The following is a 72,089-nucleotide window of genomic DNA, read 5'->3' on the forward strand; positions in this document are numbered from 1 at the left end:
CAGCATCAAGAATAGCCCTGGGTAAAAGGAAGGGGCACTAGAATACTTGGTTGATAGACAGAAAAACTTCCAAGAACAGGTTACGCTCTGCTGACCTATGCCAGGTATTGCATGTATGATTAACATGGTGCAATGGAAAAAATGATGGATTTAGAGATGAAGGAACTGTTCAGTGCCTGGCTCTGTCACTGTCTATCTCTATACAACCATGGAAAGTTGCATAGCCTCTCCAGGTCCTATTTTCTCATCTTTAAAATGAAGAATTTAGACTAAAAATTCTCTAAGGTCCTAGTAATTAACCTACAATCCTGTGTTTAAGTACTTAATTACTACCTATTCCTGAATATGGCCCCAGGACAATCCTTGAAGTGACCCCTGGAATGGATCCTTTCTCCAATAGGCTTCTGTTCAAAGACTTAAACATGGAACACTTAGAGGAAATTACAGTTAGAGGACTGAGGTAAAGTGAATGTATTCATCACACTTAATTGGTACTGTGGAGAGAGTGATGGGGTTGGGATCTGGGCCCCACATGGCCAAATCTCTGGCATTCGCCTGAGGGTATAATTCTCCCCCTCCATTGTCTTGCCTCCCTATGGCCCCAGGCCACTTCCCACCCTTGGTAATTCTATTACCTCAAGGACTACTTGGCCACTTCTAGATCCCTCCCACAGTCTTTCTGTATAAAAGGTCCATCTTGTCTCCATTAAGATGCTCAGATTCTTATAATCTAGCCACTGCTGAGATTCTTATAATCTAGCCAATAGTTTACTAATGTTCAGACTCCTTAAGAGTCTGCCCAATATGATGGATGTCCTAATAAACCTTGTGTTTGGCTGAGAGAAGGCTTGGGTTGAATTCTTTTGGGCAGGATCTGCGTGTTGTGATTTTGGGGTCCCAGGACCCCTGAACCCCTAAACTGCATCAGGAGCACTGGCCTTGGAGTGAAGAAGACCACAGTTCAATTTCTACCTCAGACACTTACTAGCTGTGTGACCTTGGGCAAGTAACCTAACCTTTGTTAGCCTCATTTTCTTCGACTGTAAAATGACAATAGTAATAGCAACTACTTCATAGGCCTGGAGTAAAGATCAAATGAGGTAATATTTGTAAAGTGCTTATCACATAGTAGGTGCTTAATAAATGCTTATTCCTGTCCCTTCTTCATGCAGCCATCACAACTCCAGAGCCATTTGCCAAAATTTCACCCTGTGGATGGTTTCCCAAAAGGAGATCTGTTCCACAATTTTACAAGATAGGGATCACACTGGATACTTGTTACGTTGCTTGAGTTATAGCATCACAAACATCTGGTGTTCATAGGGAAATTTAGAGTATGTCATCTCTCTTGTATGGCTGGGTACTGTGGAATATCCAGAAGGTACTGTAGGAGGACTTGTGACAACAGAGGAATGAAAATGGGAGAAAGGTACCATTTGTTTGCCCTGGGACATCAGTACACATACCCCTCTGGGACATCTGAGAATCAGGCATCCAGAAGATGGCACATGGTTATCACAGTGATGAATTTGGGTCTCTGGACAAGCTCAGGGCAAAGATCACCCAAGGGGGCCTGTAGTAGCTGAAGGAAGCTATAAGATAACAGTGGAAACCTCTTTGTCCTGTTAGAAATCCTTTCCCAAATTTAATGAAAAAGAAAATGACTAGGCACATTGTCCCATAAGTCTGTGTGTTCTCTTTCCATTTTCTCTCCTCCTGCCCCTCTCCACTACCAAAAGGAAATCAGGAATTTGGGTTTTTACTTTTTTTGATGACCACATCTAGACTTAAGTTCAGTGATATCAACTTCTCTCTTCCTTAGTTGTTACTGAAGATGATGGTAATGAGTGGAGTAGTAGACTGCAAGCAGGAGCCTTTGCAATTGTTACTGACGATAAAAGTCTATGCTTTCTTCCAACAACCACTGGGACGTCAGCTTTATGCTCATCGCAATTGGTTGTCTTCTGACTTAGAGGAAATAGAAGATGCTTCTTCTTCATTCGATAAACATCACTTTATACTTCTTTTGTGTATGTGTGAGGTGATTGGGGTTAAGTGACTTGCCCAGAGTCACACACCTAGGAAATATTATGTGTCTGAGGCCAGATTTGAACTCAGGTCCTTCTGACTCCAGGGCCAGTGCTCTATCCACTGCACCCCATAAACATCACTTTAACAGGAAAACATCTTCCTAGCAGGTGGCTCTTTGTTGAATGCGTGTGCAGATAAATATATGTGTCTACTTTCCTTTAGCAAACAAACTTTAAAGTAAAGATAACAATACAAGAAAGCTTGAGTGGGTGTAAGAAGAGACTTTAATTCCACTTAATGCAATGGAAGTGGCACCTTTGTACCGATAATGGCTTAGTCTTATGGCAGATATAGCAGAGGAGGGGGAAAAGAGAGAGAGAGCTTATTAAAGGATAAATAAAAGAATATTGTCAATTACAACTGCCTATTTCTTCAGGGATCCTTGAATCTGAAAGTACAAGACTGAGTCTCTCACAGACACCAACCCCCAACATCATTCCCCTTCTCAGGCATTCTATAGATATTGTTTTATATTAAGGCTGGAGAACAGTGTTCTGTATTCTTATTTTTAATTTGTTTATATGAGGAGGTGAAAATTAAAGATCAGTTTGAAGGAGAGAGAGCTTTTTCCTTCCTTCCTCTCCCTGTCATTCCCTAGAAGTCCTGAGCTCCAGATTCTGCATCCCTAGCCCAAGGGATCCACCCACCTGTGGTATTATTCCCTACCTCCCTACAGAACCAGAGATCAGATTGGAGCAGCCCTCAGAGGTGAGTGGGAGGGGCCCAGGTGGTGATTTAAAAGGAGGAAGGCATGGGCACACTTCTCTGCAGGGAGCAGTCTACTGAACCTGTCAAGATGTCACCCCATAACTGACCCTGGGATTGCCGCCGGGACCGGACAACTTTCCCGCTCGAACCTGCGAGCTCCTGTGACCTGATCGCCGGACTCCTGAGTTCTTTGACTCGCGGCTCAATTTCTTGAATTCTCCACTGCTCCCTCAGCCCAGGACCCCACTGCCTCACCCCAGCCTCGTTCTTTCACCATCGACATTCATGGGCAAGGTATGTGTTGTGTTGCACCCTACCTCAAACCCCTACTCCACAGTCTTGGGCTAGTTAGGGAAGAAAGGGATTAGGCTGAAGTGGCAAATTAGTATCCACATAGCTGCCTACACCAATTTAAGGATACTTTGCCTTTACCTGGAAAGGGAAAACAGGCCCCAGGGTCTGGGAAAGGCAGGGGAAATGTGGGGTGGGAGGATTCCACAAAGTGGAGAAAGCAAGGAGTAAGGAATTGTAATCTGTTCATTAGAATCTCTCTGTCCTCAGAGAGAGTTTCTTCAGAGGTGAAAAGGAGTATCCCCATATCCCCATATCCCCTAACCCAATTGTCTACAAAAAATTTCTAAATTTCAGCATGAATATCTGAGCCTAGATCTTTTGTGAGGTGAGAGGAAAAGAACAAATTTACCTTGGAAACTTGGCAGTGGAGAAGAGGGGAATCATGGCCTTGGGGAGCTTCCTTCTGTTTTAACTTCTCCAGCTTATGTTATTGAGACCTAGGTCCCTTTTCTCCAGAAAAGGGACAAACTCCCTTGGGTTTCATAGTGAAGTCTTGGCTTCTAGACTGGGATTTTTTTTTTCAGTCAAAGGAAAGCATCTGAAGGATCTGTGGCTCCTTCATCAAATGAGATAATATTTGCAAAGGGCTTTTGAAGAGTGCCTGACACTTAGTATTAATAAATACTTGTTCCCTTCCCTTCATTGGAAGGTCTGTTCTAGCTTTAAGGGACAATGTTTCTTCTGATCTACCCTAAGATTGGATCACCTTGCCAAAACTTCTGGGAACCTACCCAATCAGAAGTTTTGCTCAGCCTATCTGTGAGTGTGTTTAATTGGCTCAGTGTCTTTCTTAAGAAGCAGCAAAGAAATCCCTAAGAAGAGGGAAGAAAAGGGAAATGGCCTTTGGGGTTAAGGGAGGAAAGATGACTTTTCCATCCATATTCCAGATACATTCCATTCTCCACTTATCTCTCTCTCTCCTTAAATTTGTAGATGAGAGGAGGTGGAGTCAGAAGATATTTTTACAGACCTGATCTGATACATTCCTTTTTCTTCCCACTTCCCTAATTTTTATGCCTTTGATCTCAAAGACCCCAGTTCCACAAAAGACCGGGTTTTCAACTGACACTTAATCTTTGCTTCCATTTCAGGAAAAACAAGAAATTTACTCTATTGAGGTCAATGGAACAAAGGACATTGAAAAAGTAGACACTGAAAGATCAGACAAGGTTGATGGCAAAGAAAAGAGGAAGAGATACAGCAAGAAGGACCGCCAGAAAGAACTCAAGAAAGACCTTGATCTGGTCAGTTATCCTAAGAAGACTGGGAGCACCTTGGCTAAGTTTCTCCTATTTATTTTTTTCATGACACTTTTGCTCTTCCAAGGAAACAGATGGCTCAGAGCTGAAATTGACCTTAACAATCATCTAGTCCAACACCATCATTTTGTAGATGAAGAAACCGAGGCACAGAGACTATCACAGAAGTAGTAATTGGTAGAGTCAGGATTCAAATCTCTATAATCCAGACTCTAAATAAAAGTCAGTGTTATTCCACTAATTACACCATGTTGTCTACAGGACCCAAAGCTTTATTGAGTTGGCCTCTTTTAGATACCAACAAAAGAAAAATCCAATGTTTGAGGTTTTTTTAAAAATGCACCTGAGAAAATTTTAAAATTAAAAAATTTAAATGTACTTGGGCAGCTAGATAGGACAATGAGATATAGTGCTGGCCCTGGAGACGGTAAGACCTGAGTTCACATCTGGCTTCAGACACTCATAAGCTCTGTGACCCTCCTGAACAAGTGATTTAACTTATATTTTCTTCAATTTCCTAATCAGCAAAATGAGGAAAACAGCACCAGCCTTCCAAGGTTGTTGTGGGGATCAAATAAAATAGTAATTGTAAAGCATTTAGCACAATATCTGGCATATAATAAGGTCTATATAAATGTTGACTATTAAATTTGTTCCACGTTAAAATTAGGTTGATACAATCTTTGCCTGGAGGCCATCTTTACTACATGATTCCTGTATTCTGCATGAAGCCCTGTCACATGGAGCTCAAAGATTTAGTTATCGTAATCTGAAGATCATTTGCATATAGTTTTGGCTTAAAGTAAGAGAGAAGAAAATGAATAATTTTTAGCTCTTATAGTAGTCCTAATTGGACAAGAAACTAATACAGAAACTCTGAGTTTTTGTTTACCCTGTGTTAAAATGGAAAGAATTACAGAAGGTAGAGTAAGCAAGGGTATTACTTTTTGTAGTGGGACAGGGTACATGGAAATTAAGGTAGAGAATTCCCAGCATGAAAATATCTCTACTCTTTATAGATGAGATCTATTGATAAACCTAAACTTTTAGCTATATGGGGCAATGAAAGGGTAAATGACTAGGCTGTGAGCTAATTGCACAGCTAGCAGGAGTCTGAGGCAGGACTTGAACCCAGAACCCAGATCATCCATGACTTCCTTCCTATGCTGGGATTCTATGGCCTGAATCCAGCTTTGTCCCATTGTTCCAATGGCTGGTGAGAAATATAGTGACTTAATTTACGCTGCTTCTCATTCACATGACTCTTTCTCTTTTTTCCCCCTTGAATTTTAGGATGACCACAAACTCAGCACTAAGGAATTAGAAGAGAAGTATGGAACAAACATTGTCCAAGTAAGTTGCTGAGAGGATGAAGGACCAACATCAGGGACTTGATTCCTTGTCTCTTAGGGGGTGAGAAAAGGTGGGAAACACTTTAGTGTCAGTAATTCATTGCAGCAACTTAGAGTAAAGCTAGTGTCCCAGGTGTCTTTGTTGAGCTGCTTGATAAGAAAGGTTACCTGGTTCTCCCTGATGTCCCTAGACTGGGGATGCAGACTTAGTCATCTCTTCCAAGGGGATCCCTGAATGAAGGGAAGGATGCAATGTCTCTGGTAAAGGACTAAACTTTATTTCAGTTTCTTAAACAAGGGTTATTCTTGTCCTTGTCTTCCTGGGGGTTTGTGAGAGGAAAGAAGGATGTGAGTTCTCCCTGCTTGATTGGAAGAATAACAGCATCAATAAGTACATAGTATCATGGAACAGGAGGGTTGGAATCTTTTTATTGCTTTGGTCCCTGAGTTCTGGACAAAGCACATTTCTTGTCTTATGGATCTTAGAGTCTGAGAGGGGTTATGCTATATATAATTAAAAGATGAAAACAACCAGGTACATATTGGCGGACAAACAAACCCCTTCCAAGTTTTTCTTCCACAAAAAAACTGATACTGCTTTCTATTGTGGATCTCAATTAAGATAGAACTTCATACATTTTAATGTCTTGTCATAAGGTGTTTTTTGTTTGTCTGTGTTTTTAGCAGTACTGTATGCATACTTGCTCCAGAGCAAGTATTCCAGTTAGATAATATTAAGTTGATTACTCATTCAACAGACACTTATTAAAACATTTATGTTTGGTGTAGAAGGAGATTTAAAGGTGAATAAAATATAATTCCTCACTTCAGAGTGTTTACATCTTAGGAAGGGAGAGGAGGTGGCTACTATGTACACAAATAAATATAATAAAAGGCATAGATGTGTTAAGTACAACTGTGGTACAATCAAAATTGTCTGGATAGGCCATGACAGAAACACATTTCCTAGAGTTCACATCAGGCTAGGGTGAGAAGGTAATGCTTCACAGAGTAGATGAAATGTGAGTGTGAGTGAGGTCTTAAAGGATGGAGAGGATTTCATATCTGGGTAATATCCTATCTAGGGTGGATATAGAGAGAAGGACTGGCTTAGCAACATCTATTATTCAGAGGGTCAAAATAAGATTTTTTTTTCTGAGTAAGAACTCTTTTGATTTTAGCTCTGGTTATCATTGAAAGATCATAGAACTAGAGTTAGAAAAAAACCTCAGAGGCCTTCTAGCCTAACCTACTAATTTTACAAAAGAGGAGACTGAGGACAAAGGAGATTGTAACTTGCCAAAGGTCACAAGATGGTATCGGAGGCAAGATTTGAATCCAGGTCCTCTGACTTCAGGGCTACAACTATCTTGTTTTGATCTCTTCTCTGCAAATCTTTACTATTCACCCAAGAAAAGATATTTCCTCTTCTTTATATAGCCATGCAGGATAGCTTTTTGGGAAATCTAAATTGGTCTTTTCCTTTTTATGAAAAAAAATTCAGAGGTACAAGCTTTAAGACAACTAGGAGCTTCACAAAGCTAGGATTTCACCACAAATACAGGGATCCCTCCAATCCCCTGCAAAAACAAAACAAAACAAAATCAAACCACTCCCTAGAGTTTTATATCTACAAGGCTAAGAATGCCCAGTCATTCTTTAACACATATTTTTCCTGACTTTGTTTTTGCAGGGTCTCACTAGCACAAGAGTTGCAGAACTCTTGGCTCAGAATGGCCCCAATGTCCTTACTCCACCCAAAGAAACTCCAGAAATCATCAAATTCCTCAAAGAAATGGTGGGTGGATTCTCCAGCCTTTTGTGGGCAGGAGCTGTCCTGTGTTTCATTGCATATCTGATTGAGTTTTCAAAGGACAAGTCTGCTTCCATGGACAACGTAAGTATCTAAAAGGCTTCCTGCAATGGTTTTTGTCATTGGTTTCTCTATCATAGAAGGGTTACTAGAGACTAAGAGCTCTCATAGAGTTCTGGACTGATAGAAAGGGAAACAAGGAATTCAATCCTGATTCTGCCAGGTAATCACTCTTGAGTGGGGTCATGTTACGAGAATTCTCCAGACTGCAGTTGCTACATCTGTAAGATAGGAGGTAAGAGTGAAGATGTCCTGAGGGTTGCTGTTTCTATGCCATGGAGATGAAACAGGAAAGCATCATGGGTTCCTAAGGGACAAAGGTCCTGTATCAATATGCAGCATCCTTGGGCTCTAACCTCATCCTCTCAAGGCCTACTTCCTCATTTCCTAATTTAGTAAGTGAAGCATTTGGGGAAGCTGTTAAGAGAATCATAGGGCCTGGCAACCAAAATGTATGAAATGATTCCCCACTGACCTATATAACAAATACTTGGGCATCTCACTTGCTTGCAGATTGAAATTCTCACCTTAAATTGTACCTGATTCATTTTGAGCATTTGCTTCTTTGACTTAGGTTTCCTTTCCCTTTCATGCAGGTCTATTTAGGTGTTGTGCTCATCGTGGTGGTCATCCTCACTGGGATCTTTGCTTATTATCAAGAGGCAAAGAGCACCAACATCATTGCCAGTTTCACTAAAATGATTCCTCGGGTAAGGAGCTCAAAACTCCCTTGAGCTGTGTCATGGCAAACACTGTTTATTGCTGCTTCTAAATCTTCGTATAGTTCTGCCTGCTTTGTTCTTCATTCATTCATAGAGTGCCTCCTGAGAAGTTCAAACAACAACTTTTAATGAACTTTTTACTAGGACAGAGAGTGACCATATCTACCTGGGAGGATGAGTCAGTGTTCATTCTGTCCCTTTTCTCTTCCAAATTCTTTGCCTGCATGCACTGATGTTGCCACCAGAAGGCTGGCAGAATGGCTTAACCCAATGCCCTTCCCATTGCATAGAATGGTCTTCTTGTGGCAGTTTTTCTGTATTATGTTTAAAACTCACAATTTTCCTCCATGATGGCCAAAGGAACTGCCAACCTTAATTGAGGGAAGTTGGCTCTCTTCTTTGCATAAAGAAAGGAAGAATCCAGGTCATCACTGGTACAGTTATGATTTAAATCATATAAAAACAGCATGGCATCAAGGATAGGACACTAGACTTGGAGTCAGGAAAACTTGGCTACCTCAGATGCTTCCTAGCTGCATGATCTTAGGGCAGTCACTGAACTTTCTCTGGGCCTCTGTGTTCTCACAGGCATTGGACTTGTACTCTAAGATTACTCACAATCTGAGATCCTGGATTTTGACTTATGTCTTCACTGTTTAATCTAACATTCTTCCTGTGCTTTATAGCTAGCATAATTCCTGCAGGCAGCTGTTGGTCTCTCTTTCTCTGTCAAGTCTACAATTCACCCCAATCTTTCTCCATGTTTTCTGGTCCCCCTGTGCACTATGGCATTTAGAGGCCTTCAGGGCCCAAGAGAAAGACTTATTGCTCTACTTACAGGCAGATGACATAGTGCATAGACTTTGGACTTGGAGCCAAGAAAACCTGAGTTCAAATCCTGCCTCAAACACTAGCTTATGACCCTGGGCAAGTCATTTCATCTCTCTCGGTCTCAGTTTCCTCATCTGGAAAAGGAGAACAATAATAGCAGCTACTTCTTAGGGTTGTTGTGAGGATCAAATGAGAAAACATGGGTAAAATACTTCACAGGTCTTAAAGCATTATCTAAATGCTTCTTATTAGTCTTGCTGTAGCTAAAGCTGCAATATCCTCTGACGTTGAGTATCCAGATCAAGGGTAGATGAAGAAGATGCCATGTCAGGGTTTGAAGTTTCTTTTTCATTTTCATTTCTCAGAAAGCTTTTGTCATCAGAGATGGAGAAAAGAGGGAGATCCCTGCAGAGCAGCTGGTTGTAGGAGATATTGTAGAGATTAAGGGTGGAGACCAGATTCCTGCTGATATCAGGATCCTGGCCTCACATGGATGTAAGGTAAGCACCAATGTATTGCTCCCTCTAAGGATAATTGGATCTGGTCCCAGTCTCTGTAACCCAAAGTCCCACCCAATAGTCCTTGATTAAACCAAATGGGCAAAACAGCCAAAATGCCTAATTCTAGAGCCTTCTCCAATCTGTTTTCATGAAATTACTTTGTATTATTGAGTTTAAACTTTATGATTACTTCAAATGTACATATTGTTTCTTTTACCTCACCTTCTTTTTTCCCTACCTAGTAGAAAGGAAAGTTCTTCAGGTTAGAGATTTCTTTTTTTTTTTTAATAACTCCAGTATTTTACACTGTATCTTGAATATAGTAGGTCATAGGTCATTCATAAATGTTAAGTTGAATTGAATTCATTTACAGGTAGATAATTCATCTCTTACTGGGGAATCAGAGCCTCAGTCTCGTACTTGTCATATTACCCACGAGAATCCCTTGGAGACAAAGAACATTAGCTTTTATTCTACAACCTGTCTGGAAGGTAGGTCTGGTGGAATATTTGAAGCAAACATTCTATAAAAATTAAGAGTTCTTCTACTCAGTCTCTACTTCTTAGTCTCTTTCCCATCACTTCATACAAGACTTTTTTCCATAAGGAAAACCAAAAAGACATAGTTGTACCCAATGTGACAACACTTGATCTAATATCATGCAGTTCTTCACATCAGGGCAATGCCTACCTGGTGGTCATGTCAGGCCAGAGGATGAAGGCAGAAGCCCAAGAAGTCTGTATCGCTTATAGGCAAGACCTCCTGGAATATCATCCATATACTTTCCTTCCAGGCACAGCAACTGGAATGGTCATCAACACAGGTGACCGCACCATCATTGGAAGAATTGCCTTACTGGCTTCATCTGTTGGACATGAGAAGACACCGATTGCCATTGAAATTGAGCACTTTGTCCATATTGTAGCAGGAGTAGCAGTTTCTATTGGTATCATGTTCTTCATCATTGCAATATGCATGAAATACCGGGTCCTAGATGCTATCATCTTCCTCATTGGCATCATTTTGGCCAATGTACCAGAGGGTCTGGTGGCTGCTGTCACTGTAAGTCCATGATGTGATCTAAGCTTTCTGCCTTGATCCTTATACTCTTATTGATCCTTATACTCTTAACATAGAGTATTCAAGCCCCCACATGAGCTGGTATATTACAAGCTATTTTGGTGTTTTAGGGTAGAATACTTTCCCCACTGGGAGGCAAGACTTGAATGTCTTAAACAGGTTGGGTATTAGAGGAAAAAATAGGGTCACTTAGGATAGTTTCAGCATTAGAATCCAAAGTCATAAGATACAAATCTTCATTTTCAGATGATCTGTAAGTAAGCTTATGTATACATTTGTCTGCTGTAGTCTCGCTTGGCAGCAAAGTGAGAGATCCAAAGAGTGAACTTCAAATCATAAAGCAGTCTCTGTGTGGGTCTCTTACCTGATCCCAACCTGTAAACTGAGGTGTAGAAGATATTGAACCCTAGAGTGTATTTAAGAAGGTACATAATAGCACCTTGGAGACCCAAAGTATGAGATGAGTGCTTTAGGATGTCCCCTTGGGTACAGTTCCCTTACAATCTTTCTGGAGATGGACACAGTCACTCAAGTTGACCCAAGGTCAAGTTGTGATTTTCATCCATATGGTACAGACTTGTTGACATTTCCTTTGCAACTCAAGTCATTGTGGATCACTTTATTCAAAAGAGGAAAAAACACAATTAGGATTTTGTTTCTTTAAAAACAGAAGCCTCTTGGTATCATTTAACCAATAAAATACTCAAACTTTCTGTATAGCAATCATGACTGTACCCCCAAATTCATCTAGCCACAAATATTGAGCCATGGTCATTTGTAAAAGATAGGTCATAATGTGGTCTCTACAAAAATGGTTAAGTGAAAGATCTTCTATCATTTTGACTCACTGAGTTTTACATTTCTTTCCTTCTTTCATTTCTAGGTGAGTCTGTCCCTGACAGCAAAACGGATGGCCAAGAAGAACTGTCTGGTGAAGAACCTGGAAGCAGTGGAAACTCTGGGCTCCACCTCCATCATCTGCTCTGACAAGACTGGGACCTTAACACAAAACAGAATGACTGTGGCCCATCTGTGGTTTGACAACCAAGTTTATCAGGCTGATACAAGTGAAGATCAGAAAGGTGAGGCTTTGGAAGCAATCTTAGGGATGTGTAACTGAGCAGGGAAGTTAACCCTAACCCTGACAGGGTGAGCAGGCTGTTTCTGAGATCTGTTTGGACCTTGTGGATACAAACTCGCTCTCCTCTCCCACAGCAGTCTTCTATGTGCTACATCATTTTTTTCTCTTGCTTTCCAGACCAGATATTTGACCAAAGTTCTGCAACCTGGGCCTCCTTATCCAAGATTGTAACACTGTGCAACCGAGCTGAGTTTGCACCAAGCCAGGAAAGTGTCCCCATCATGAAGGTAGGGCTTCTGCTCATCTGGGTGTGACATCAAAGCCAATCTCCAGGTCATCTTGCTGTCTTCCATCCCCTTCTGCTGTACTGCCACTTAAGGAGATGAGAGTGGTTAGTGCACATAAGAGCAAGTTTGAATTGCCAATGTGTCTTGTAGCCAAGTAACAAAGTAGTATCTTGGCTTCATTCTACTTTGCTTTGTAGAGTCATAGGAAAAAGTGGAGGTCTTAAAATACTAACTTCAGGTAGTGTATTGTAGTAGTTTGAACAAGGCTGCAATTCATTGGGGTTCCTTCAATACCATGTTGAAGGAAATTTTATGATCTTATTCTCTAGTGCTGAAACTTTGTAAATTAATCCTATTCGTTCCTCCAAGACTCAACTCATTTAAGTCATTGAATTCAGCACTGATTAAGCACTTACTATGTGCTAGGCACTAGAGTAACCAGACAAATAGTCACTGGCCTTTAGGAGCTCACATTCTACTGGAGGAAAACTATATACACAGAGGTAATGAGCTGTGTTATGAGTTGTGCGTGGGCTGAAAATTGCAGCCCAAGCACAATTGCAGGGAGCAAAGAGTAACAAAAGGCAGAGTTGAGGAAAAAGTGGGTCTCAGCATATGAGACAGATGGCCAGTGCAACGGTGAGAACATGGGAGATAGAATGCTGCTTAAGGGGAGTAGGAAGCAGTCTAATTTGGCACCTGTGACTGCTAAGGGTAGTAATGTGTAACTAGCAGAAAGGATAGATAGGTTTCAGAGCCAGATTATGAAGGGCTTTATTGCCAAATAGGAGAGTTTGCATTTGATCCTAGAAGTCAACAGGGAGCTGATTAAGCTTCTTGAACAGGGACACAAGTAAATGTGTCTTCATAGAACATATTTCCTTCTTGGTCTTCTGTTCACCTCTTCAACTTATCTCTTCAACTCTTTATGCTTATCTCTGAACTCCAGTAGGTCATTATCCAAACTCCACTCAACACCTCCTACCACCTCACTCCTCATTCTCTTTCCCCTCCTCAAAGTTCTATCCTAACTCCATCTTTTCCAAGGTACCCTCTGGAATGCCTGTTCAATAGATAACAAACTTACCTTCATCTTAAATCTACTCCTCTCCTATTCCTTCCATTTCGTAGCTCTTACTGTAATCTAGCTTTCTCCTGATGACACAGACTTCCTGGCCACCCTTCACTCATTCTCTTTGGCTCTCTGGTTGAGGTCAGGGAGCTGGAATACTCCTTGCCATGCCATCTTGCTCTCCCCAAACTCCACAAGTCAGTGTCCTCTCCTAGTTTTCTTGTCTATTAATGACACATTCTTCCTGTTGTCCAAGCCCAAAGTTTGGAGTTTCCTTTGACTCTTTCTTTTATTTCTTATATCCACAGGGTGACTGTAAATGCCTTCCTCTGTACCCCCCACTCCCGGCTCCCATAACTGTGTCACTCACTTCTTTAATTTCTTGGGTTCTGCCCTCACCAACCTTTTCCTAGACTACTTGAGCAGTCACCTAATTGGGCTGCTGAATCTTAGTTTCATGCTGTTCTAATTCTTCCTACATCCCACTGCCAGGCTTTAACACCTTATTTTTTCATCTTACTCTTCTGTTTACTCTTCAATGCTTCATTAGTCCATTATATTATCAAGATTCTGTCTGGTTTTCAAGCCCCTCTTTAACATGCCCCACCCTGCCCTATCCAAATTTGTTTCCCCCCTGTTTCCTAGCTTTAATTAGGACTGTTTCATTACTATCTTGATTGACAATATGCTAGCCTCATTTTTTTTTCTTCAGGATTCATTTATATTTTTCCCTTTTAAAAATTTTTTCCATTTCTCCTCTTTTCTGATGTTTGTAGGCCTAGCTCAAATGATCCATGGGAAAAAAAATCTCCCTACCCTAACTGCTCTGGCCCTTAGTGATCTCATCTTTCTTTAAACTTATTTATTGTCTAAACAATGCAGTTTCAAAGCTTAATCCTATTGTTTTGTATTATTCATTTATCTTCTGTTTTCATTTAGATGATAAACTCTTTGAGGGCAAACATCTTTCCTCCTCTCCTTATTACCTATAGCATCTAAGCACAAAGCGGGTATTCAAAAATATAGGTTAATTTTAAAAGCCATGGAAGAGCCAGACTGTGATTATAATTTAATTTGTTTTATTCTATTTTTGAAAAAAAATTTCCAGAAAGTAGTGATGGGAGATGCTTCAGAAGCTGCCCTCCTGAAGTTCTCAGAAGTCATCATGGGTGATGTAATAGAAAGAAGAAAAAGAAACAGAAAAGTGGCTGAAATCCCTTTTAATTCCTTCAACAAATTCCAGGTAGGTTTTTCCTCATGACCAGGAATCTTATTTCTTAGCCCAGTGGCATTCTTATCTGCGGTTATGAAAAGTCTCCACAGGTGCAGAGCCTGGGCTACTTTGGGCTATTGTTTTCCCAGAAGCACAGTAGGTAAAGGAGGCTGAGTCTAGAGAAGCTAGGATGTGGGTCTCCCTGAAAAAAATCCATTCCTGGCTACTGTCTTAGTTTCTGGTGCTGAAGGGTTTGGTGTCTAAGTTTTTGTTCCCTAGTTACTATCGGAGGCACTAAAGGAGTTGTTTGTCTTTCATTCCCCTCTCCCCCTAATTTTTAAACATTATTATTTAAAGTTTTGAGTTCCAAGTTCTATCTTGTCCAAGCCCAAAGTTTAGAGTTTCCTTTGACTCTTCCTTTTATTTCTTATATCCACAGGGTGACTGTAAATGCCTTCCTCTGTACCCCCCATCCCCACCTCCCATAATTGTGTCACTCACTTCTTTAACTTCTTGGGTTCTGCCCTCCCTTTCCTGAGATGGTAAGCAATCAGATATAGGTTGAACATATGTACTTATGTAAAACATTTCCTTATTAGTCATTTTGTACAAGAAGACTTGAATAAAAGAAAAAAATGAGAGAAAGAAAGTGAAAAACAGCATGCTTCAGTCTGTATTCAATCAGTATCAATTCTTTCTCTGGAGATGGATAGTATGCTTCATCATTAGTTCTTCGGGATTGTCTTGGATCATTGTATTGCTGAGAATAGCTAAGTCATCCATAGTTCTTCATTGAACAGTATTGCTGTTACTGTGTACAACGTTCTCCTGGTTCTGTTCACTTCACTATGCATAAGTTCATGTAAGTCTTTCCAGGTTTTTCTGAAATCATCCTGCTTGTCATTTCTTATAGCACAATAATATTTCATTCAATCATAAACTACAGCTTGTTTAGCCATTCCCCAATCAATGGGCATCCCTTTGATTTCCAATTCTTAGCAACCACAAAAAGAGCTGCTGTAAATACTTTTGTAAAAATAGGTCCTTGGGAGCAGTTAGGTGGCACAGTGAATAGAGCACCGGGCCTGGAGTGAGGAGTACCTGACTTCAAATCTGGCCTCAGACTAGACACTTCACACTTACTAGCTTGTGTGACCCTGGGCAAGTCACTTAACCCCAATTGCCTCACCAAAACAAACAAACAAAAAACCCCCCAAAAAACAAAACAAAAACCAAAAACAAAAATAGGTCCTTTTCCCTTTTTTTGGATGTCCTTGGGATATAGATATAGCAGTACTATTGCTGAATCAAAGGGTATTCACAGTTCCAAATTGTTCTCCAGAATGGTTGTATCAGTTCACAACTCTACCAACAGTACATTAGTGTCCCAGTTTTCCCGCATTACCTCCAACATTCAACATTTTCCTTTTTTGTCATGTTAGACACTCTGATAGGTCTGAGGTGTTTAACTGAGTTGTTCCAATTTGCATTTCTCTGATTGATAGTGATTCAGAGCATTTTTTCATATGACTATAGATAGCTTTTATTTCTTTGTCTGAAAATTGCTTGTTCACATCCTTTGACCATTTATCAATTGGGGTATGACCTGCATTTTTACAAATTTGACTCATTCTCTAAATAGCTGAAAAACAAGGTCATTTTCAGAGATATTTGTTGCAATTTCCCCCTTTTCTGCTTTCCTTATAATTTTGGTTGCATTGGTTTTGTTTGTGCAAAAAAAATTAATTTTATATAATCAAAATTTTCTATTTTACCTTTTGTAATACTTTCTATATTTTCTTTGGTGCTAAATTCTTCCCTTATCCATAAATCTGACAGATAAACTATTTCATGCTCTCTTAATTTGCTTATGGCATCACCCTTTGTGTGTAAATAATGTAACCATTTTGACCTTATCTTATTAGATGATGTGAGATGTTCGTCTATACATAGTTTCTGCCTCCCATTTTCCAGTTTTTCTAGCAGTTTTTGTCAAATAATGAGTTTTTGTTTGAAAAGCCTGGATCTTTGAGTTTATTATATACTAGATTACTATGGTCACTAACCATAATGTAATTTGTACCTAATCTATTCCACTGATCCACCATTCTATTTCTTAGCCAGTACCAGATTATTTTTAAAAGTTACCATTTTATAATACAGTTTGAGATCTGGTATGACTATACCACCTTTTTTTTTACCTTTTTTTTCATTGATTCCCTTGATATATTTGAGCTTTTGTTCTTCCAGATGAATTTTGTTATTATTTTTCTAGTGCTATAAAATAAATTTTTGATAGCTTGATTGACATATAAATAGATTAATTTAGGTAGAATTTGTCATTTTTATTACATTGGCTTGATCTACCCATGAGAAATTAATATTTTTCCAATTGTTTATTCTGATTCATTTGTGTGAAAAGTGATTTATAACTGTATTCATATGGTTCCTGGGTTTGTAGGTAAGCTCCCAAATATTTTATACTATCTGCACTTATTTTAAATGGAATTTCTCTTTCTATCTCTTGCTGCTAGACTTTGTTGGTAATATCTAGAAATGCTGATGATTTATGTGGATTTATTTTGTATCCTGCAATTTTGCTGAAGTTGTTAATAATTTCCAAGAAGTTTTTTTAGTTGATTCTCTTGGATTTTCTAAGTATGCCTTCATATCATCTGCAAAGAGTGATAGTTTTGTTTCCTCATTGCCTATTCTAATTCCTTTAATTTCTTTGTCTTCTCTTATTGCTGTAGCTAACATTTATAGTACAATATTAAATAATAGTGGTGATAATGGGCATCCTTGCTTTACCCTTAATAGCATTGGGAAAGTTTCTAGCTTATCCCCATTACAGATAATGCTTGCTGATGGTTTTAGATACATATTACTTATCATTTGAAGGTAAGAGTCATTTATTCCTATGCTCTCTACTCTTTTTAATAGGAATGGGTGCTGTATTTTGTCAAGGCTTTTTCTGTGTCTATTGAGATAAGCATATAATTTCTGTTGGTTTTATTATTGATATGGTCAATTATGCTGATTGTTTTCCTAATACTGAATCAGCCCTGTATTCCTGGTATAAATCTCACCTGGTCATAGTGTATGACCCTTGTGATATATTACTGTTACATCTTTGCTAGTATTTTATTTAAAATTTTTGCATCAATATTCATCAGGCAAATTGGTCTACACTTTTCTTTCTCTGTTTTCTCTCTTCCTGGTTTGGGTATCAGCACCATTTTTGTGTCATAAAAAGAATTTGGTAGTACTCCTTCTTTGCCTATTTTTCCAGATAATTTATATAGCATTGGGATCAATTGTTCTTTAAATGCTTGGTAGAATTAATTTATGAATCCATCTGGTGTTGGGAATTTTTTCTTAGGAAGTTCAATGATGGCTTCTTCAATTTCTTTTTTTAAAATTGGGTTAAGTATTTTATTTCTTTTGTAATCTGGGTAATAAATATTTTTGTGTATATTCATCTATTTCATTTAGATTTTAAAATTTATTGGCATATAATTCAGCAAAATAGCTCTTAACAATGTTTTAATTTTTTCTTCATTGGTGGTGAATTAACCCCTTTCACTTTTGATACTAGTAATTTGGTTTTATTCTTTCTTGTATTTGGAGGTCAAATTTCTTATTCAGCTCTGGTCTTTTAATTAGAAATACTTAAAAGTCTTCCATTTCATTAAATGTCCATTTTTTTTTTGCCTGAAAGAATTAAATTTTGTAGGTCAGGTGATTCTTGGTTGTAATCCTAATTCCTTTACCTTCTGGTATATCATATTCCAAGCCCTCTGATTCTTTAATGTGGGAGCTGCCAAATCCTGTGTAATCCTGACTGTAACTGCATGATATTTGAATTGGTTTTTTTTTTTTTTTGGCTGCTTGGAATACTTTCTCCTTGATGTGAGCTCTGGAATTTGGCTATGATGTTCCTGGGAGTATTCATTGTAGGATCTCTTTCAGGTGTTGATCAGTGGATTCTTTCAATTTCTATTTTGCCCTATGGTTCTAATATATCAGGGCAGTTTTCTTTGATAATTTCTTGAAAGAGCCTTAAAAAAATTATCATAGCTTTCAGCTAGTCCAATAATTCTTTTATTATCCCTCCTGGATCTATTTTCTAGGTCAGTTGTTTTTCCAATGACAAATTTCTGTTTTCTTCAATTTTTTTTTTTTGCTATTTGATTTTGTTTTATCATATATTGATGTCTCATAGAGTCATTTCCACTCGTTTCCACTCATTCAATTCTAATTTTTAGGGAATTATTTTCTTCAGTAAGCTTTTATACTTCCTTTTCCATTTGGACAATTTTATTTTTTAGGGAGATATTTTCCTCAATAAATTTTTGTATATCTTTTCCCATCTTATTGACTCTTTTTTCATGACTCTCTTGCAATACTCTCATTTCTTTTCCCATTTTTTCCTTCTACTTCTATAATTTGCTTTATTAAATCCTTTTTAAGCTCTTCTGGGAATTTTTTTTGGGACCTCAGACCAAATTACATTTTTCTTTGAGGCTTCACATGTAGCCATTTTAACACTATTGCCCTCTCCTAAGTTTATGCCTTGATCCACCCTATCACCGTAGTGACTTTCCGTAGTTGAGCTCTTTTTTTTGCTTTTTGCTCATTTTTTCTGCCTTTTTTGTGACTTGGGTCTTTTTATGTGAGAGTTGATTTCTGGTCTGGCACTGTCCCAAGCTTTTTGTGCTGGGGCTATGGGTCTTACTACTGTCTTTCACTGGGCTTCCTCTGGAGGGTAGACTTCTCTTCTGGCTTGTACTGGAGGGGTAGGGCCTCCCCGTTGGCCTCCCCTGGATATGGGGTTTAGCCACTGGTCTGCCCAAGGGTTGGGGCCCTGCTGCTGGTTGCTATGGAAACAAGATTTCTCTGCTGGTAGGCTCCATGGGTGGGGTCTCATTGTTGGCCAGCCCTGGGGCAGGGCTTCATTACTCATCAGCAATGGGTCAAGGCCTTGCTGGTGGCTTGTGCTGGATGTAGGGTTGTTCAGGCAGGGCCTTGCTGTACTGCACAGACTGCTCACTTGCATAGGGGGCTGCTGACTTGCAGGAGGGTGGGATTTCACTGGTGGATTACCCCAGGCTGGGAGCCTTGCTGCAGGTCCCCTGTTGTGAGGTTGGCTTCTGCTGCTGCTCTTGGACCTCACTCCCCTTCCATCCCAGTGAGACAGACCTTTCCTGCTGGGCTAGTAAGCTACTTCCCTGCCCCTAGACCAATTCTGAGGCAGTTTTCTAGTTGTTTAGAGGGGAATTTGGGAGGGCTTCAGAGGGCTCCTTCCTCATTCCACTGTCTTGGCACCAGAAGCTGTCCTTCATTTTTGAAGAGAACCGATGACATCACAGGTAATGTCTTGACTTGTGCATGAATTGGATTTAAGTAAGGCAGATTTGCACAAAGTCGTCAGCCTCACTCTCTCTTCCTGAGTGAAATCTGGTAACAGGATAAAAGTCAAGATGAGTGACAAAAGAATGTTCACTCCCAAAGGGACTGCCTCCTTGCAAAAATCAATCAAGAAGTTAAGCTTCCATCACATTAGATGGAGACAAATAAATGTCCTTTCTGATAGTAGGTGGGCAAACCAAGAAGGTTCTAGATTTCATTCCATGTAGTTGAGGTACTGGGGTCCTGTGGGGTCTTTTTTGCCCATATCTCAGGAAATCAGCCTAGCAGCAATTGCTACTTTCACTTCAGGAGTGTAGGAGTGTCTAAAGGCCTATTGTTTCTAAATCCTTCATGGAGATAAGAATGAAAATTGGGATGGGAATGAAAATCACTCTTCAGAGGCTGAAGTATTAGCTGGTAGTGTGAGAGAGAAGCCTATTTAGCATTATAAATTTCCCTGCTGGCCATCTTGCTCAGTCTGGAGCAAAGTGGATTTGGGCCATGAAGTAAAAATACCTTTCCCACCACTCCTCCCCCACCCCTAGCTATCACCTCACACAAACATACACGTCCTCTTCGATCTCCTAAAAGATACTTAATTAAATGAAGTTTGATGGTTACCATGGGGGTACAATTTTCCCAGTTCCTGTCAGAAAGAATATGTGTATGTAAGATTCTCTTCATTGACAGTGGACTGACATGAGAGAAAGAGCCTCAGGTGAATGCAACTATGTTGAAAACTAATGGAATTTAAGTTTCTGGGTTCCTGGAATTTTTTTTTTTAATGTCACCTCTCTTGACAAGACTCTGTAATTTGGTTAATGTTTAAGAGGCCCTGGTGGAATAATTATGAGACTAGAACAAATAAATCAGTGTGCAGGTCATTTCATAGATGGGTAGAAGCATAGGGAAAATTTGCTGGTCTCAGTTTCCTGCGCCACCAAGAAACCCTGTCCAGCCCTAATGTTGAGACTATGGGCCTCCTGCCCAGTCTCTATCTAGCCATGAACTGTAATAATAGACTGAAACCTGGAAGAGTGAAAGGGATCACAGAAGTAGATGATTCCTGCTGCTATGAAACCTGCAGTAGATAATCCTGCCCTGGGCATGACATTCAGGGGAATTTGTGCCACCATCTGAAAGGACCTCTCTTCCTCTTTAGAGAGAGGCACTGCTGCAGTTTGGGGCTGTTGGTTTCTCCTATGAAAGCCCAGGCTGCAGCTTTAAGGTGGGGCCAAGTTTGAGTCTCCTTTTCTAGGGGGAGACACCAAGGGATCTTGGAGATCTCTGTGGGTTTGAATAGCACATCACAACAGAAGGAACCCTGACTGTGGAGGGAGAAGTCTTGGATTCAAATCTTACTTCTGCCATTTACTCCCCATGTGGCCCAAGTGAGGCAAGTCATTTAGCCTCCCTGGGCTTCAGGTCTTTCATCTATAAAATGGGGAGCCTGGACCATAGGGTCTTTAAGGTCTCTTCCAGCTCTGGCTCCTTGATCCCATCAATGCCCACCAAGGGCATCAATAAAAAGAGTAAGAGATGACTTTCCTTCTCCTGGCATGTGGCTAGTTGTGGAGGAGCTCTTCAGGCCTCTTAGAAGTGACAGTAATAGTGACATGTCCCATTTAACACATTCACTTCATTCCTTCCTCCCAGCTGTCCATTCATGAGACAGAAGACCCCGATGACAAGCGCTTCCTCTTGGTGATGAAAGGAGCCCCTGAGAGGATCATGGAGAAATGCAGCACCATCATGATGCATGGCCAGGAGCAACCTCTTGATGAAAGCACAGCAGCGGCCTTCCAGACGGCATACATGGAGCTGGGGAGCTTAGGGGAGAGAGTGCTGGGTGAGTTGGCCTGAGAGAAGGGGCCACTAGGCATTACTAGACAAAGGACTGAAGTTGAGAAAATGGACAAGTTTACTAAAAACAGTGGAAGGTTATACTAAGGGAAGGAAATGAATCAATGGGATATATGTTTCTAAAAAGACATTGGAAGGTGTGTGGAGGAAAGAAAAGCATACTTAATGCTTAAACATACTCACAAAAATGCTTCAAGGATCCCTGATTTTATTAATGGTCTCCTATTCTCTAATGCAGAAACTACCAATAAATTCATGGATCCTTGAAAGGATGGTCTATGCTTTTTAAAAATCTTTTTTTTTTTTAATAGTTTGGAGCTATTTATCAGCAATGGGGATTCCCAGGAAAGAAATTTCCCATTTTTTTTGCCCAACAAAATTTTAATACCTTAAAACTCATGTCCCTGACATCTGGTCATAGGGTCCAATGAGAAAAGCTAGGGTACTGAGATGTACCAGGTAGATCCAGTCTTGCAGCATTATGAGATTTCTTAATGATGAGCCTGGGGAAGGAAGACATGATAGAAAGTTTTAAAAAATTGTAGCTTCTGGAAAATGGGGAGATCTATTTAACCCAACTAGGGTGGATTTTAGGAGCTTTCTTAGCTGAACTTTCAAGTCCAGGCCTCAGTTTCCTTATGAGTAAAGCTGAGGAGGTTGGATTAGTTGGCATGCATGTAAGGTCTTTTTCAGCTTCTTTAACCTAATTTTGAATTTGATTCTAGAATGGCCTTTATAATATCCTAATTGCTAATCATTGTCAAAAGCAGAGGATTCTGTTCTTTCCCTAAGATTCCTTTCCTAAAATATCTACTGCACCTTTTCTGTGGAAGATGCAAGGAAGGGACTCAAGTTTCCATTCAAGAAAAGAACTTTGAAGCTTCAATATGCTTCATGTGCGTCTATTCCAGGTTTCTGTCATCTCTACTTGCCAGAAGATGAGTTTCCAGATACCTATTCCTTTGATGTAGAGTCCATGAACTTTCCCACGTCTGACCTCTGCTTTGTGGGGCTGATATCACTGATTGATCCCCCTCGATCCACTGTCCCTGATGCAGTCATGAAATGCCGCAGTGCTGGTATCAAGGTAGAGTTCTTTTTTCCTACCTCTTGCGGTCTTTCATAGGTGCTAAAGTTCCTCTGAGAAAGTTTCATTTCATAATAAACTTCTTTCTATCAATCCCATGTATTTTCTATTTCCATTTTTCATTTGAGAGGCATCATGAAAGAATGGATAGAGAGCTGGTTTCAGGACCAGGAAGACCTGGGTTTAAGTCCCTCTCACACATGACAGACTCAATATTCCCCTGACACGTGCTGGCTAAGAGATCCTGGACAGGACACTGATAACCTCCCAGTGCTCTACACAGCTCTCTGAGAGTTGCTGAAAAGGTGCCAATCTGCAATGGTAGAGGGCATTTCCTCATCAATGAAATTACTGGTCCAGCCTCACCTCCTATTCCTTTTATGTTTACAATGTTGGGTTTTTATTGGTTATTGGAACATTGGTTTATTGGAATTCTGTAGAGAAGTTTCTTCTCAATATAGTTACTGTTTAGTCTAACACTCCAATCCTTGAGTCTGGTACGATGGAGAGAGCCAAAGGAATAGCTGAATAGAGCAGTTGTGTGGTTTGCAAAGTCTTTACATATATTATCTTATTTAATCCCATTATGTTTTCCCCATGAACTATGACAAGTAATGAAAAGACAAAAAAAAGAGTATCTAAAAAAATGGCCAATATGGCATAGGACTCTCTTCCCAGCTCTTCCACTTATAAACTCCTTAATTTTGGGCAAATCACTTAACCTCCCTGACCTTCTGTTTCCTCATCTAAAAAAAGAAGATAGAGTACTTTGCAAACCTTGAAATTCTATATAAATGTAAACGATTGTTATTGTTGTATAGAAACAATGACCTTTTAAGCCACAATGTACTGTATAAAGGTAAGGTCTATTTTGAAGTATTTTTCTAACTCCTTTTATCTTTGTAATCTTTTAAAGTAGATTATGTAATTCTACTTTATATATTATTTAAAAAAAATCTAAGGCTGTCCCATAAATCCCTTTTCCCCAGAATGTTGGATAAGAACTACACCAAATAATAAAGGCTCCCTTCTTCAGAATCAGGGAAATCTATTGGTGCCAGACTTTTTCAGGGGGAGAAAAGATACACATCTCAAGCAAAAGTCCACCAAAGAGCAATTCTGTTATCTTGCCTCAGGCAAGAGCAGTCATGCTCACTTGTTCCTCTGCTTTTGCTAGGCCTGCTTCTCATTGGTTATATCTGTGTCTCCTCATTTTAGGTTATCATGGTGACAGGTGATCATCCCATCACAGCCAAAGCTATTGCTAGAAGTGTGGGCATCATTTCAGCCAATAGTGAGACTGTGGAAGAAATAGCAAAACGTCTTAAAATTCCTGTAGAACAAGTTAACAAAAGGTAAGAGCAATGCTCATGCAACTCTTGCCCATCTCTTTGTTTCCAAAGAGCTTTGGTGTTAGGCAACTACTTTTTGGCCCACAGCCTCTTAGACTGCTGCCGTATCATTTCTTTAAATACACATTTACATACACCTACACATATGCTTATACATACATCTACACATATGCTTACACATACACATACACACACAATTGTCTTTCCACTAAAGAGTTCAGGAAAACCACCAAAAATGGTGTTCTTTTAAGAAAAAAATATGTATACATATAAATATATATATGTATATATTTCCAAATTACATGTTAAAACAATTTTTAAACTTTAAAAAAAATTTTTGAGTTGCAAATTCCATCCTTCTTTCCTTATTTCTCCTCCCCTCTCCCTGAAATAGTAAGCAATCAGATATAGGTTATACAAGTGTAATTATGTAAAACATTTCCATTTTGTACAAGAAGACTCAAATAAAAATAAAAGAATTAAAGAAAGAAAATGAAAAATAGCACAATCAGTCTGTATTGGAACAATATTAGTTCTTTCTCTAGAGGCGGCTAGTATGCTTAATCATTAGTCCTTTGGACTTGGATCATTGTATTACCGAGAATAGCTAATTTATTCATAGTTCTTCATCATACAATATTGCTATTACTATGTATAATGTTCTCCTGGTTCTGTTCACTTCACTTTGCATCAGTTCATGTAAGTATTTCCAGTTTTTTCTGAAATTATCCTGCTTGTCATTTCTTTTAGCACAATAATATTCCATTATTATCATATACCACAGCTTGTTTAGCCATTTCCAAATTGATGGGCATCCTTTTGATTTGCAATTCTTAGCCACCACAAAAAGAGCTGCTATAAGTAAAAAAAATATTATTCTTGATCCAATTTTAGCTCTACATTGGAATTGAAAAAGTTAGAACTGGAAGAGACATTAGAGAAGGCCCATCTAGTCCAGGTGTTCTTAACCTGGGGTCCATGAATTTTTAAAAAAAAATTTTTATAACTAAATTTCAATATACTTGGTTTCCTTTGTGATCTTATACATTTTGTTTTATGCATTTAAAATCAGTATTATAAGAAGAGATTCCTAGGTTTTACCAGACTGCCAAAGAGGTCAATGACAAAATGAGGGTAAAGAATCCTTTGTGTAATCCACACACCTCCATTTTATTGGTAAGGTAACTGAACTGATGCCTAAGTGGGGAGAAATGAACCCAAGGTCATTAGGGAAGGACGTAACAGAACTATAATTCAAACAAGTTCCTTTCTGACCCATTCCAACATGAATTTGTGGTATACTTTATAATATTAAAGTGTATCTGATATTTGTCAAATATTTGTTAGATCAGCGGTTAGTTGTGTGCAGTCCCAAACAAAAGTATCAAAGCCTTCTGCTCATCTTTTTGATGACAAAACAGAAAGCTCTCCACACATTTGCCAAATTAATCTCCCTAAGACATGGGAATGACCCATGTCAATGGCTACTTAAAAATCTCCAGTGGCCTCTAGGTTAAAATACGCATCCTCCCCTGGCATTTAAGGTCCTTCCCAATCTGTCTCCCATTTCTTTTCCCTTCATGCATGCTGCATTCAGTCAGACTAGCCTGTCAGCTGCTCCTGAATTCATCTCTCTACCTTTGTATAGGTTGTTTCCCATACCTAAAATGTCTTACCTTCTTACCTGTGCATTAACTTAGAATTCCTGACTTCGTTCAAGATTCAGCTCAGGTGCCTGCCCTGGGGATCCTTTTCTGGTCTCTCTAGTTGATTGTGCTCTCTCACATCCCCCTGAAATGACTATATTTATTCACGTACATCTTCATTGCCTCCTTCAGTAGAATGTAAACTCTTTGAGGTCAGGGTCTATTTTGCCTTTGTATCCTAGTGCCAAGCATAGACTCTAATGTGCAATAGGCATTTAATAAACATTTATTTATTGAATTGAATACAAAATAATACACACTTAAGGAAGAAGCAAGCAAAGTGCTAGGTGGTTCAAAAAAGGAAATAGTTGTTTTCCCCAGCTGGGAAAAGCAGGGAAGGCTTCATTGATGAGGCAAAATGTTGAATTGGGTTTTAAAGGACAAACAGGAATTCAACAGTCAGAGGATAATACTAAGGGAGGGCATTGCAGACACAGGGAGCAGCCAGTCATTGCTTCTCACTACCAGTCCTTTTGGGGTCCCCTCTGTAAGGGGAGGGGACTTAGTGTTATTTATTCCATTTGCTCTCCTGCTAGCCTCTGCTTCCTCATCTTGAATGGGGATGGCAAAGCCTATTACTGAGCTAGGCTTCTCTATTTTGCAATAGTATTGGGAGCATTAGTGAAGAATTGACGGGCTAGTCCTATTCAGAGTGTTGTTACCTACAGGGCTCCCTTGATCAAGGAGGGTCCTTCAGCATCAGAGCTGTCCTTTTTCCTTACTCGGTTTTGCTTTGGCCCTTCTAGAGAGGCAAAGGCAGCTGTGGTCAGTGGAATGGAGCTGAAGGAGATGAGCCCAGAGGAGCTGGATGAGCTCCTGACCTACCACACTGAAATTGTCTTTGCAAGAACATCTCCCCAGCAGAAGCTGATCATTGTGGAGGGCTGTCAGAGACAGGTGAGTCATTGGGGAGGAAGAGCTCAATACTGTGCCTGGCATGCAGTAGGTGCTTAATAAATGTTTATTGACTGATTGACTGACAGGTACTCTAGTGAATCTGAGTCAGATACCTTCAGACTGTCATTGAGCCTGAGGGGAAGCCTTGTCATAACAGAAGGCTCTTTTCCAAAACGCAGCTATGGTTCCTTCGCAAGGCTCAGGAAAAGAAATGGCTAGTTCTTTCAAGGAAATTCAATTCAATTTCTCAAGTATTCATTAAGCATTATTTTGTTCTTGGCAGTGTGCTAGGTATTGGAAATACAATGACAAAACAATCCCTTAAGGAGCTTATATTCAAGTTTTTTTCAACTAACAAAAAATAATTCTTCCCTCATTGGGGAAAAAAAGAGAAAAGAAAAAAACAAAACCTTCATAAAATATGTATCATCAGACAAAGCAGATTCCCTCACTGGCCATGTCCAAAAAATGTCTTATTCTGGTCCTTGACTTTACCTCTCTGCCAGGAGATGGGTAGCATGTTTCATCATCAGTCCACTGGAATAGTGGTTGATCATTGTGTTAACGACATCATCCAATGTTAGTTTGTCTTAAGAATGTTATTAATGTACAAATTATTCTGGTTCTGATTTCTTCAGTCTGCATCAGCTCATCAAAATCTTTCCAGGGTTCTCTGAAATGGTCCCTTTCGTTATTTCTTACAGCACAATAGTATTTACCATTATATTCATGTACCATGGTCTTAGCTTGAATGAGTGAAACCTCTGTTACAGTTTGAAGAAGATGGTGGCCTATCTATTTGTCATTCTCTAATTATGACTTCTCTGTTGAGTGGATTAGTTTAGCTGGCCCTAGCTGTGGAGATAACTAAGGAAAGAATGTGACCCTATGGTCAATATTTTATTAGGAAACCTGGAGCAATACCCGTCTCTGTGCTCTGCCATCTTATCTTTCATCTTCATTCATTTAAAAAGGTCTTGCTTGGGGACTTATTACTCTTATTCTTTATGCCACAAGGCAACATAACCCTCCCTCCCAAAACAAATGGACTCTTGCAGAACACAGTGTCTTTCTAATTTCCAGAGCAGATGGAGGCTATTATTTTGATCAATACTCCAAACTTGGCTACTTCTTGAAGTTTCTGGATTTAAAGTTAAAAGTTTAAATCCTACTTTGTTCTTCCAGGATGCTGTTGTTGCAGTGACAGGGGATGGTGTTAATGATTCCCCAGCCCTGAAGAAGGCTGATATTGGGATTGCTATGGGTTGTGTAGGCTCTGATGCAGCAAAAAATGCAGCAGACATGGTCTTACTAGATGACAACTTTTCCTCTATAGTGACAGGTATAGAGGAAGGTAAGTAAGGTCCCTTCCATAGAAAGGACATCTTAAATGTGCCCTTATAGAGGGCTGATTTAACCTGGTAGTTTGAAGGCTATCTTTCTGATGAGAACATTCTCTTCATAGGTCGCCTAATCTTTGACAATCTGAAGAAAATCATTGCATTCACCCTGACCAAAAACATTGCAGAGCTTATCCCTTTCCTGATCTTCATTATAGCTGGGGTGCCCCTGCCCATCGGTACCATGGCCATCTTGTTCATCGACTTAGGCACTGATGTTGTAAGTAGATAACTGAGGAACTAGGGAATCAAATAAATATTATATCAAGTACTAAAAACTTTTGGGACCATTTTTTTTTCCTTCTGGTCCCCTGAAGAGATTTAATTAACTTGTCAAGAGATTGGTAATAAAATCGACACTCTCTTGAACTGAGCTTTCCAAATGATTTCATTTACCTTAACTTTCCCAGAATGTGTACAGTGCTTATTTCTCAGGTTCCTTATCCCTGAACTGGGACAATGATCAAGGATCACAGGTGAAGCTACCACCAAAAAAGTCTGCAAAGTGTTTAGGGGCCCAAACAGTTTTAACAGGTCCAAGAAACATTGTAGGATATAGCCCCCTAACTAATCCAAGGCTCTATTAATTCAGTAAAGGATAGTTATTGTGTTCACCTAAGATGTCTTAAAACTCCTAAGATTAAAATATTGCCTTTACATGTGGCAGTTTAACTAAATCTTCCCTCCATCAAGGAGGGGGCCACTTGTTAAAGGAAGTATAATGGAGATTAGTGGATGGAGTAAATGAGCAGAAAACAGGAAGAATAGCATCATTCACATTTTCAGGAATCTTCAGGTCTAGTAACAAAATGCTGAGTATAGGCCAGTGTAATTTCCTTAATTGTCTCTGCATCTGGGATCCACCAAATTAATTCATAGGATCAGAGATCTAGAGGTGGGAGATTAGAAGTCATCCAGTTCAGCCTCTTCATTATATAGATAAGGAAAATGGGGTCCAATGATTTGCAAGGGCATACCAAGTACTTTGAGGTGGTACCAACCCAGGTTCTCTAAATCTACAACAGACAATTCCGAATAACTGAAGAATAACCAACATCATTGAGGGTACATTATTCATGTGACTTTGGAAAACATGAATAAATGTTAAGTGGGTAACAGAAAGCAGAGACAAAGGAAGGGAAATAGCCCTTGCCAGCCCCTTGCCAACCTTCCTCCCTTTCTTCTCTACTGATAGTAATATACTGGGCTGCTCACATATTTTGGCATGGTTAGAGGTCTGTTTCTTTTGAAATTAATAGTAAATGGATCTTGTTGTTTGAAGACTTGAAAGTTTTTGGTCAAGCTGCTTCCAGAGACTTAAGGCTCACTTATTCTCTCTCTCTCTCTATCTTCTCTTTGCTATATAAATACTAATTGGCTGTGTTCTAGCTACAGGGCAATGGTAAGTGACTGGGTTTCACCATCTTCTTTCCCCTCTATAGATTCCTTCCATTGCCTTAGCCTATGAGAAAGCTGAGAGTGATATCATGAGCCGGAAGCCACGCCACAAGAAGAAGGATAGGCTGGCGAATCATCAGCTGGCTTTGTACTCCTACCTGCAAATTGGTATGTTGAGGTATAACTCCCACCTGTCACTTTAGTACCAAAGGTCTTTCCTAAGGCTCTGTTTCCTAAAGCAATCAGAAACTGCTTTTTTATTTTTTTTGGATGGGTGGGAGAGAATTGGAAAGAGATATCCTGAACTCATCTGTTCCTATATCTCCTTTGTCCTCTAGGAATCTTACAATCTGTGGGAGGCTTCTTTGCCTACTTCACTGTCTATGCAGTCCAGGGATTCAAACCTGACAGGCTCCTTTACTTGCGGCCATTATGGGAAAATGATAGTCTTAATGACCTTGAAGACAGTTATGGACAAGAATGGGTAAGGGAGGTCAAAAGTGTTAGCCCCACCTATTCTCTATTCTATTGCCCATTTGACCTGATTGATGTTGAAATTCCATGCTCTACACTGCCCTAGTGATACGACCTCATTAGAATCAATGAATGAATAAAGACATCACCAAGCATTTGTTCAGTGATGACTATGTACTAGACAGTGTACTAAGTATGTGGGATATAAATATGACTAATGAAAAGCATTTATTATAGACATACTAGAATCTGCACCTGCCCTTTAAGGCTCTTACATTCTAATGGTGGGAGACAATACTCTGAGGAACTGATGATTTGTGGAGGAGATTTCAGGGAAGAGAAAAAGGTAAAGTCATGGTAGTAAGTTTTGGAAATGGAAGGACTGAAACCTCCAAGGCATGGTCTCTGATGATGAAATACGTTTCTGTCTTCTCAGCTGAGAGGTGGCAAGCAGTAGGAGGGAATGCCAGATAGCCAGTGTACTGGTTTTCTCCATTTAATTGTTTTTCTTCATTAAAAAAGAGGGAAATGAAGAGAAGAGACTGAAACTATCCACATTGCCCTGAGATATGTAAATGAAGACTACATTGAATATCACCAGATCTTAGGTTAAATACAGTGGACAATGTTGATTACTACCTCCTTAGCTATTTTTGGAGTTTGGGTTGCACAGTAGTTAAAGCTCTGGGCCTGGAGTCAGGAAGACCTGAATTAAAATCCTGCCCGAAACTTACCAGCTGGGTTACCCTGGGCAAGTCACTTAACTTCTATGACCCTTAGTTTTTTCATCCATAAAATGGGAATAATAATAGTGCCTTCTTGACTGGGTTGTTGGGAGAACCCAATTATATAACATTTAAAATGCTACATAAGTGTTAGTTATTATTAATAAAATTATATACATATATTTTTCTTTTGTTAAAACAAAATTTACTAGTTATTTTTTTAAACAGCAATGAGATGAGAGCCTCATGGAGGGAAGTTTGATTCTGAATGGAAAGTGATTGCTCTTGGGGTATGCAGTTCCTTAGGAGAAAGAGAGGAGATCATCTGGGTCATCCTAGATTCCTAGAGTTATCAGAACATAATATAGTAGAACATGAGAGTAAAATTGTGCCTAATGGAGATGTAGCTAATTTTCCAGAATGGAAATGGCAATTATTTTATTTGAATAGCTCTGACCTTTATCAGGACTTTTGGTAATAGTCTTCCAGAGCTGACACACATCAGCTTTGTAACAGACACAAAAGAACAACTAGGCTGCAACGTACAACATATAGGGATAAATAAAATAAATTACATCATCTTTTCTTTCCTACTCAACTGTTACCTTTTTTGGAAAACTGGGTAACCATCTGTTTCCACACCTATGTCCCTTCTTGATCATTTGCAGACAAAATATCAGCGGAAGTACTTGGAATGCACTGGATACACTGCTTACTTTGTTGCAGTCATGGTCCAGCAAATTGCAGATGTGATCATCAGAAAGACTCGGATAAACTCAATTTTCCGGCAAGGTCTCTTCAGGTATCACCTAGACTTCTCAGCAGTTTATCATGCAAAGAGGGTTGAATTCTGTTGGCTCATCAAAGGGACTGATGTTAAGATACCTACCATGGGAAAAGATTGTTTGACATGTCTCTGAGTCATATTAGCCTGATGGGCACCAGTCAGTCAGTAAATACGTTTTAAGTGCCCTACGTGTGCTGACAGTGTGCTAAGCTTTGGGCCATAAAGAAAGACAAAGGTATATTTCTGCTCTCAAGAGAGACAACAAGCAAACAATTGTATACAAACAAAATGTATATAGTATAAACTGGAGATAAATGACAGAGAGAAGGTAATAGCATTAAGAGGAATTGGGAAAGGCTTCCTATAGGAGGTGGGATTTTAGCTGGGACTTGAAGGCAAGAAGGAGATAGAGGTAGCTTGAGGGATATCCAGTGAAAATGCCCAGAGCTGGGAGATGGAGTGTCTTGTATGAGGCTTAGCAAGGAAGCCAGTGTCAATGGACCACAAAGTAGTATGTGGTGGGGTGTAAGAATACTGAAGAAATGTGGGGGAGGGGGAAATGTGAAGGTGATTTATGAAGGGCTTTGAATCCCAACTAGAATTTTATATACATACATACATATTTAATATATACGCACATATATACATACAATGTATTTATTTTTTCCTGGATGTGATAGGAAATTTATTGAGGGCAAGAAAGTTAAGAAGAACTCTTGGCAGGGAGACCTATTATTGGGCCACTAAAACAGTCCAGGCGTGAGATGGTCAGGACCTGCACCAGGGTGGTGGCAGTGTCAGAGGAGAGAAGGAAGTATATACAAGCGATGTCACAAGGATGAAATCAACAAATTTGGCAGCTGATTAGATACAGCAGAGAAGGAGATAGTGAGGAGATGACCTACAGGTTGGGAGCCTGAGGAACAAGGAATTTGGTGGTGTAATTCCCTACAATAACAGGGAAGCTAGGAAGATAGGAGGAATAACAAAGCATATTAAAATTCTGTTCTTGTTTATACTTCATACAGAAATAAATACATCTGGGTTGGGATTGCATCTCAAATTATCATAGCAGTAATTCTCTCCTGTGGATTTGGAAGTATCCCAATTCTGAATTTCACTACACTTCGGTGAGTTATGTGCCCTAATGTGGGAAGGGAAAGCCCTGGCCACCATTCTGAGGAGACCAGGCTGGGGACCAGGCTGCGGTAGCGTAAGGATGTCTGTGTCAGAAATAAGGTAGTGAGGATTGGAGACCAAAAACCTTTTCTGAAAAAATGGTTAGGCCTGGTCAAGCCATTGAAGGAAATGAGAATAAATTCAAATCCACATTCCCTTTGGAAAGATTTGAAGGAGAAAAACACACTTTATGGTCTTCATCTTTGAGTATTCCTTGTTTTGCATTATGCCTTCAAAGAAAAGAACTGGTTTTGGCCAATTTAGAAAAAATCCTTCTCTACTTTGAATCCACCTGAAATTGTTGCAGTTGCCAAGAAGGCAGTGAAGTTAATAACCCCACCACCATTTACCTGAAAGGCTGGTTCTTGTCTTCTGAAACACTTTGACTCTTGCATTTGGCTCTATTTCATTTCCAGGGTTCAGTACTGGTTTGCGGCGGTTCCATACGCCATTGTCATCTGGCTATATGATGAGTTACGAAAACTCCTAATCAGGCTCTACCCAGGAAGTAAGTAACCTCAACGAAGGAGAATTTGGGTCCAGATTTGGAAGACCCTGCTAAGGTTTATTGAACATTTACTTTTTTACATCTCCCACAAGCTCCATATTTCTTATTGACTCTCTTTGTCCCCTTACAGGCTGGTGGGATAAGACCATGTATTACTGAAATTGATTTTGGTTCCCAAGACTTTTCTTAATTTCTCCCTGATGATGATATTCAGTGTTCTTCATTCACCTCTGCTGGCAAGTCTCCTGTGCAATATGGGCATTGTCAAAATCCACACACCAGAAGAAATTTGCATGAAAGATCCTCAGTTAATATACTGTAAAAATGAGATTTGGCTTTTTGTATAGGTTGTTTTTCTTCTGCTCCCTGCCCACTGTCCTTCTTGTTTGTTTAAAATGTATAAACTCTGAAGGACGTGGAGAAGAAAAAGAACCTGTTGAATCTGTACATAACTTTCTACAATGTTTAATGCCATTGTAAAACCTGCACTTGCATTGTATTTGATACTGTTGAGTTTTATGAACACAACCTGGGCACAATTGTGTGTAGTGCAAACCCTGGTAGATTGGCCCAGAGTGGCCACTTTTTAAAGTAAAAAGTATTTTATAAAATAAGGTCGTGACTGTGTTGTTTTCAGACTCCCTGGGTAGGTGCTCTGTTTCAATTAGGAAGGTATTTGAAGGCTACTAATTAAATTTCTTTGTGCCCTTGGAATAATGGAAGGAAAAAGATATCAATAAGTTGTGTTTGAGCGATTCATCATTTCATTCTCTCCCTCCTTCCTTCCAACCACTACTTATACAGTGTTTAGTGGGAGTGGGGTTTCAGAGCCAGAAAACCTGGAGAGGCTGACTTACCATTAGTTGAAATGGAAAAACTCAAAGTAAGATATGATTGGGTTAGAGTACAATAAAAAAAAAAAGTCTTCTAAACTGCTTCTAAATTGGGCTGGAAACTTTTCCAAGAAAGGAATTTCTAGGACATCATTCTAGGAATGAGAAATAGACCAGGGAAAGCATTTCCCACTACCTCTTCTATGATTTCCAGTCACTGAATAATGAGTCTAACCCAAGTATAATATAGCCTAAGAAGAACCTCTGGTTTAAATTTTTTCCATAAACTCCCTTACATGTTAGGTCTCTCCCATCCCATCATTTGGACCATTTTTGGGCTCTTGGAGTAATTCCTCAGGTCAGGGAATTTGCCAGGGGATGGCAAGGTATATAATGTAATCCCAAGGCTTCTATAGATGTAGGATACCACAGATATGCTTAGACTATATATGCCAATATAAGCTTTAGCCTATAACTCATTCAGTTGAATATAATGGAGAATTGATAACTGTGGAAGTGATCTGATTTTGCAAATACCAATGGGCTTGTATTGTGCAGAACCCCAACACATAAGTAAATGACTAAAAATATGGTAAGTACAAGTCTTATAGTTATTTTTGCATTAGATTTAATTTTGATCTACCTACTGAATTATAAATTAGGAGTTGAAAGTACAGTTAAAAGATTTAGGGTATAGATTATATATGATTTGTACAACTTTAATTTCTACACAGGGTCTTAGATGTAAAAAGTGGAACTGAATGCTAAAAGAGACTGTCACAAAACTACATTGATTGGGTCCACTACCAATTGATGTTATCTAATCTCAACTGGGCTTTCACTGCTACACAGTGATCCTACTCCTCCCTGATTGGTTGTGACATCCCCAAAGGTTCTGTTCCAAACCTCTTTCCTTCTCAGGCAATGCATTCCACCCCATCCTTGATAACAGATAACCTCGCCTTATACTTTACTGATAAAATTAAGGCCATCCATCTTGAGTTCCCTCTTTTCCCCAGTGCTATACTTCAAATCTCTTCAACATCATCCCCAAACCTCTCCTCCTTTGCTCCAAGGAAGAAGTGGCCCACTCTTCTTGAACAGGGCCACCCCTCTACTGGTGCCTTTGTTTCTTCTTTCTCTTTCAGGAGACTGACCATTTGATCTTCCCCTCTTCTGACATTCATAATTTCTTTATCAACTGGTTTCTTCCCTCTTGCTTTAAAAACTTTATTCTTTTTATCTCCTGAAGATATTGTTTGTATCCGCTTTACACAGTTGAACTTTTACAAAAAAAACCATTTACATTCATTGCCTCTACTTCCTCAACTCCCACTCAGTTCTCAGCTTATTACAACTGGCTTTTGGACCCACAAGTCAACTGAGACTTTTCTTACCAATGTCACAAATGCTCTCTATTATGATATCTGTTGGCTTTTTCTCAGTCCTTGTCCTTGACCTTTCTGCAATGTTTGATACTGTTGACCACACCCTCCTCCTAGATACTCCTTCTTCCCTGAGTTTTCCTAGCACTGTTTTCTCCTGATTCTCCTCTTGCCTCAATGATCGGTCTTTTGTATCCTTTAATGGATCATCATCTCTATGATCTGCCTTCTTTTGCAAGGTTCATCAGGACTTTATCCTGGGCCCTCTTTTCTCTCTAGAATTTCATTGGGGAACTTAGCTCTTTGTAAGAGTCAATTATTATCTTTATGTATATGACTACTTAATCACTATATTCAGCTCTCCTCTTTTTTCTGAATTCCAGTCCTGTATTACCAAGTGCCTACTGGACATCTCCACTTCCTTGTTCCATAGGTATTTAAAACTCCAACCTGTCTAAAATTGAACCCTATCTTCCCCCACAAAAAATTCCTTTCCTTTTTCTAACTTCCTTATTTCTGCTGAGGGTGCCATGATCCTTTAACTTGCACAGGTTGACAACCTCAGAATCACCTTGAACTTTCCTCTCCCACATCTCCCATATCAGGTGCCATTTCTTGTTAATTCTACTTCTACAATCTCTCTCCCATCTATCCCTTCTCTCCTCTTACATAGCTACCACTCATTTCAGGTCCTCATCTAGTCTTTTCTAAATCACTGTACTAGGCTTTAATGCTTCTCTCTTCCTCAAATTTCTCTGTTTTTCTACCCAGCCACCACATAGATGCTAAACCTAAAATTAACATCAACTGCACCTATAATTAGCATGTAGTGGGATAACAACCAGGTTTGTTTAAAGATGACCATTTTGGGCACCAGTGATGCTGGATGGTGCTGGCTTTCCTGGACCTAGCCTGTCTTCTGGAAGAAGGGTCTGCAAATGAGAAGCTCCATGGTTGTATAACCCTGTAAGATTTTAGAAGGCCTCATGATATGTGAGTATAGAAGCATCTATGTGTATGTGTGTGTATGCATATGTGTGTGTGAGTTTGTGTGTTTTCAATTGGATACATTACACAAAGTAATTTTCTTTATAGGGAGATACCTTTAGCAATGATTTGCACATGCACACAAAGTCAAGATGAAGAGACAGCACACAGATGCTGATAACTTGATTTCCTATATCTTAAAAATGATGTGGGGAGGAATGTAAACCCAAAACTCTGAAAAGGGGGGAGAAAATGTGGTTGAGAGGAGATAGAGTAGCTGAAAATTTCAGCAGGAAGAGAAGTCAATGGGTTCTGAGTGAGGTTCAACAAAGGCCAAGCAAATTGCCAAGAAGCCAGGTAAGCAGGCTTTTAAAATATGTACCTATGTTGAAAATGACTACAGTAGGTGGGGCAGAAACTTTTGACTCACAATATTTACAAAACTGAAAGCAACATTCATCTTTGGCAATTCTACTATTGGTCTGCTTTTTGGGGTCCTGAGCTCTGATGAGTGTATGCAGTAAGATGGTTGGATGAGATAACCTCTAAACTTGAGCTCTCAAGTCTGTGTATTGAGATTCAACTTCGGACTCTTTCAAATCTAGATATGAAGAGTTTTTCATTTCAAGTGAGACTAAAGGAGAACCTGAGAAATAGAGGCAGTGAAGGAAAACATTTGCCATCTACATGTGGAGGGCTTTTAATTACCTCTCCCCCCAACCCCCTCCAGTTGAAGTCTGTCCCTGTGTTAAATTGCACTGCTCTGATCCAGTCTCAGCTAAACCAGTAGAGTCAGTTGGACTCAAGTGCTCTTGAATTTCTTGACACAAATTCCATTCCCCCCATCCCACCCTTTACCCTTTTAACCTTTTTCTTTTTATGCTGCCTTCTACTTCAAACCGGTTCTCTGGCAGACTCCTTACCTGCCCTAATCCCCTCACCTTCCTGTAACTCCTTTTTAGAGGATTTTACTTCTTAGTCTCCAGGTTCCAAGATAAATCTTTAATGTGTACTGAGGTAAAGCCTGAACCTTAAAGGGACAGAAAATCTCTCTCATCTGGAATTCTCTTTCTCTCTGGAATGAGACTTCCTTCTCCCCCTTTCTTTTGCTAATGTCCTGGTGAATGGACCAGTCAGGTGTTTTTCCACAGTATTCAAAGCTGGATCTTCTTGGAGCTGAAGTCTTTTTAAATTTTCCCAAGGGCTATGATTATTCAAGAATTCATGTTATAATGATCATGTTCTTATATTTACATATCGACTGCATTCATCTAAGTACTTCGGTGACTAATCCAATGCAATTGTAGAATTAAACTTGGATTCTGCATGCTCCCTTGTGTGCAGTTCCCTTTTCTCCCTTCTTCTAACTCATCTCCTCTCACTGACACACTATGAAGATAGTGCAGGATAGATTCCAGGATACCCAGCAGATACCAGGGGAAGCAAACACCCGGGGAACAGGAGATGGTAAGAGATATTCCCAAACCCTCACCTGGTCATTAATGCTTACTAAATCTCACTTTGTACAAGGTTACTTTAAGGAAACTTTGGGGAGTGTGTTTACCATGGACTTAATGGCTAGAACTCGATGGAATGCCTAAACATTCCAGCATTTATATGAGACAAAAACATGGCAGAAGAGCTGCTTTCAGTATTTCAATTGTAAGCATATTATTGACAACAATGAATAATTACTTCATTTGCTACAAAACCTTGCCTTCTTACTAATTCTATTCCTTCATTCATTCACTCAACAAAATTTTGTCAAATGTATAGCACATATTCTAGGCAGCTTGGGGAAAATATATGTATGTATGTATATATATTTCTGTTTTTGCTCAGTCATTTTTCAGTCATGTCCAACTCTTCATGAGCCCATCTGGGGAGTATTTGGCAAAGATACCTGGGGTGGTTTGTGTGGAAAATGTGGTTGGGGATGTTGCTTCTGCATATCACTCAATCAGGGATTGAACACCTATGTGACAGCATTGGAGTCAGTTTGGACTGGGAAGGAGTGGGAAATGGTTGGTTTTCATTTCTACAGGTGTGCAGTCTGGGGACTGAGTGGAAGTTGAACAAAGTAAGCTTAAAGTGGAATTGGTGGGTGGATAGATTGACCGGCTTCTGAGGTTGGGTGTGGGTTGACACATCCGTGTCCCGGGCAGAGGGGGTGTGGGCATACCCAAATAAGGGCAAAATTAAATAAGAGCTAGGGTGACCAAATTGTGGAGAGTGAGAGATATAATTAGGGGTGGAGACTCATGTGGGGAAATTAGGCCCTTCAGATAGGCTGTTACCTCTATAGTACCCAGGCAAAGGGGAAACGGGAAGGAAATTCGAATCGGGAATAAAAAGGTGTGCATCTGTCGACAAATGTGCTCTCACATGCGTGCTCACATGTGGGATGCCAGGTCGTCCCAGGTCGTTAATAAAGCTTCTTCCTGACTCAACAATGGCTTTGTGGAATTTGTGATACATAGATAACAGCTTGCCATTTCCCTCTCCAGTTCCTTTTGCAGGTGAGGAAACTGAGGCAAAGTTAAGTGACTTGCCCAGGGTCACACAGCCAGGGTCTGAAGTTCATAAAGAACAAAAGTGATGATACCAGACAACCAACCCTTGGAATCATGATAACCTGTTTTTAAGACCCCCAAGACTGGCTTTATGACCCAGTGCAGGTTACTTACTCTCTCATGAACACCTAGCCCTACCTCCCTCCAAACCCTGGCAATTTTCTAAGAATATAGATTCTACAACAACTGTCAGTCTGAGTGTTGAGGGATTTTCTTCACCTAAAGCTTTTTAATGAAATAGCAGATCTAGACTTCTACCCTTAACATAGCCACCTAAACTCCTTGACACATTTCTTTGACTCTAAAAGCATACAACTAAGAAGAGGGATAGCCAAAGACTAGGAACATTATAGAGACTAAAAACAGTTAATATGAAGACCAAACAGGAGTATGGTGGATTGCAAGTTCAATATGCATTAACCCTACCAAAAACAGTTAATGTGATATTATTCTTAATTAAACAAGGCAAAGAAAGTAGAAGATGATATTTCTGCTATTCTCTACCTTGGTCAGACCACGTGCAGAGCTATGTTGGAAGTTGCAGAGAGGTAGATTTGACTGGGATACCTCAAGATGTAAGTTGCAACTCACCCAAAGCTTCCTTGATGACAACTTGTTGGGGATATTGTAAAGAAGATTCCTTTACAGTTGAACTAGATGAGGTCACTTTCTACTCTCAGATTCTGTGACTCTGAAATTCTAATGGCAAGGCAAAGGCCTCCTAAAATCTGGGCCAGACCAGCAACAGGCCCATATCTCAGGAGCCAAGATCAGTAGTACTGCAAACCAATGACAAATGTCCTAAGACACTCCTTGTTTTCTATTTCTTTTCTCCATTCTAGAGCTTTGGGTGTTTCAGAGAGAAGAGTACCAGGATTGCATGATATGAAAGTAGGCGTGGCTGTTACACTTACTACTAGCTATAGTTACTCATTAGAGACAGAAAAAGAAGGCAGAGAAAGATGGAGAAAAGCATTTCCCAATTAGCTCTCAAGGAGGTGCCAAAAAGGCAGTCAGCTGCATGAATTTCCCTATCAATTTGACTAACTGATCCCAATAAGTTGGAGTGAATTAGGGAGACAGAGACAGATTTGACTGCAGTTTATTAAACTTGGAGAAGTATGGCACACCCCAACAGCAGCTGATGGAAATATGTCAGTCACAATTTGGCCAATAGTATTTTAAAATAACATTAAGTTACAAAGAAAAAAAAAGATAGATGTTCATTATAATATTGCTGGTACTACAAAGAAAAAAAAATGTACTTGTTAAGGAGAATGTATATCATTAGTTATAGGAGATAGAGACAAGATGTGTCCTTGTTGGTAAAGCTAGTTGTACTAAATCAAAGGGAAACTATCCCTCAGGCTAGATAAGGGAAAGGGAACATTATAAAGACTCCTTTTATGAAGTTCCCCCCTCTTTTTTTTTTTTTTTAGCAATTAATTCTTTTTGTACCAGTTGGCAAGCAAAGAAGATACTGAAGGGAACCAATTATTGTAGCTGGTCCCTCAGTTCATGCAGGGCTCATACACAGCAAAATCAGAAATAATAAACAAAAGAGTCAGTTATAGTCTCTGAAAAATTCACTTTCAAAAGCACTGTAAGTTTGCACCTATGATATGAAAGGCTTGAAAAAGCCTGGGTAAGAAATTGACAATACAATGAAAAGGAAGTGTTTTCTGAACCTTAAAGTCCTCAAATAACCTTTCCTAAGTACCAGTGCTGCCAATTAAATTGCATTTGAATCATAATAAGAATGATAACACCAATCCTGAATAACTCAGTATTCTCAATTATTCTTGAGTTGCAGCAATATTCTTTCTTATTAGGCAATATGATTAATTAAAAAGAGCCCAGGCCTGGGAATCACGAAACCCAGGTTCTGATAAAAACTCTGCTTTGCCACTAGCTAGCCACTCTGAACTTCAATTTCCTCCTCTAAAACTGGGGAGTAGAGTGGAAAGAATTGAAGAAATGATGATCTGTAAGGTCCTTTCACAGGTGGAACATATAATAACTATTCAATTAAACAAATGGGAAATGTCTAATAAATAAAAAGCACTGTGCTAGTAACTACATGACACAGTCTCTGTTATTTAATAGAAGGGTAGAGCTTAGACAAAAATAAGTACAATTTAAAAACCTCTAATAAAGTTATAATGAAATTAAGTGGTTAAGATAGAAGCAAAGTTTTAGGAGTGGTTAGAACATAGAGGGATAATTTCTAGGACATATGTAGGATGATAAGAAGATGAAGACTAAAAAACTAGGATGTTAATCATAATTATTGTTATCCTCTGACACTGGCTACTCGATCTGAGGAGAAAATAGATAGGAAAGTTCCTTAAAAGTTAAAAGCACTATACAAATGTACCCTTTGGTTTTTTCCCATCCTTCTATTTTCCATTTCCTTTCTGGTCCTCCCAGTGCTCCAATTTTTTTTTCTTGATCCCTGATATTACCTGCCACCATGTTGCCACATCAACTTTTATGAAGTGATTTTTAGCATTTATTAAGGGGATTTGGATAATTTCTGGTCTTCTTTAATACCTGAAAAATTTTTTTTCTTCAGAAGGAGTTCCCTTTTATCCCAGCTAAATCTCTCCTACCCATTCTTCATGAATCATACACATTTTCCAATTTTGAAATTGCCCCAAAACACAGGTTTTCACAAGGTAAAACTGCCAAACACCTGTTTAAAAAAAAATCTATCAATACTGCCAAACACCCGTTTTAAAAATCCATCAATAAAACTGTCCCTTGGTTCCCCCTATAATTTACCTAGATTCTCCAGAGTGTAGCAGCATGCCATTTAAATCATTAATGCAGCTAGCTTTTTCTCAGATACAAACTGAATGGCTAATAGTTTGCTTTAAATAATAAGACCCATCAAGTCCAAATTTATAGCTAAATAAGGTTGGGGCAAAAAGAAGAGAGGCAGAAACAAAGGAGCGACAAAGCCAATTTGCATTTATTAAGTCACTGTTAAGTCAGAAAGCATTTATTAAGTTCTTATTCTGAGTCAGGCTCTGTGCTAAGTGCTGGGGATACACAGAAAGGCAAGAGACAGTCTCTGTTCTGGAGGAGCTAACAATCTAATAGCATTTAGGGACACAGGGGTCTCTATCTCAGATAAGGGCAGATCATGAAATTTGTACTCCACATTACACTTGCTGAATGCTTTCATCAGCCATCACTTCAGCCTTGGGGTCAAAGTCCAGGGACACAATTTCAATGTAAGTCTTGTCTGATTTTGTTTTAGGCCTTTTCTGGGACCGAGGTGTCACTTTGGCATTGTTGTCTGTTGTCTATGTTTTGCTGACTTCATCAGCTTGTTTAGAAGGTTGATTAGCAGTGTAAGGCAATGGATACTCTTGCTGCTTTACTTTTGGGTGACATTCTTCTTCCTCTGGCTCTATTTTTGCTTCATCAGTAGCAACTGACAATTTCCTCTTGTTCATCTGTTGGTGAAATAAAATGTTTTCTTCTTCAATTGGAATTTCCATAGATTTCTCATTATTCAAAATTACATTTTCTGTAGGTTTAGATGCTTTATTATAATCTATCAACAGGGGCATCTCATTGTAATTTTCTATAGACTGTTTTGCCTCATCGAAGTTTTCTATAAATGGCTTGAGCTGGTCTCAGTTTTCTGTAGATGAGTTTGCCTCCTCATTATTTTCTATGGATGAATTTTCTTCATTGTAATTTTCTATAGGCAGTTTTTCCTAGTACTCTTCTACATGCAGGTCTTCTTCGTTGCGACTTTCTATAGACAAATCTGCCTCATTGTAATCTTCTAAAGACAGGCTTGCCTTGTGATTTTTGGTAGATTATAGGTGCCTCATAATTTTCTTCAAACGGGGGTGCCTCATAATTTTCCACAGACAGGGAAGATATCCACTTTCATTTTTACAAAGTGCCGGACCTGAACCCAGTAGAATATAGAGACCAAAAGAAATTTCTCTTTTCTATGTAGCAAGACAAAAATCCTGAGCAGAGGCAACTGAAGTTTATAATGGTGAGTGATCCTGAAAAGCAAAAGAATGAATGTTAAGAAGTAGGCTATGCTTACCTGGAACTGTGGCAGATCCTGGATACAGGAAGAAACATTTCAGAGCAAGAGATAGACATCATCAACCCTCTGGAGAAAGCCACCTTTGTTGGAATGCTGAAAGTGTCCCTTCAAGCAACTGATGCTCTTCAGACCACTTTCAAGGAGTTGAGTGAAGATATACATTTGTGATAAAATAAATGCAAGAGGTCTCTTATCTAAAACTGAATATATCACAGGGTTATTTCAAGGGGACCACGCAGATCTTGGGCAAATCACTTAACTTCTTAATTCTGATCAGTATTCTGATGAATGGGGGTGGGAATTCCTTATGAAGGGAATTTCTCAAAACTATGAAACCACAGAAAAAAAAAAGTAACCTGATTCCCATCTTGAAGGAGATGGTCTTATATATTTTTTGGAAATTCAATTTCTCTTTATAGTATCACTAATAGATCTATGGAGAGGCACATATTTCTTCATTCCCATTTTCATAGGAGTGGAGGAGTATAAATCATAGATCTCTAGCTCTGTAAAGGAACTTAAGAAGTCACCCAGTCCTACCCTCTCATTTTCCAGATGAGAAAACTGAAACACAAAGGGGTTAAGTGAGTGGCTGAAGGGTACACAGGTATTAAGTAACAGATCCTAGGATTCAAACTCAGGTCTTAAGAAAACCAAGGCAGAGAGAAGTGAGTCCACCATCATATGGCATAGAAGCTGACTGAGGCTTGATAGTTCCGACACGTGTTTCTAGATCAACAAGCACAAGTCAGTTTCAGAAATCAATCAATCAATCAATCAATCAATATTTATTTAGCACCTGCTCTGTACCAGACACTGTGCTAAGAGCTGAGGATACAAAAAAAGGCAAAAGATAGTCCCTGCCCTCAAGGAGCTTATGATCTAATGGTGAGACATCATGCAAACAAATATATACCCAGCAAACTACATACAGGATAAATAGGGAAATAATTAAATGAGGGAAGGCACTACAATTAAGAGGGGGTGGGGAAGGCTTCCTGTAGAAGGTAGGATTTTAGTTGGGATTTAAAAGGAAGCCAGAAAAGTCAGTATTCAGAGTAGAGGAGAGAGAGCTTTTTATTTTATTTTCAGCTCTGAATTCTCTTCCTCCTACCTTCCTCTCTCCCACTCATTGAAGGAGGCAAAACAACTAAAATATGGTATAAGTAGATAAAGCCAAGCAAAATAAATTCCCTGCATTAACTATGCCAAAAAAATTAAAGAAAAGAAAGAAAATAGGCTTCCCACTGCACTTTGAGTCCATCAGTTCTCTTTTTGGAGGTGGATAGCATAAATCCTTGTTGTTTTTCACGTTCAGTTGCTTCAGTTGTGTCTGAGTCTTTGTGACTCCATTTGGAATTTTCTTGGCAAAGATACTGTAGTGGTTTGCCATTTCTTTCTCCAGCTCATTTTACAGATGAGGGAAACTGAGGCAAACAGAGTAAAGTGACTTGCCTAGAGTCACACAGCTAGTAAGTATCTGAGGCCAGATTTGAAATCAGCGGCCAAGTGTTCTATCCTAGCTGCCCCATCAATCCTTGTACCATGACTTTATTATAAGACTTCAAAATACTCATATATTTTGTCAATCACAATGCCTGAATGCACTTTATATTTTAAAAATACAATTCCATATCTATGAAACCCATTTCGTTCTACAGACTCTACTTTTGCTTATTTATTATACTGAGTCATACCTCATTTGTGTTAGAATGAGATAAAGATCAAAATGACGAAAAAAGAGAGTTGGTTTCAGGTAAAACCAACAGGGCAGAGTTGGCTAATGTGGCTGGAATTTTCTAAGTCTCTTTGGTTACAATTTGTATGCTAATGGAACAAATTCTGTCAGAATATTAAAAATTGTCCTTAGGAAAGACAGGCCAAAGTGAAACCCTGAAAAGTTTCCATATGGCCAGCTATTCATGTTAATGGCATCTACTCTCTAAAGCCTCCTAGGCATTAACCTTTCTAACAAGAGATATCAAATGACTTCAAAGAAGAAAGGACCACACCCATTCTCCTTAAACATTCAGAGGAGATACAAAGATAGAAATCGAATTCCAGAGGGTTGGAAGGAGCCCATGAGCTTCTGGTTTGGGGAATTGTGGGATAAGGAATAGACTGATGGACCTGGAGTCACAAAGACCCAGATTTGAATTCCACACTCTTCTCACATTTATTCGCTATATGACTAAACCACTTAATTTCTCTGCCTCGGTTTCCTTAGCTGTACAGTAGGGTTAATCATACATTACATGCCTCCTTTTTGTTATACATTAATTTTCCTTATGTACTCTGCAGATCAGCTACTCTTCATGCTGTTTGCTCCTTATATATGTCACTCCATCTCCTGTCTTCGTTTTTTCCCTTGGCCATTCCCCATGCCCAGAGCATTCTTTCCTCACCTGACTGGACTGATCTTACTGATCCCACCAGCTGTTAGTGCCACCCACCCCTGTCCCTCAAACTTTACTTCTATTTATTTTGTATATATTTATGTGCACATATTGCCTACCTCAACAGAATGTAAGAAGTCTTTGAGAGCATGGACTATTTTTGCTTTTGTGTCTACCTAACAGAATGCTTATTGATTTATTTATCACCATCTTTGGTTATTGAGAGGCTGAATGGGATAATGTATATCAAGAACTTTGTAAAATCTTAATGTAGTTGAAGCGCCAGCAGTTATTATTATTGTTATTATTATCTTTGCCTAATGTCCCATTGTCTTTCAAGGAGAGGATACAGAATGTATGTCCCTTTCCAAGCCTCATCCAGGCCACAAATCTGGATGAAACCTTTAATAGCTAGAATCATAATCAGAGTCTCCAGTCTTTTCTTTGGTTAAGAGTTATGTTAAGAAGTCAGAACCAAGATGGCAGAGTAGCAGGAAATATAGCCTAGTTCTATCTCACAACTCCACAAAGATCTAGGAAAGACATCAGACTGAGTCCTGACTGGGAAATTCAAGGGAAAAAAAATCATAGTGAACTATTTATTTTCAGCCCAGGTCAGCATAGGGAAATAGGCAGGAAGATCTGTGGACCCTAGGCATGGGGTCTGGCCATGGGATGGCAGAGCATTCTTTTTTTTTTTTTTGCAAGGCAATCGGGGTTAAGTGACTTGCCCACAGTCACACGGCTAGTGAGTACCATGTGTCTGAGGCCAAATTTGAACTCAGGTCCTCTTGACTCCAGGGCTGGTGCTTTATCCACTGCGCCACCTAGCTGCCCCTTGAGCATTCTAGTTGAAAGAAAATAAAGACTGTGCACCATGGCAAAAAGTCCAAGAGCTATCTAGAGAGACCCTCAACTTTGGGCAGGTGCCACATATCAGTTCTGTAGTTCACTACCCAGTTCCAGGTCACAGATTCAATTCAGAGTAGGGGACCTGGGTGCTATTCCAGGGTGAAGAGTGGCAATTGGCCACGGTCTGTGTACTGAGTAAGGAACTAGCCCAGAAACAAATTAGCTAAGTGGCTCCGATTCCAGGAATTGAGTAGGATCTCCCTTCTAGACCCCAGCCTAAACTGAAGACTGCAGTTGAAATAACCAGGGCAGGAAACTCAGATTAAAGGAAAACTTGTAGTTCCGTCTTCCAGTACCCATTTCCTGTCTGATCTCTAGACTCTTACAGGATTGTAAAGAGGAGAGGCAAGAGAAGCCCTTTTATGGCTCCATTCCTTCCATGTGCTTCTCTCTTCTCTTGCCTGATCTCCAGCCTCTGCTGGGAATGTGAAATGGAGAGGTGGGGGAAGAGGAGAGACTTACCATTACACCTACACTTCTCTTGACTGGTCTCTAGCTTCCTGTAGGAAGAGGAGAAGCATCATTCCATCTCAGCAGTCTCCTATTGCTGCGGTGTGGTAAGACAGTGCCATCTATCACGCCTCCAGGTTGGTCTCTTGACTTAGGGAAGGAGAGTATTACCATTCCTGTTCCAAATTCTTGCCCCCTCATTTGTGCTTCTCAAGGCTCTGAAAGGGCTCCAGCTTTGGACCGTAATTATGAATTTATTGACTTTATTGAGTTTTGATGTTATTGACTTTGAAAATCTCTCTAAATCTAAAATCTCTCTTTTTGATTTCATATTTCTGTCCTCTTGATGTTCCCCATCCAAAGTTCCCACCAAACACTACCAACGCCTTCCACTGAGCTTTCTGGACTGCCTGATGTACAGGCAACACACTTGTTTTCATCTTAGAGCTTTTTGTTTCCCTGCTGTAAACCTTTCTGCTACTATGCTCCTCTTCTCCCTTGTCTCACATGAAGACGTGGCCTTTCTCCTTGTGAAGCAAACCCCTCCACTTACACAAGTGGTTGCATCCCGTCCCATCTTCTCCATCAGATTGCCCTTTCTAGTGTCCCATTCCTCCACTCAGCTACAATCTTTCCCTGTATGCTGGTTATTTTCCTACAAACATAGTCATATCTCCCTCATCTTTAAAAAGAGTCCTCTCAATTAATCCTTCCATCCCCACATCATAACATTTCTGCTTTTTGTGGCTAAACTCCTTGAGAAAGCCATTTACAGCAGGCACTTCCGCTTCCTTCCCTCCTACTTTCTTCTTATTTCTCTACAACTTGACTTCTAGCCTCATTTTTGAACTGAAATTGCTCTTTCCGAAGTTACCGATGATTCCTTAATTGTCATATCCAATGACCTTTCTCATTCTTCTTGACCTCTCTAGTTTTTTTTTTTTAAAGCATTAGGGTGTACATTCGCCCTTTTTTTTGGTGAGGCAATTGAGGTTAAGTGACTTGCCCAGGGTCACACAGCTAGTAAGTGTCAAGTATCTGAGGCCAATTTTGAGCTCAGGTCCTCCTGACTCCAGGGCTGGTGTTCCATCCACTGCGCCACCTAGCTGCCCCTGACCTCTCTAGTTTTTGACACTATTAATTCCCCCCCCCCCCCCCCGCCCCCAGGTTCTCTCCTCTCTCTAGGTTGTTGAGTCATTCTCATGGTTCTCTTCCTAACGTATCTGACCACTCCTCAGTGTCCTTTACTAGATCTTTGTCTAAATGAAGCTTCTCATCCAGATTGTCATCCAACCATAGGTGTACTCTCTTTCCTTTTCCTTTATTCTACTTCACTGGGTGATCTCATTCACTTCCATAGATTAAATGATCACCTCTCTGCATCTGACAATTCCCAAATCTACTTATCTGGCTACTATCTCTGCTGACTTCTAGTCTCCTTTCTCCAAGTACTAATCAGTCATCTTGTACTGGATGTCCAATTAAACTCAACACATCCAAAACTGAAGTCATTATCTTCCCTCCCACCCCCCAAATCTTCACTTCCAAAATTTTCTATAACTATCAAAGGCACCAATATCCTGGCACTCTCCCAGGCTCACAATCTAGGTGTCACCTCACTACTGCTCACTCCCCCATATCTAATCTGTTGTCAAGGCTTGTTGATTTCACCTGTGCAATAACTCTCAAATATGCCTTTTCTCACCTCTGATACTACCACCATCCTGGTATATCTGCTTACACCTAGACTATTGCAATGAGCTGCTGGTTGGTGTCCCTGTAACAAATCTTTCCCTACTCTAGTCCATTCTTCATTCAATCCTCAAAGTGATTTTCCTAAAGCATTTTGTTTAGTCATTTTTCAGTCCTGTCTAATTCTTCATGACCCCATTTGGAGTTTTCTTGGCAAAGACATTGGAGTGGTTTGCCATTTTGTTCTCCAGCTATTTTCCAGATGAGGGAACTGAGGCAAACAGGGTTACATGACTTGTCGAGGGTCACACAACTAGTAAGTGTCTGAGGCTAGATATAAACTCAGGAAGATGAATCTTGCTAATTGTAGGTCCAGAACTCTATTCACTGTGCCACATAGCTGCCCCTTCTTAAAGTATAGGTCTAGGCATTTTACCCACACTCACCATCCACCCACTTAATAAATAAACTACCACTGCCAGGATCAAATATAAAATCTTCTCTTTAGTATTCAAAGCCCTACCTGGTCCCTCTTACTTTTCTAGTTTTCTTATGCCTTACATACTGCACCCACCCCTCTACACAATACATTTTTCAATCCAGTGACACTGGTCTCCTTGTGGTGCCATGAACAAGGCACTCCATCTCTAGCCTCCAGGTGCTTTTGCTAGCTGTCCTTCATGCCTGGAATTCTCTCCCTCCTCACATCTGCCTCTTGGCTTTTCTAGCTTCCTTCAAGTTGCTGGTAAAATTCCACCTTCTACAGAAAATCTCTCCTAATCCCTCTTTTTAAAAATTTTAAATTCACTTCTGTTTTATTTTCAGTTCCAAATTCTCTTCCTCCCCTACTCATTGAGAAGGCCAAACAAACAAACAAACAAACAAAAACAACAAAAAACTAAACCCAATTACATATAGACAGGCAAAAGAAATTTCCACATCAAACTCCCCTGCAACTCCCCCCCCCCAAAAAAAACCAAGAAAAAGAAATGGTAGAAAATATTCTTCATTCTGTATTTTGAATGCAGTTTTCCTTCTGGATAGCATACTTCATCATGAGTCCTTCTGAATTGTCAGTGGTCATTGTGTTGATTAAAGTTACTAAGTCTTTCACAGTTAATTATGTTTCTAATATTGCTGTTACTATGTTCTCCTGGTTCTGTTCACTTCATTCTGCACAAGTTCATATAAATGTAAATTGACAAATGACCAGTCCTTACTTCTTTCTGTTGATCACTTCATATTTGTCTGGTCCATATGTTGTTTGTACATAATTTTTTGCACGTTGTCTCCCCCATTAGATTGTGACTCCTTGACAGCAGGGACTCTCTTCTGCCTTTCTTAGTATCTCTAATGTTTAGCACCATGTTTGGCACATAGTTGGTATTTAACAAATGTTTGTTATGGTGACGAAACAGACATAGTGATATAAAAAAAAGCAAAGAAAAATGTCAATGAAATGTTTCCTTTTTTATATAAACAGAAGAGAGCAGAAGGAAGTTTAGAAGGGGACACAGACCAGGAGGGCAGTCTAGATAATGCTGTGTTTCATATATACTTTTTTTTTTTTTGGCGAGGCAATTGGGGTTAAGTGACTCGCCCAGGGTCACACAGCTAGTAATTGTCAAATGTCTGAGGCAGGATCAGGTTCTCCTGAATCCAGGGCCGGTGTTCTATCCACTGTGCCACCTAGCTGCCCCCCATATATGCTTTTAAAAAGCAAGTCGTAGGGGACAGTTAGGTGGTGAAGTAGATAGAGCACCGGCCCTGGAGTCAGGAAGTCTTGAGTTCAAATCTGGTCTCAGACTAGACACTTGACACTTACTAGCTTTGTGACCTTGGGCAAGTCACCTAACCCCAACTGCCTTGCCAAAAGAAAGGAAAAAAAAGCAAGCTATATATACAAGAGATGCATAATTTCATATATCAGCTACTCTTTCTGTTTCTTTTGCATATGGAAATGGCCACATTTTTTCAAGTTCAATTATAATTTTCTTTCAAAGAAATTGTGGAGAGGAGAGGTGCATCAGGGCTGGAGAAAAGCAAATCTTATGCTTTTTTTTCCCCGCAAGAGGAAAGAGAAACAGCTCTGCAAACTATAGGCCACTGAGATTAGTTCACTTTAATTCCAGGCAGAATTTGAAAACTTTTAATTAGAAGAGAATTATTCGTTAACATTTAGAAATGGAAGGGCTAATCACCAAGAATCAGCATGTCTTCAGGAAAAACAAATCATGCCTGACGAATCTTGTTTCCTTTTTTGATAGCATTACTGGAGCATGAGAATGTTGTAGATATAGATTACCTAGATTTCAGTAGATCATTTGACAGTCTTTCATACTATTCACATAGATAAGATGGAGAGATGAGGACTCCACAATCACATGGTTAGAAAGATTTGGCCTTCTTTGACTCAAAGAATAGTCGTTAATGATTTGATATCAATTTAGGAGGAAGTTTCTTATAGAATCCCCCAAATTCTTTTCAAGTCTCATAGGTTTATCTGCCAATAGGTGTTGGTTGTGGCAAGGAAGGTGCAGTACTTCTCTACAGTAACTGTTCCCCTCAAAGATGGCTGCAGGGACCAGGTTGGATGTAAGGCCAATGGCTTGAGGGGTTGCAACTGTTCCCGAGGCTCTAGGGCTCATTGCCTTGGGTTTTCTCCATCCGTGTTTGAGGGAGGGTGGTGGTCAAACCATGCTGATGGTGGTTTGCCTGCCACACACCACTATGTCTCTCCCTCAGGGTACCTTGCTGCTTCAAGTTGGCATGAAAGATGCAGAGAAACAAAGCCTAAAAATTCAAATTGAGAACTAACCAGAGCTCAGAGATGGACGTTTTGTGTGAATCTGGCGCCATCTGGTGTATTCACATAGAATCTGAATCAGAAGGGATAGCAAAGACAATGTTGTCTGATAAAACTGCCAGTCGACAACCATTAATAAATTCTTACTGTGTTCCTGGTATTAAACACTGAGGATAGAAAGAAAGGCAAAAATAGTCCTTACCTTCAAGTAGATCACATTCTAATGGAAGAAACAAAATACAAACAACTCCATATAAGATTTATACAGATTAGATAAAAGGTAATTGGAGACAGGAAGCCACTAGCAGCTCTGGAATTCAGAAAAGATCTGAAGAAGTCAATATTTGAGTGGAGACCTGAAGGAAGCCAGAGAGATGAAGAGGCAGGGGTCAAGGAGGAGAGCATTCTAAGCACAGGGGACAGTTAGTATAAGGGCGGAGAGTCAGGAGATGGAGTATACGTCAGTGTAGCTGGATCATAGAAAGTATGGAGGATAGTAAGTGTAAGAAGATTGGAACCAGAGGCGGAAGCAAGGAAACCTCCCCCTTCCACTTTTGGTATAACTCCAATTGTTAGGGGAAGTCTTTCCTTACAACAAGCCCAACTCTATCAATGATTGTCAACCAGCACTCTTAGCTTTAAAGAAGAATGAGACTTTTTCCATGTGAGAACTGTTCAAACACTTACTCTAAAATGAAACACATCCCTACTGTCATGTAGTGAGGATACAATGTGCTAGCATAATTCTTCTTTCATATATTATCATGTTATAATATAAGAAGAGTAAGTGTCATGGTGACTGCTCCTTCCCGGGTCAAAGGAATGAGCTTTTACAAAGGTTTATTTTAAAGTAAGAAGGAGAGAAAGGGGAAATGGATGTAGCATTTGGGAAACAAATCATAAGTCTAGCAAAGAGCTGTGATATAATAGCAATGGGGCAGGGATGAAGATTGTGGGTGGAGGGAGTTTCCAATTGGTTGGAGTTCTCTCCCTCCCAAAAGAAGACAAGCTAAGCATTTCTTAGCTTGTCTTAATGATAACATCATCCTTTAAAAGGTGAAGGAAACAATGATGAGAATTGCTCTTCTGGACCCAACAATGACCAGCAAGGAGAACTAGTTTCCGAGGTTAAAAAAAAAATTGAATAACAGAAGAAAGTGGATGCACCACTTTAGAATTTATGAAAGAGAATAATAATAATAGCTAATATTTATGTGGGGCAGCTAGATGGCACAGTGGATAGAGTACCAGGCCTGGAATTAGGAATACTAATCTTCCTGAGTTCAAATCCAGCCTCAGATACTTACTGGTTACATGACTCTAGGCAAAGCACTTAACCTGTTTATCTCAATCCCTCATTTGTAAAATGAGCTAAAGAAGGAAATGGCAAACCACTCTAATACCTTTGCCAAGAAAACCCCAAAAGGGTCATGAAGAGTCAGGCAAGACTGAAATGACTAAGAAACAAAATATTTATATAGATACTTTTTTCTTTTTATTACATTGATATATTTTTATGGAATAAAACAAGAATTTCCATAAAGTAGTATAATAAAAAATGATTATACATGAAACTTCACATTCACTATGCATGACTTGCTATTTCTTTCAAAATATATAACAAAATTATCATATAGATTTCTTTTCTCCTTTTTTTCCTACCCTCCCCCACCCTGCCCTACAGAGGGCTACCATTAGACACAAATAGGTATGTGTGTGTGTGTGTGTGTGTGTGTGTGTGTGTGTGTATGAATGTAAAATTATTCTAGACATACTTCTATTTATCAGTTCTTCCTCTGGATGCAGATAGTGTCTTTTTTCATATGTCCTTTATAGTGAATTTGGGTATTTATCATAGTTAAAATAACTTACTCACTCAAAGTGGTTCTTCAATGTTCTCTTGGTTCTGTTCATTTCACTTTTTATTTTGTGCAAGTCTTTCCATGTTTTTCTAAAATCATTGAACTCATCTTTCTTATAGCACAGTAGTATTCCATCACAATCATATACCACTTGTTTAGCCATTCCCCAGTTGATGGGCATCCCTGCAATGTCCAGTTCTTTGCCACCACAAAGACAACTACTATAAACATTCTAGAACATGTAGGTTCTTTTCCTTTTTCCCTAATCATCTTTGGAAATAGACCTAGTAGTGGTATTACTGGATCAAAGAGTATAGGTAGTTTAATAACTCTTTTGGCATAATTCCAGATTGCTCTCCAAAGTGGTTAGATCAGTTCACAATTTTTTTTTTTGCAAGGTAAATGGGGTTAAATGACTTGCCCAGGGTCACACAGCTAGTATGTGTCAAGTGTCTGGTCTGAGACCGAATTTGAACTCAGGTCCTCCTGACTCCAGGGCTGGTGCTCCATCCACTGTGCCTCCTAGCTGCCCCCACAATTTCACTAACCAATGAATTAATGTCTCAATTTTTCCACATCCCCTCCAACATTTGTCTCTTTTCCCCTTCAACCATTTTGGTAGGTGTAAATGATATCTCAAGGTTGTTTTAATTTGCATTTCTCTAATCAATAATGGTTTAGAGTATTTTTTCATATGACTATAAATTGTTTTGATTTCTTCTCTGGAAAACTGCCTGTTCATATCCCTTGACCATTTATCAATAGGGGAATGACTCCTGTTCTTATGGATTTGACAAAGTTCTTGATTTATTTTAGATATGAGACCTTTATCTGATAAACTGTCTACAAAGTTTTCCCTCCAAATTTTCTGCTTTCCTTTTGTTCTTGGCTACATTAGTTTTATTTGTATAAAACCTTTTTAATTTAATGAAATTGAAATTATCCATTTCATACCTAACTTTGCTTTCTATCTCTTGCTTATTTACAAATTGTTTATCTATCTGTAAGTCTGATAAGTAGTATGTTTCATGTTCCAATTTTCTTGTGATATCTCTTTATATCTAGGTCATGTATCCATTTTGATCTTATCTTGGTAAATGGTATAAGATATTGGTCTATGCCCAGTTTCTGCCACACTGCTTTCCAGTTTTCCCAACAATTTTTACCAAGTAATGAATTTTTATCTCAAAATCTTAAGTCTTCACACTTGTCAAATACAAGGTTATCATGTTTATCTGCTGCTGTATTGTATGTCTACTCTATTCCATTGATCTACCTTTCTATTTCTCACCCGGTAACAGAGAGTTTTGATAATTACTGCCTTATAACACAGTTCAAGATCTGGTACTGCTAAAACCTCTTCCCTTTACATTTTTTCATTACTTTCTTTGATATTCTTGACTTTTTTGTTCTTCCAAATGAATTTTGTTATTATTTTTCCTAATTCAGTATTTTTTTGGTAATTTAATTGGGGTGGCATTGAATATATAAATTAGGTTAAGTAAAATTGTCATTTTTATTATATTCATATTATATAAACTCTTAAAGTTTGCAAGGACACATGAGCTGATGCAAAATGAAATGTACTGTGTACAAAGGAACAGCAGTATTGTGAGATGATCAGTTGTGAATGACTTAGCTATTCTCAGCAGTACAATGATTCAAGACAACTCTGAAGGACTTATGGTGAAAAAAGCTATCCATCCCCAGAGAAAGAACTGATGGTGTCTGAATGCAAACGGAAGCATGCTTTTTTTTTCTTTCTTTATTTTTCTTGAGGATTTTTTTTATCTATATTTTCTTTCACAACATGACTATTGTGGAAATGTTTTGCATGACTACACATGTTTAACCTATATAGAATTGCTTGCCTTCTCAATGGGGGGGGTAGAGAGGGAGGAAGGGGGAGAATTTGGAATTCAAAGTTTTAAAAACAAATGTTAAAAATTGTTTTTACATGTAACTGGGGAAAATAAAATACTAAATAAAAAAGACAAAAAAAGTTTGCAAAGATATATCTACTTCTGTATCTACATCTAAATCTATAATCTCATTTGATCCTCACAACAATACTGTAAGCAGAAGTTATCTTTATTTCCAGTTTACAGCCGAGGAAACTACAGCTGAGAAAGGATAAGAGACTTGCCCAGGTTCACACAGCTGGTGGGTCTGGAACTTGGTAGAGAAGCCAGGGAATCTTTATATGTGGGGATCATTCCCATAGTATTGCTATGTGAAACTAGGAGTAAAGAAACAAATCAGGAAGAAAGTACACAGAAAAAATAGGGTTAAGGACAGAGCTTGGAAAATCCTTACATTTAGAGATGCAAACAAAAAGAGGAGATCACAAAGAAAATTGCAGTCACAGAAGCAGGAAGAATAATGAAGTATTATGGAGAATGAGGGGATTTGACCAAAAGTGTCATTTTTCAGAGAAGTTGAGAATGAGCAATAGGATCAATCATTAAGAATTTATTAAACATTTCCTACAATCCAGGTACTATCTTAGGCACTGGGAATACAAGGACAAAAATGAAAGCATCTGCCTTCAGGAAATTTACTTTCTACCAGGGGACCATAGATTTAGTGCTAATAAGACCTTAAAAGTCATCTATTTCAATTTCTTCATTTAACAGATGAAGAAAGCAAGGCCCACAAAAAGGTTAAGTGACATTACTGAGGCTATATAAATAGTAAATAGCAGATCTGAAATTTAAACCCGGGGCTGTTGACTCCAAATTCAGGGCTCTTACCCCGAACCACAAACCTAGACATGCTAATATCACCAGAGTGGTAGTGGAAGAACTCAGATTCCAAATATTAAGTAAGGAATGAATGAGGGTGGGGTTGATACAGTAGAGATGGTAAATCCCAGTTTCAGAAGGAAAAGAATGAAAATTGAAGGGTCAAATGACAGTTGCATTTTTGTGTCTCCTATAAACTTCAGTCATGTGGAGGGTGGAATCTGAAATGATTGAAGAAACAAAGGTTTGGGCTTCCAAGCATGTTGATTTATTAAGTAATACATGACAATTGCAAAACAAATTGAGATCAGGCCTTTCTTAGCTTGGCACTAGATCCTGAATACAGGGGGAGACAGATTTTTATGCCTCAAAAGAAAACAATCAACAGGATATAAACCAGGATAGAAGGTTAGGTAATCCAATTTCCAGTTGGAAGAAAGATTAGGGACTTTCCCAGTTAAGAGAAGGAGAGTAAACAGTTGCAAATCCCTGAAATCAGAAAAAGAGATGTCCTCCTCTTTGCATCAATCTTTTGGATTTGGTCTCTGGTCAGCATAACTTAAGTCCTTAGTTAAGGTTCTCTAAGCAACCAGTAGAGATGGTCCTGTTTCCCGGTTATATAGGGCTAGGTTCAAACAATGTAATAAAGTTTTCTCACAAGACAGAAATTGGATTAGACCTATAATTAAGTAGAAATGGAACTGAGCTAGATCTAGAATTGAGTTACAAGAGAGTGTCAGCGTGGTTCACTCAATTCCCATGATTCCCTCTTTTGGTCATTTCAAATTGACTATCCTGGGTACATCTCAAACTCAACATCTCCAAAACAAAACTCATTATCTTTCCCCCAAAACTTTGCCCTTCTTGCAAACTTCCTCATTTCTGCCAAAGACGTCCCCATTCTTTCCGTTTCCTAGGTTTATAACTTTGGCAGTATCCTGGACTCCTCACTTCACACTTCCAATCAGTTGTCAAGCATTTCCATTTCTACCTCCACAAGTGTCTCAAATATCCAACCCCTTCTTTCTATTCACATGATTACTACCTTAGTTCAAGCCCTTATCACTTCTTGTGTTGAGGTTGATTTTATCCGCTTCTTAGTTGGTTTCCCTGCTTTAATTAAGTCTCTCCCCTGCTCTGGTGCATCCTCCACACTACTGCCAATAACTTCCCTTAAAGCCCAGATTTAACTGTGTCATTCCCTACTCATTGAATTCTGGAAGTTATTTATTGCCTCTAAGATCAAATATGAACTCCTCTATTTAGCTTGTAAAGCTCTCGTAACCTGGCTCCAACTGTCTTTCCATCTTCATTTGAACATTATTCCGCTCCCACCCCCTCCATGTTACCATCCAAATTGGCCTTCTCTCTTTTATCCCACACCCTGCCATCTTTCATCTCCATTCCTTTCATCTCTATGCCTGGAATGCCCTCACTCCTCCACTCATCCTCACAGATTTTCTCTTCTTTCTTCTTTTCTTTCAATCACCATTAACATAAATCCTTTCCTGATCTCCTCCAACCGCTAGTGTCCTTCCTCCCAAACCAACTTGTATCTCAGGACATTGTATTCTCTTTATATTCATTTTGTAAATATTTACATATGTGCTTGTCTCTCCCATTAGAATGTAAGCTCCTTGATAGCAGGGATTTTTCTTTTGTATTTTTATTCCCATGCCTATTGCATAGTAGCTGCATAATACATGATTATTGATTGATTGGCTTTTTCTTCTTTTTTTTTTTTTTAAATATTCCCTACACTAGTGGTGTCAAACTCAAATAGAAACAGAAAGAGATCCCAAAATGAAAACTCTCAGGAATATTATAGCCAAATTTCAGAGCTCCCAGGTCAAGGAGAAAATATTACAAGCAGCCAGAAAGAAATAATTCAAGTATTGTGGAGCCAATCAGGATCACACAAGATCTAGCAGCTTCCATGTTAAAGAAGCAGAGGCCTTAGTCAATTACATTTTAGTCTGGTTTGTGCTGCCCTTGAAACTTTTGCTGGCTACATGCAGCCAGCAAGCCATGAGTTTGATACCCGTGCCCTACACTGATATAATCACAAGTCTGGAATGGGAAAAAAAGAAAGCTCTAAGCATATTTAGAAAACGATACAATCATAATATTTCAGAGACAGAAGGACCTACAGATAATTTGATATAATCCCTTTCCCTTTATAAGAGAAACCAAGAAAGTTCAGCTCATTGTCATGAGCTAATTACTGGTGGAATTTAGGCTGGAGCTCTGGTCTTCAATTCTTTGACTTTTTTCCCTTTTAGCCAAAACTCTAGGATCTCCAGTTTACCAGTGGATTCTCCAGGCCATGTAGATTTTCTCCATGGAACTTTTTTGGCTTATGATAATAAAATTTGTTTATAAAGCTACTTTTCTCACAACAACCATACGAAGTAGGCATATATATATATATATATGTATATATATAAAATCTTCATTTTACAGTTGAGACTGAGGCTCAAGGAGGTTAGTTGACTTGACCATGGTTATACAGCTTACATAGTAAGTACATAGTAAGTGTTGGAACAAAGATTTGGGTCTAAATCTACTGTTCTTTCAAGCACACACACACACACACATACACACACACACGCACACACGTGTATTTCTTATGGATCTGAACTGCAAAATTTTATTTTGTCAGTAGATGTCACTACCTTACATAAAATGAATCTCGGCCACAATTTTCAAAAGTTCATGATTTCTGATATTGCAAAACAAATCAGCTCTCAATCAGTTTTGTAAGTTCAAAAATTTTGTTTGCCAAGTTTGAGTGAGCTATATCTGTATTCCATCCACCTCTTAGTACTTTCTCAAGCCCATACTCTCCACTGTCCTTTGCCCTTGAGTCCTTTGCCCCCTTGACCTTATCACTGCTCTTTAACAAACCTTAGTCCTGCATCATTCCTACAGGACTCCTTCTGACCATTGCCTCCCTGTATCTTGCCCTCCCTTTGATCCCCTCTTCTCTTATCCCTCTCTGTTTCTACTTACCTGTTGGGTAAGATAGATTTCTATACCCAACTGATTGTGTGTGTATGTGTGTGCATATGTATGTGCATATGTATGTATGTATGCATTTCTCTCTTTGATCTAGTTCTGATGAGAGTGAGATTCAAGTATTGTCTGCCATCTTCTCTTCTTATTTTCCCTGCCACTGTAAAAGTTCTCCCTTGTAAGTAAGTCTCTTTTATGTGAGATAGTTTCCCCCATTCTTTCTCTCCATTCTCCCTTCTCCCAGTGCATCCTTCTTTTCCACCTCTCCAATTTTTTATATCATCCCAACATGATTGACTCACATTTGTGCCCTGTGTTTATGTAGACTCTTTCTAACTGCCCCAATAATGACAAAATTCTTGGTAGTTACATGTATCATCTTCCTATATAGGAATGCAAACAGTTTAATCTTATTAAGTCTCTTAAGATTTCTCTTTCAAATTTATATTTTTATGCTCTTCTTGAGTCTTGTGTTTGGATGTCAAATTTCCTATTCAGCTCTGGTCTTTTCATCAGGAATGCTGGAAAGTTCCCTCTTTCATTAAATGTTCATTATTTTTACCTGAAGAATTATATCCAGTTTTGCTGTGTAGGTTGTTCTTTGTGCCGGTTGCGCCGTGCACTCTCCTTCTAACAGGAGCAGGCTGCCAAGGTCATACTTACCAGTCTTCGGAGCCCACCCGGATAAACGTAGAGACGAGCCGATCAGGAGGTGCAAACACTCGAACTTTATTCAGAGGCTATCACAGCAAGGCCAAGCAGGAAAGCAAGAGCAGGAGCAAGAGAGAGTGAGCTCCGACCCCTACAGCCCCTATATACCTTCCTAGCCCCTCCTCCTCAGCCCGCCTACCAGTGAATGATTGTAGGATCAGATACCAGAAGGGGATGTCTGGGGTTAGCGCTGCACCAAGAGAGAGGACATGACAAAGGAAGCTAGGTCCGGATACCGGAAGGAGACATCTGGGGTTAGCGCTGCACCTAGGGAGAGGACTAGACAAAGGGAGCTCATTCTGTGCCGTCCCACTCCCACGTGGCACAGCCCCCCCTGCCTCAGGAGCACATGCTGCGGCTACTTCCCCGTATCCTGTTCCTACCCCAGTTCACCACAACTCCACATGGCACAGCCCCCTGCCTCGGGAGCGTGAGCTCTGGTTACTTCCTAATATCTTATCCCTGCCCCATCTTGCCACAACCCTCACGTGGCACGTAGCCAACATCAGACAATCCCTCACAGTTCTTGGTTGTAATCCTAGCTCCTTTGCCTCCTGGAACATTCCAAAAATAATTTGGAAGATGATTTCCCAAGAATAATATGATAAATTCCAATATTTTGTTTTCTAAGGCCTCTGCTTCTTTAACATGGAAGCTGCTAGATCTTATGTGATCTTGACTGGCTTCAAAATATTTGAATTGTTTCTTTCTGGCTGCTTGTAATATTTTCTCCTTGACCTGGGAGTTCTGAAATTTGGCTATAATATTCCTGAGAGTTTTCATTTTGGGATCTCTTTCAAGAGGAGATTCTTTCCACTTCTATTTTACCCTGTGGATCTAAGATATTGGCACAGTTTTTCTTTATAATTTCTTGAAATATGATGTCTAGGCTCTTTTGTTGATCATGACTTTCAGATAGTCCAATAATTCTTACATTATCTCTTCTCAATCTATTTTCCAGGTCAGTTGTTTTTCCAATGAAATCTTTTCTTCTATTTTGTCATTCTTTTGACTTTGATTGTTTCTTGATGTCTCATTAAGTCATTAGCTTCCACTTACTCAATTCTAATTTTTAAGGAATTATTTTCTTCAGTGAGTTTTTGTACCTCTTTTACTATTTGGCCAATTTTGCTTTGTAAGGTATTATTTTCTTCAATTTTTTTTTGTGCCTCCTTTACCAAGCTGCTAATTATTTTTTCATAATTTTCTTGCATTGATCTTATTTATTTTCTAATTTTTCCTCTACCACACTTATCTCTTTCTTTAGCTCCTCCAGGAATTCTTCTTAGACTTATGTTCAATTTGCATTTTTCTTTGAGGCTTTGTTTATAGCATTTTGCCACATTGTTGTCTTCTGAGTTTTAACTTGATCTTTCCTGTCATTAGAGTAGCTTTTTACGGTTATATTCTTTTTTGTTGCTGTTGCTTGCTTATTTTCCTAACCTATTTCTTGACTTTGAAATTTCTTTCTTTTTTTTTTTTTTAGTGAGGCAATCGGGGTTAAGTGACTTGCCCAAGGTCACACAGCTAGTACGTGTCAAGTGTTTGGTCTAAGGTCAGATTTGAACTCAGGTCCTCCTGACTTTAGGGCTGGTGCTCTATCCACTGCGCCACCTAGCTGCCCCAACCTTGAAATTTCTATTAAAGTTGAGCTTTGCTCACCTGGGGTATGGGGGCGTTGTTCCAAGTGTCAGGTTTTTTCTTGCTGCTGTTTTCATAGCTAGTTCTAGGAGTTGGTAAGTTTTCAGTGCTTCTAAGGTGGTGTGATCCCAGGACATGTGTGGTCACTGCTCTTCTGGTCTGCATTCTAGTCTTTCCCCAGGAAGGGCCCCTGTTTCCCTTTAGTAATAAGCACTAGTACTCTTCTAGGCCCTGGAGCTGTGACCAGGGCCCCTGTCCCCTTGCAACTGCAAGTGACCCTTTCTGCCCTGGAATTGTGACCCAGATCTGTGTATGGCCAATGGAGTTGCCCAACAGGACCCAGTCTGGTGCCTAGTAACAGCACCCCTGTCATCTCTTTCTGACCAGTTATCTAATTCCCTTACCATCTCTGGGCTGAGAGCTCATGAAGGGGGCTGCTGCTGTCCCAGTTGTCTCCAAGGCCCACCACAGGTGTTCCTGCCATGTTTAAGCTGCTCCCCTCTCCCCACTTCAGTGTTACAAAACTCCCTGACCTCTTAAGTTATCTTTGGTTCACCCCAACCTTTTGTTGTCTCTGTTGCTCCAGATATCAACTTGACACATGATTTTAAAATTATTTGGAGGGGAATGTTGGGAGAACTCAGCTGGGTTGCTGCTTCTATTCAAACATCTCGGCCCCACTTTCCTTTCTCTCTATCTTCAATCTCCACCCTCCCCTTCCGCCCCACTCCTCGCCTTAGTTAGGGAGAAAACTCAGCACAGTTCTCCTTTCACACCAGCCCCTTTGCTTCTTGATGCTCACTTTTACCTGATTTATTGGCATAAATGTGAAATGGTGTAGGGAATGCACAGGGATGGTGCATGTGTAGTACTGTGTGTAGTACTCCAGGATACTGTTTCAGCTTTCTCCTCTGCAGGTGACTACTGTCCAGCTCATTTGACTTTAGCTCTTCCCTGCCCAGAAGAGATCCTGAACGCCCTAGAAGGGTTATTTTCTCCCTCTTAATGCCAATAATTCCCAGTGGGGAGGTACTGCCCAAGGAAGGCATCCACTTCAGGTAGTTCTTTGGGTAAAGGATCTGGATACCAGAAAGATGGAGGAAGAAAAGGAGTTGGGAAAACTTCCTCAAGCCAGTTGAACCAGTCAAACCTCCATGGTATAGGAATTGTGGACCTCCCAAGCATCCAGTTCAGCATCTGTTATCCTTTCCCCATCTGGAAAAGTGGGCAAAGGCCCTCCCTGTGGTGAAAGGGATCCTACAATAAGGGTATTCTGGAAGCATGTTCACTATCGCAAATTCTCTCCTTTCAAGTTTTCATTGGCCCCAACTCACTCCCTCACAGGAACTTCTGTTAATTGGATTTCATTCAGCTCTGCTGTCTGTTTCTCCTTGGAAAATCTTTGCAAGCAAAGACAAAGGCAGCCACTTGAACTCTAACTCCCTGGTTAGAAGCCGGGGCAGAGTTCTGAAATGGCAAAGGAAAGATGGTTCAGAGGCCTTTGTCTCTGGCCTCCAGCATCCATTTGACACTCCTCCACCTCTCATCCCAGTCTTATCATATGGGTACATCTCCTTTGTACCTCAATTCTGAATGCTAGACATGTTCAGGAGAGCAATGGGTATGGCTCCTATGGCCTCCACCACCAACTAAGTTCAGCATTGAAGGCAAGGATTGTTCTACAGAAAATAGATTAAAATCTCCCCTGCCGGAGTTGAGTGTCCATGTTTGGGAAAGGGGGTCAAAGATTCTAAAAGTACAGAACTGCCATAGGCCTTAGATTGAAGTCTGTGCATATTTGGTTCTTATTCTGAAATTCTCTGATTCCTCTTCATTCTCCAGGTCTTTGCTCTCTGCTGGCTATTACTGTGAGGGAGGAGCTGCTTGGTTCTTCTCCCAGAGAACTACAGCTTTCCCTCTCAATGGACCCAGACTCCAAGGGGTACTACTGCCCAGAGAGGGCTTTTAATCACCTTCCCTGCTGTACAGGGACTCTAAGAAACATGACTGTTAACTACCCCCAGCTATGCCCTTATCCCTTTCCAATGATGCTGAGAACCTTTTATACACACATACATACACACATACAACACACATTCATTTTTCTGTTTGTTTATTTCCTCATATTTCTCTTTAGCAAAGACACTGGAGTGGTTTGCCATTTTCTCCTCCAGCTCATTTCACAGATAATGAAATGGAGGCAAATGGGGTTAAGTGACTTGCCCAGGGTCATCCAGGTATGTGTATGCTTCTTTACCCAAGACAGCATGTCATAATGGATAGAGTGCTGGACTTGGAATCAGGAACTCAAGAAGATCTGAGTTCATCTCTTGGTTCTGATCCTAGCTAGGTGAGCCTGGGCAAGTCAATTAGCCTCTGTGGGATTCAGATTCCTCAACCATAAAATGAGGAGATTGCATTAGAGGGTCTCAAAGGCCTCATTTATTGCTGTATGACTGTGCTCCCTCCTTCCTTGCTATCTCAGCACAGTCCTCCAATTAGATGCTCAGGGTTAATGGCTAACTTAGGTTCACTGATGCGCCAAAGGCAGCTCCAGTCAAGATGCCCCCTTGGCACTGAGATGCTTTCCTTTCCCCAGGTGGCTCCTTTGGAGGCTGTTGCCCAGCCAGGTTCCTCTGCAGCACCCTAGGCTCTGTTCCCTAATGGGATTCTGTGCAGCTAGATTCTATTGCCCCTCTGACTTCAGTCCCACAGAGATCCAGGGCCCTCAGGTACCACCACCCACTTCCCCACCCACAGGAATGAAAGAGAAAATTCTGCCTCCAAGGGCCATATTTGGCAGCCCAGCAGGTTACAACAACCCAACTTGTAGCAAACAAAAAAAGCTTGAGCCCTCCACTGAGAAACATTAAGATTAAAATTCAGTAACAATGGTAATACCTAGCATTTATATGACACTTTAAGGCTTACAAAGGACTTTACAGATGTTCTCTCTTTTGATAACATGTTATTTCAAAACAACTCTGAGAGGTAGGGGCTATTATCCCAAGTTTATATATAAGGAAACTGAGGCTGAGAGAGGTTAATGCAGGGTTTGAACTCAGGCTTTCCTGACTCCAAGTTCAACACTCTTTTCCTAATACCACCTAGCTGCCTCAAGCTATTTGTCATAATTGTATGACTTTGCTTGAACATCGTTGACAGTGTACTTGTTCTAAATCATAACTTCCTTGACCCAGTCAATACCCAATTGCTCCCCCTTCCCAGAGGTCCCAAGTTCTGCTTATGGTTCCTCTACTCTGTTCATTTATTATTACCATGCTCTCATTGTAAGCCCATTATATAAAGTTGGCTTAGCCCAACCCAAAAAAGTGACTGTGAGCACTTCCACATATACCTAACCTTACTACTCACCTTCCACCTCTTTATAACAAGGCCTCAAGGGTTGCACGGCTTGTGTTTGGTCTCCTGGGGCATTTCTGCCAGTCAGGAGCAGCTCATCCTGCTCTATGCCTCCCAGGGCAATACCAGCCAAACCAGGGCTCAACCTTCCTTGCCCTCCAGGGTTCTACTGCCCAGAATACGGCACCAAAGAGCCCAGGTTGTGTTGGGCCTATCGTCCTGCTGGTATGTACAGTAGTCTTTTTAAACTCTCTCGTCTCATTCTTTCACCAACTCCTTATTGCCTCTATGATCAATCAATCAATCAATCAGTCAATCAATCAATAGCATTTATTAAGTATCTTCTGTGTACAGGCACTGTGCTAAGCACTGGGAATATAAAGAAAAACAATAGACAGTCGCTCCCCTCTAGGAGCTCACAATCTAATGGAGACAATGTGTCAACAGCTATGTACCAACAAGCTATGTCTCCCTGTTACCCTTAATTCTCCTTCCTGACCTTCCTTTGCTACTGTTCTGTAGCCCTTCACCCTCCATACTCCTACTCCATCGCTTGTTGTTCCAATTAACCCATCCCTTCACAAGTCACTTTTGTGAACTTCTGCTGTTCCATTCCTTCCTTCCCTCACCCTTTTCCAACCTCACTTAATAAACAAAAGGAACCTGCAGGGCTAGAGTGGTCCTTTGACGGTTACGTGAGACCAGACAACATGGTATGGCGGAAAGTAGCCCTGAATTTGAAGCCAGAATATCTAGGTTCGATAGTAGCTCTGCAACTAGCTAGCTGTATGACTCTAGACAAATTACTTCTCTCTGTGACTCAGTTTCCTCTTCTATAAAATGAGGTGATTGGACTCTTTTAATCACCTCTAAGGTACCAGTTGTTGCTGTTCATTTGGGTCTGATTCTTTGTGACCCCATTTGGGGTTTTCTTGGCAAAGACACTGGAGTGGTTGGCCACTTCCTTCTCTGGCTCATTTTATAGGTAAGGAACTGAGGCAAACAGGTCCAGGGTCACATAGCTAGTGAGTGTTAGAGGATGGATTTGAACTCACAAAGATGAGTCTTCCTGACTCCAGACCTGGCACTCTATCTACTGTGCCACCTAGCTGCCCCTGTTAGCTGCAAATTCAAGCTGTCTTGGATAACAATGTGAATGCTAAAGTTCTTTCCCTGGTAATAAATTTTGTCCCCTGTTGGTGAGTTAGTTAATATATGTATTAAATGTTTCCAATTTGAATTCATAAGCAATGTACTAATTTGCCTTTTTCTATGAATGGATGTCTCTAGTAAAAGACGGATGCATCTTTTTTAGGGGAAGCATGATCCTCTCAGATTCCTCAAGCTCATTCTCTTGGGGTCACTTATCCCTTCTTGCCTTTCTTGGTACTGGACATGTCTTTCTTCCCTGTCTCTCTTCTAATTTTTAAATAAGAAGTCAGAAAATCAAGTATCTCACAAATATTAAGCACTCAACAAATGTTGAATTGAATCTTTTTTTTTTTTAACTTTTTTTGGTGAGGCAGTTAGGGTTAAGTGACTTGCCCAGGGTGACACAGCTAGTGTCTGAGGCTGGATTTGAACTCGAGTCTTCCTGACTCCAGGCCTGGGGCTCTATCCACTGCACCACCTAGCTGCCCAGTTGAGATTAGACAACATAAATTTGTAGTGGACATGGTTAAATGTGGTTTTGTGGCATCCTCTTTTGGTATTCAGCTCCACTTTTTACATACAAGACCCCATGTGGAAATTAAAGTTGTACAAGCCATGTGTAATCTCTATTATAATGTTATAATAACATATAGCATAACCTATATTTTAACTGTGCTATAAACTCCTGGTTTATAATTTAGCAGACCAAAGTTAAACAAAATGCAAAGATAGCTATAAGACTTGTGTTTACAGTATTTTTAGTCATCGTCTCATATGTAGGAGTCCTACACAAAACAAGCCCACTAGCTTAGCTATGGGGCTAATGCTTTAGATTAAAATATGTCAGGAATTAGCATATACAGTCTATTAAACATGTGAGTAAAATAAATGGAAGAAGAAAAGTCTTATCCTCTAAGTAGATATGGGCTGTGAGGTTGCAATATACCATGCCATTATACGGTAAATTTCCTGACCCTTATTCCCTGAGGAATCAATCCAAGAAGCCTAAAAATGCTCTAAATGACAGTTATGGGATAAAGGATGGGATAAGTAACAGGAAAGCTGCTTAAAGGAAAAATTTAAATCAGAGGTTCTTTTTAGGTTATGCCATATTTGGATTAGGCTCATTATTCAGTGACTTGAAATCCTAGGAGGGATTCTGGGAAATACTTTCTCTAGTCTATTTTTGATCCCTATAATGAGGTACCAGAAACTCCAATCTTAGGAAAGTTTCCAGTCTAATTTGGAAGCAGTTGGACTTTTGTGATTGAACTCTAACCTAATCATGTCCTGCTTTGAGTTTTTCCATTTCAGCTAAAAAAATTGTCAGCCTTTCCATTTTCTCTGACTCTGTAACCCGACTCCCACCATATACTTTTTAAAGAAAATGTGGAAAAGTTTTTAAACAGAGGAGGGAGGAGTAATTAAATGATGAATCACTCAAACACATACTTGGTATCTTTTTCCTTCCACTACCCCTATGGCATGAGGAAATCTAAATTTTCTCTAGCAGAGGTTCTTAACCTCCATGTAAGGATCCACTTTAGCAGTCTAGAGAAGCCTTCTAAGAAGAATGTTTTTTAAATGCATAGGACTATGAGAGAAATCAATTATATCGAGATAGTTATAAAAATATTTTAAAAAAGTTTATAGACCCCAGATAAGAACCTTTCATTTATAGTCTTCTACATGGAGTCCATGAAAATCATGGTTATCAGAGCACAAAATGAACACAGGGTACAGAGGAAAAATAAGGGCTTGAAAGGATGACAAAAAAGGGGAGATTTTTTACAACCTTAGGGCATTGACGGCAGAGACAGAAGAGCCAAAAAAGTCAATATGTATCTTTTAGCTTTTGTTCCATACTCTGAAACTTTCTAATTCTTATAGGAGTTTTTCTTTAATTACAGTAATAACAACAATAGGTAGCTTTTAGATAGTGTTTTAAGGTTTGCAAAATGCTGTGCATTTAATCTCATTTGATTTTCATAACAGTCCTGTGAAATAGGGGCTATCATCCCTATTTTACAAATGAGTAAACTGAGGCTAAGACATGTTAAGACACTTGCCCAGGGTCACAGTAAAGTGTCAGGTAAGATGCTGTTAAGCATCAATTTCCAGTTTTCCTGGCTCCAGGCTCAGTGTTCTATCTACTGTACCATCCTGCTCCCTTAAGTTTTCAACTACCTTCCTAGTTGAAATAGAGCACCTTCTCAGGGAGTCTAAGAACAACACCATCACAACCTTATTTTATAAAATACCCTTTACTTTATAATGTGGCCTCTAAGGCCAGTCTACTAGGATTTGTTCCATGCACGATCATGCCCGGGTTGAATTCATAAAACTCAATAGTCTCATACATAGTGCAAGTGCAATAGAATTAAATATTGTGGAAACTTATGTACATATTCAATGGCTTATTTTTCTTCTCTACCTCTTTTAGAATTTATACATTTTAAACAAACAAGAGGGACAGAGGGCAAGGTGCAGAAGAAAAACAGCCTATACAAAAAGTCAAATTTCATTTTTACAGTATGTTAACTGAGACTCATACAAATTTCTTCCAGCGTTTAGATCTTGACGATGCCCATATTGCACAGGAGACTTGCCAGCAGAGGTGACTGGAGAACGCTGAACATCATCAGGGAGAAATTAAGGAGAGTCTTGGGAACCAAAAGCAATTTCAGTAATACATGTTCTTATCCCACCAGCCTGTAAGGGGACAAAGAGAGTCAATAAGAAATATGGAACCTGTGGGAGATAGAAAAAGGTAAATGTCCAATAAATCCCAGCAGGGTCGCCCAAATCTGGACCCAAATTCTTCTCCTTTGAGGTTACTTACTTCCTGGGTAGCGCCTGATTAGGAGTTTTCGTAACTCATCATATAGCCAGATGACAATGGCATATGGTACCGCCACAAACCAATACTGAACCCTGGAAATGAAATGGAGCCAAATGCAAGAGTCAGTGTTTCAGAAGACAAGAACCAGCTTCTCAGGTAAATGGTGGTGGGGTTGTTAACTTCACTGCCTTCTTGGCAACTTCAACAATTTCAGGTGGATACAAAGGAAGGAAGGCTTTTTCTAAACTGACCCAAAACAGTTCTTTTCTTTTAAAGTATAATAGAATGCAAGGGATACTAAAACACAAGGACACAAAGTGTGTTTTTTTCCTTCAAATCTTTCCAAAGGGAATGTGACTTTGAATTTTATCTCATTTCCTTCAATGGTTTGACTAGACTTAACCAACTTTTTTCCCAAGAGGGGATATTTGGTCTCTAATCCTTACTACCTCATATCTGATCCAGCCATCTTCATCCTAGCCCAGCCTCATCCCCTAACTTGAGACTGTCCTCAGAATGGTGACCAGTGCTTTCCCTTGACACAGTAGGGCAGGTGACTCACCGAAGTGTGGTGAAATTCAGGGCTGCAATACTTCCAAAGCCGAAGGAGAGGATTAGTGCTATGATAATTTGAGATACAATCCCTACCCAGACGACTTTATTTCTGTAAGAAATACAAGCATGAACAGATTTTGAATCCATTTAGTTATTCCTCCCCTCCTACCTTCCCTATTAATGTAGAGGGTACCACCATCCTCCCAGTCCCTCAGGTTCCCCATTTAGGAATCATCCTGGTCTCCTCACCATCTTCCACCCTCCATATCCAATCAACTGCCAAGGCTTGTTGATTTCACCTGTGTGACATCTCATGTATATACTTCCTTCTCTCCTCTGACACTGGTGCAGTCTCTCATCCACCTTATGCCTTGCCTATGGTAATAGCCCATTAATGGGTCTCCCTGCCACAAGACTCTCATGCCTTCAGTCCATCCTCCCCTCAGCTTCCAAAGTTCAGGTCTGAACGTGTCACTCTCCTTATTCCCCACTCAATAAACTCCAGTGGTTCCCTATCACATCCAGGACCAAATATAAAATCCTATGTGGCTTTCAAAACCCTTTATAATCTGCTCCCTATCTCTTCTGTCTTCTTATATCTTTATACTACCATCCACCCCATCATTTCTGTGATCCAGTGATTTTGGCTTCTTATTATTCCTCACACAAGACACTCCATCTCCCAAATTCTGGGTATTTTCACTGTCCTCCTTTCCTGTAATGTCTTCCCTCCTCATCTTTGCCTTCTGGCTTCCCCCGGTTTCTTCACATTCAGCTAAAATTCTACTTCCTACAGGAAGACTTTCCCAATCTCTCTTAATTATAGTGCCTTCCCTTTGTTGATAATCTCTAATTTATCCTGCATATATTTTGTTTGCATATAGTTATTCGAATACTGTTACCTCCCCACTTAGATTGTGAATGTCCTTTTGCCTCTCTTTGTGTCTCAGTATTTAGCACAATGCCATGACGGTGCATGGTAGGGTGCTTAAAATTTATTGAATGACAGATGTCCATCAGGTTAATATGATCCAGAGTAATATCAGAAGATCTTTTACCATAGTAGGTATCATAATATTAGTTCCTTGGATGGGCCAATAGAACTTCACTTTCTTTACAACATAAGCCTTTGAAATATAGTATAGTTGATACCTGAAGAGACCTTGCTGGAAAATAGAATTTCTCCGAGTCTTTCTGATGATTAAATCTGCTATTTGCTGGACCATGATTGCAACAAAGAAAGCAGTATATCCAATCCATTCCAAATATTTCCGCTGATATCTTGTCTGCAAGATCAGGAAAGGAGAAAGCTTTGAGACCCAGCAGAGAAAGCTTTTGGGAATGTTAATGGAAGCTTCATAAGGACTCATTCCTAGGTGTGCAACCAACTGGTCACTCAGTTATCCAGAAAGGGTAGCAGTTGAGATGATGTTATTTCTTTTACTTATCCTGACATATGGTACCTTGCAGCCGAATTGTTACAAAGCTGATGTGTTAGCTTTGTTGTCGTTCAGTTTTGTCCAACTCTTTGTGATCCCGTGGACGATATCATGCCAATACTGTCCATGTGGTTTTCTTGGCAGAGCGAGAAGTGGTTTGCCAGTTCCTTCTCCAGCAGATTAAGGCAAACAGATGTTAAACGATTTGTCCAGGGTCACACAGCCAATGAGTGTCTGCGGCTGGATTGGATTCAGGTCTTCCTGATTCCAAGCATAGTACTCTAACCACTGAACCAGCTAGCTGCTTCTAGCAAATTATCATCAAAGGCCAGGATAAAGTCTTGACAAAGGTCAGAGTTATTCAAATATTTTGTATCTCTCTGTTATTTCCATTCTGGAAAATCAGTTACGGTTCCAGTGGACACAATTCTCATTTTCTGCTTTCTGACCACTTTAAACTACAGATAACACTAACAATCTAGCCTGAGACAAATGACATTTCTTTCTTATGATGAAATGCGTTACCCAAGGGAGAGTCTTCAATCAGAAACCAAGTTTTCTTCCATGAGAATCTTATCTCATTGCTGTTTTTAAAAAAATTTTAAACTACCAAATTTTGTTTTTAACGAAAGATACACATTTACACATGCACAAGCATTCATTTTAAAGTAACACTTATTTAGCATTTAAAATTTTATCTTATTTGGTTCTGTGAATTTGGGACCATTACTATTCCCATTTTACAGATGAGGAAACTAAGGTTCACAAAAGTTAAGTGATTTGCCCATGGTAACCCAGCAAGCAAGTATCTCAGGTGGATTTGATTTTAGATCTTCCTGCCTTCAAGCCCACAGCTCTAGCCACTGTGCCGTCTGAAACTCCAAAAACAGCTAATGAAGTAGTAACTAATATTTTCCACTATATTTAACCTGAGATCTGATGTTGTTTAATGTAGTTTATAGTTGAAAGTAGTATGTATATTTTCATTCTATTTTCTCCACTTTTGTTATTTTTTTATATTTTGTTTGAAAAATATTTTATTCATAATTTTTTCTCCATCAGTCACTTCCTAGTAACTGCTTCACTGCATTTGTAATAAAGAGAAATAGTTAAAAGGAGAAAAGCAGTATATTGACCACATGGCATTCCCCACCTATTGTTCACCATCTCTCAATCAAGAAGAAACATTGCATGACCTCGAGGTTTCAACCTTTTCATTGCCAGAGCTTACTGCCATGCGAGTAACCTTTTCTCCTTTTCTCCTCCCTGTCAGCTCTCTTCTAGTTCTAGAACGGTGATAGGATCAGCTGGGTTGTTCTTGGGTATGTGTGACAGCTTACTCCCTTACAGTCTCCTGTCTGGGAAAGGGAAAGCACCAAAGTGCCTTCTCCTAGGCTTTGTTGTCCAGTCGTTCTTCAGTTGCTCCTGACTCTTTGTGA

At 39.6% G+C, this 72,089-nt stretch overlaps 2 protein-coding genes across 3 annotated transcripts in view; one reads left to right on the forward strand and one right to left on the reverse strand.

Annotated features, from left to right (window-relative positions):
- The first annotated feature begins 3,084 nt into the window (after positions 1 to 3,084).
- LOC114022741 (potassium-transporting ATPase alpha chain 2-like) lies at positions 3,085 to 33,497 on the forward strand. The gene is made up of 23 exons (XM_027835133.1): positions 3,085 to 3,093; positions 4,245 to 4,397; positions 5,706 to 5,765; positions 7,458 to 7,661; positions 8,234 to 8,347; positions 9,556 to 9,690; positions 10,064 to 10,181; positions 10,484 to 10,752; positions 11,654 to 11,852; positions 12,029 to 12,138; positions 14,319 to 14,453; positions 21,492 to 21,684; positions 22,610 to 22,785; positions 24,004 to 24,140; positions 26,590 to 26,740; positions 27,926 to 28,094; positions 28,206 to 28,360; positions 29,583 to 29,706; positions 29,877 to 30,022; positions 31,406 to 31,539; positions 32,553 to 32,654; positions 33,120 to 33,211; positions 33,342 to 33,497. The coding sequence occupies exons 1-23, from the start codon at positions 3,085 to 3,087 to the stop codon at positions 33,368 to 33,370; spliced, it is 3,114 nt and encodes a 1,037-aa protein (XP_027690934.1). The 3' UTR covers positions 33,371 to 33,497.
- Positions 33,498 to 67,819: 34,322 nt separating this feature from the next.
- The window catches only part of LOC114022756 (potassium-transporting ATPase alpha chain 2), a 29,847-nt gene continuing 25,577 nt past the window's right edge, over positions 67,820 to 72,089 (reverse strand). For both annotated transcript variants that reach the window (XM_027835147.1, XM_027835146.1), the window contains 4 exons: positions 70,364 to 70,497; positions 69,219 to 69,320; positions 68,657 to 68,748; positions 67,820 to 68,526 (listed from right to left, as the gene is read on the reverse strand). In XM_027835147.1, coding sequence (XP_027690948.1) covers positions 68,498 to 68,526; positions 68,657 to 68,748; positions 69,219 to 69,320; positions 70,364 to 70,497 — 357 coding nt within the window. In that variant the 3' untranslated portion in view covers positions 67,820 to 68,497. The remainder of the gene's footprint in view (positions 68,527 to 68,656; positions 68,749 to 69,218; positions 69,321 to 70,363; positions 70,498 to 72,089) is intronic.

This window comes from Vombatus ursinus, unplaced genomic scaffold (assembly GCF_900497805.2).
Source record: "Vombatus ursinus unplaced genomic scaffold, bare-nosed wombat genome assembly UNPS02014813.1, whole genome shotgun sequence".
Classification (NCBI taxonomy): Eukaryota; Metazoa; Chordata; class Mammalia; order Diprotodontia; family Vombatidae; genus Vombatus; species Vombatus ursinus.

Excerpts from the sequence above, each read along its gene's own strand:
- LOC114022741 (XM_027835133.1), top strand. Across the intron at positions 8,348-9,555 it reads TCACTAAAATGATTCCTCGG|AAAGCTTTTGTCATCAGAGA; the intron begins GTAAGGAGCTCA and ends TTCATTTCTCAG. Across the intron at positions 30,023-31,405 it reads ACAGTTATGGACAAGAATGG|ACAAAATATCAGCGGAAGTA; the intron begins GTAAGGGAGGTC and ends GATCATTTGCAG.